This window comes from Primulina eburnea, chromosome 17, assembly GCF_022965805.1.
Source record: "Primulina eburnea isolate SZY01 chromosome 17, ASM2296580v1, whole genome shotgun sequence".
NCBI classification, from domain to species: domain Eukaryota; kingdom Viridiplantae; phylum Streptophyta; class Magnoliopsida; order Lamiales; family Gesneriaceae; genus Primulina; species Primulina eburnea.
In genome coordinates, this window is record NC_133117.1 from 25393012 (window position 1) to 25465100 (window position 72089).

General features: G+C 37.5%; 3 protein-coding genes across 6 annotated transcripts in view; all 3 read right to left on the reverse strand.

The window, feature by feature from the left end:
- LOC140817985 (cis-prenyltransferase 4, chloroplastic-like) overlaps positions 1 to 758 on the reverse strand; it is a 1006-nt gene extending 248 nt beyond the window's left edge. Inside the window, exons 1-3 of the mRNA XM_073177779.1 lie at positions 723 to 758; positions 409 to 476; positions 1 to 266 (exon numbers count right to left, since the gene is read on the reverse strand). The exon at positions 1 to 266 is cut by the window's left edge and continues 248 nt beyond it. Of these exons, the coding sequence (XP_073033880.1) occupies positions 1 to 266; positions 409 to 476; positions 723 to 758 (370 nt within the window). The remainder of the gene's footprint in view (positions 267 to 408; positions 477 to 722) is intronic.
- Positions 759 to 11688: 10930 nt separating this feature from the next.
- LOC140818409 (cis-prenyltransferase 4, chloroplastic-like) lies at positions 11689 to 12991 on the reverse strand. Of its 3 annotated transcripts, none has more exons than XM_073178349.1 (3): positions 12496 to 12991; positions 12296 to 12363; positions 11689 to 12149 (listed from the first exon to the last, which is right to left on the reverse strand). In XM_073178349.1, the coding sequence occupies exons 1-3, from the start codon at positions 12886 to 12888 to the stop codon at positions 11699 to 11701; spliced, it is 912 nt and encodes a 303-aa protein (XP_073034450.1). In that variant the 5' UTR covers positions 12889 to 12991; the 3' UTR covers positions 11689 to 11698. The 3 variants fall into 3 exon arrangements, with proteins under 3 accessions (XP_073034450.1, XP_073034449.1, XP_073034448.1); XM_073178348.1 differs by having other exon boundaries at positions 12457 to 12991; XM_073178347.1 differs by having other exon boundaries at positions 12445 to 12991.
- Positions 12992 to 52884: 39893 nt separating this feature from the next.
- LOC140818418 (cis-prenyltransferase 4, chloroplastic-like) lies at positions 52885 to 55018 on the reverse strand. 2 transcript variants are annotated; one of them, XM_073178360.1, is made up of 3 exons: positions 54573 to 55018; positions 54399 to 54466; positions 52885 to 53814 (listed from the first exon to the last, which is right to left on the reverse strand). In XM_073178360.1, exons 1-3 carry the CDS (start codon positions 54975 to 54977, stop codon positions 53367 to 53369), a joined length of 921 nt encoding a protein of 306 aa, XP_073034461.1. In that variant the 5' UTR covers positions 54978 to 55018; the 3' UTR covers positions 52885 to 53366. The 2 variants fall into 2 exon arrangements, with proteins under 2 accessions (XP_073034461.1, XP_073034460.1); XM_073178359.1 differs by having other exon boundaries at positions 54561 to 55017.
- Positions 55019 to 72089: the final 17071 nt, after the last annotated feature.

The window sequence follows — 72089 nt, forward strand, 5'->3', positions numbered from 1 at the left end:
GGTTTGGAAACTCGGTACAATTTGTTTCGAGTTCCTTTTCGAGCAAAAACTTGTTGATGTCTTCTGGTTCAATGAGACCGTCTTTTACTTTCAGTGCCATATTTTGGCAAGCTTGCAAGATATCGTTTTGACCACTGTAATTAAGAGCACAAATGAGGTGAAGCTGCGAGTTGTTCTTCGTAGTTTCCTCCGCTTCCCTTAGCAACACTTGAAGGGGTTTCGGAAGTCTAGTGCAGTCCCCGATAATGGAAACACGGACCTTCTTTCTAGTCAGAACAATCAAGGAAAGGAAAAACTACATTAAATATATATATATATATATATATATATATATATATATATATATATATATATATATATTTATATTAGTCGGATTACCGCGGGGAAGCAATTTTAACTTATTAATACCTCGTAAGTTGTTGCAATTCATCTCTCAATGCTCTCTCTAACAATTCCATGATGAAATCTATCTCCACCTACGGTTAAGTGGAAAACACAAAATAAAGTGAAACAAACAATCAAGAGCTTTCATTTTCTAAACACAAAAAATCTATCTTCCATGTCAGATCTCATAAGGTGTTTTCATATGATTCTTATTAATCATTGATCTGTTTTGAGTGTAACACGCAGTGTTCACTGCCTCTGCCCAAAACCTTTGAGAGATACTAGAATCAGCAAGTATTGTTCTAGCAGCCTCTTTGAGGGTCCGATTTCTCCTACACCATTTTGCTGAGAAGTTCTAGCTCCTGAAAGCTCATGCTTGATTCCAGTATTCTCTAAATAATTTGAAAGAATTTGATTGATAAATTCAGTTCCTTGATCGGATCAATTCTGTCAATTCCAACTGATTTTTCATTTAATAATCTTTTGAAAAGTTTAATCAGTTGAGCAGCAGTTTAGTCTTTGGACTTGAGAAATATAACCCAAGTGAATCTTGAAAAGTCATCTACAACCACCTAGGTGTATTTCATTCTCCCTAAGCTCATGACTGGTATTGGACCAAATAGATCCATATGTAACAGCTCTAAGCATCGGGAAGAAGATTTACGACCCTTGTTCTTAAAAGAAGATTTGATTTGTTTACCAAACTGACATGATGAAAAAATTTTGTCTTTGATAAAATACATTTTGGGCAATCCAGAACAAGATCGTGGTTACTCAAATATGCAATAGACTTGAAGTTCAGGTGGTTTAATCTCTTATGCCACAACCAGTGTTTAGAGGATTTTGAAGCAATAAAACATATTGGTGCATAAGGTTGATCATTCCAGCTGACTTTATAAGTGTTTCCACACCTTTTGCCAGTTAGGATGATCTCTTCAGTTGAGCTTTTGACTGAACAAGAATATTTGTCAAACTGAACTGAGAATCCATTATCGCATAATTGACTGATGCTGATCAGATTATACTTGAGATTCTCAACTAATAATACGCCATTAATGGTGAAGTTACCATGGATAAGCTTACCCTTACCCACAGTTTTACCTTTAGAATTATCTCCAAAACTGATGTTTGGTCCAGTGACTTAACCAGTTGAGATAATAATTTTGAATCTCCTGTCATGTGGCGTGAACATCCACTATCCAAGTACCATATAGATTCAATGCTTGTACCTGTTACCTGCAATCACACACAAGATAAGATTATGGTACCTTTTTTCTATTTGGGTCCAAAGTTGATTAGTCCTTTAGGAATCCAGACTTGGATCAGTCTAACTGACCGTCCAGTTGCCACTACAAAAAAACGGATAACTTAGCGACAGTTTTTAAAAAACCGTCGCTATATAGCGACGGTAGCTAATACAACCGTCGCTTAGCAACTATAGCGACGATATAATAATAACCGTCGTTATCATAGCGACAGTAAAAAATATACCGTCGCTAAATTCGCGACAGTTGTACATAAACTGTCGCTATTTTGACGACGGTTTTTATAAAACCGTCGCTTATCAAATTAAGCGACTGTTACTTTTATCCCGTCGTTATAATAGCGACGGTTAAAATATAAACCGTTGCTATATTTAACGACGGATTATTTAAACGGTCGTTAAATTTTTCAATAGCCACGGTTTTTAAAAACCGTCGTTAGTTTTAGCCACGGTTAAAGCTAAATTGTCGCTTAATTTGTTGAGCAACAGTTTTTAATAAATTTGGATCTAGATCGGCGACGGTTTAAGGAATTCTGTCGCTAACATTGCGACTGTTATACGTAATCCGTTGCCAATCTAGATCGGCGACAGTTTACAAAAACTGTCGCTCTATTACCGACGGTTCTGAATTAACCGTCGCTAAATAGCCACGATTTTGATTGAACCGTCGCTATATAGCCACGGTTTTTTCAAAAATCGTCGCTATGATTCTATATTTACCGAGGTTTATACGAACATTTTCTTAAACGATTTTCCACCTACCTCTGGTAGTAGCGAAATCTATCAATTTTTTCGAAATTTCGATTTATTTAATTTGTACTAACATTTTTTCGTGTTTATATCGTAGATTTGCTCGTCGGTGCAATCTTCCAGCATTACTTGGAACTCCATATCTGTACAGGTTTTAAAGTTTTTTTTATAGAAAATTTAATACATGATTTTAATTTTTGTGTAGTAGTTTATTTGTGAATTTTATGGCAGTACTAACACGGTTGGGTAAACATTTTATTAATTTGTGAATTTTATGGCAGTCTTTCTTTGGTTGTGTAAACCATGCAAATAAGACCGTCGCAAGACGGTGTTTTATAAAAAAAGCCGACTAAAATAGCGACGGTTATTGACATACCGTCGCTTAATACAACGACGTAATAAAGCGACGGTTTAATATGCAACGTCGCTATATTAAGCGACGGTATGTCAATAACCGTCGCTTTTCATAGCGACAGTGTTCAGATAACCGTCGCTTGCAATAGCGACGGTCTTTATCAGCTAAACCGTCGCCATATTGTCACGGTTTTTGAGTAACTGTCGCTTGGCTAAGGCGACGAGCCATTCGGTTACGGATCAGGAAATTGTCGCTAGAACCGTCGCCTTACCAGTTTTGCGACGGTTTTAGCGACGGTTTTTGCCGTCGCGAACTTTTTTTTTTTGTAGTGTGCTGTATTCCAGATGGTCTTTCCCGGTCTGTGTGTGCTTGGTGTATGGTGTGCAGGAGATACAACATGTGATTTGCTCTTTTTCAACTGATTGTTCAGCCAGTATCATTTATGAACTGGCTTCCTGTAATAGTAATTTGAGTAGCCATTTGAGTAATTTTTGCTGAAAATTTTTGGTGGCTGACTTCGTGAGTCAGTCACAACTTTTGGGCTATAACCAATACCACATCTTTTGCCCTTGTTCATACTTTGAGTTGGCTGTTCAATCAGTTTACTTGGCTCAGCTTATTCTTGTACCATAACTGATTTGACAAAGTGAATGTATTTCCCTTTATCCATATTCAGTTTTGGTCGAGTATCTTTGGAAGACGAATCATCTTTACTACAGAATCCTAAACCAGTTTTATCAGTAACTGATTTATGATAATTCTGTATATCAGTTAAAGCATCAGACGATTTTTTCCAAGCCTGAATAAGCTCAGTGTGCTTTGAATTTTCAAGCAACAACTTTTGAATCATTAATTGATCCCTGCTTCTTTCATCACTGAGCTCAGCAATCTCCCTTCTCAGACTCAACATATCAACTGATTCATCAGTTTTGTTTTATCGTCTTTGGGATCAGTTTGCTTTGCTCTGGCTTTTTCAAAAGATAAAGCAAGCTTTTGATACTCACTAACCATGTCATGAAGAGTCGAAATAAGTTCTTCTCTTGTGAAATCAGTTGAGCTAAAGTCAAATACCTGTTGGCTGCTTGATTGATCTTCTGTGTAATCAGCCATCAGGCACTTTACTTCTTCCTCATCTTCACTATAGCAGCAAGAGGTTTCTGGTTCTGACTCTTCGCTGTCAGTCTCTGCCCATTTGGCTTTGCTATCTTCAGCTAGGAGTACTTCATGTTTCTTTCTGTAAGGCTTCTTGTCGTCCTTAGATCTCCTCTTGTGCTCATACACTTTCTTCTTTCTTTCAGTTGAAACTTGACTGTGCTTCTTGGGCTTGGGACAGTCAGCAATAAAATGACCTGGTTTGCCACAGTTGTAGCATGCATTTGAATCTTCTCTGGAATTGTTTCTTTGATAGTGCTTCTGAAAATTCCCTTGATTTTTCCTCATAAATCTTCCAAATTTCTTAATGAACAATGACATGGCATCATTGCTTAGTTGATCCGCAGCTTTCTCAGCTGAACCAGTTGGTTCTGTTCTTATAGTAGCTAAGGCAGTAGTAGCTGCTGGGGTAGATGGTTCTCCTTCTCGAGTTTGCAGTTCAAACTCGTATGCCTTCAAGTCAGCAAATAGGTCATGGAGTTCAACTTTGTTTAGATCTTTAGACTCCCTCATTGTCATGGTTTTAACATCTTATTCCTTGGGAAGACCTCTGATCACCTTCAATGCTACTTCTTTATTGGTATACACTTTTCCAAGTGCATTCAGCTCGTTGATGATGCAGCTGGTTCTTTCATCATATTCATGCATTGTTTCTCCAACTTTCATTTTGATGTTGTCGAACTTCTGCACGGCAACAGAAAGTTTATTTTCTTTGGTTTGTTCGTTGCCTTCGCAAAGCTGAATTAACTTCTCCAAAATCTCTTTGGCTGTCTTGCACATCTTGATTTTACTGAACGTTACTTTGTCTAGTGTTTTATACAATATGTCCTTTGCTACATTGTCTAGATTTGCTTTCTTCTTGTCCTCAGTAGTCCACTCATCTCTGGGCTTTTCAATTATTTGAGATGCACCTTCTGTGATTGCAACTGCTGTATTGGCTTTCAAAATCTTCATTGGTCCATCAGTTATAACATACCACATATCGTCATCTTGTGCAGCTAAGTGAGCCTGCATCCTGATTTTCCAATCATCGAAGTCTTCTCTAGAGAACATAGGAATCTTGTTGAATGAAGACATAATGAACAATTTGAGTAGAGATATTCTGAGACGAGATACAACTGCTCTGATACCACTTGAAAGGATCGGTTAATCGAATAAAGAGTGTTTAGAAAGGGGGGTTGAATAAACACTGCTCAAATTTAAATATTCTTCAACAATATGAGTTCAATTTTGCTACAAACTGAAACTAGATATCCCATCGGTCAATAGCAATCAGTTAAACTGAATAAAACAGTTGCGGAAAATAAACTGACTGAAAGATAGAGTATCTAACTGAAAATAGCAACTGAAGTAATGACACCACAATTTGTTTCTGGATGTTCGGAGACTTGAATAACTCCTACGTCACCCCTTCTATCACTAAGATAGGATATTCACTAAAAGACTTTGATCAAATACAAAATACTGTACTGACCCACTTCAGTTTGGACTTATCACTTTGCCAAAACTGAAACTCTTAGTATACAACACTTTAACAAATCGTAACTGATCTTAGCACAACTTAGAAAATCTATCAACGTTTACAAAGTGCTATGTAAGCTCGAGAATGTATTCTTGAATATTACTGATATAACTGATAAGTGTGAGCTTTGATTTCTGAATGCAAGTAGATATTTTTGCAGAGTGACAGCACGTAAAATGAGATAACTGAAAGCCGGTGTTTCTTCAGTTGCTGCCTTCGACTATTCATAGACTCTCCTCTCAACGGTAACATTAAAGAATATTTGAATATTCTAACCGTTGATTGCCACGTCAATATACTCTGACAGTCGTACACTGCTCATTCTGAAATGCGGCGTTCCACTACTAGTTGCAGGTATTTGTACTATCTGTCGGTTGTCGCTTTCAACTGATGACGTGTACAGCTGAGAGAACAGTTTAAGGAGTCAGTTGAATGAAACATGACTGACGAGGTTTTCGGCTGAGAGATCAGCTGGACTTGTTCAGTTGCGTCGATCAGTTAGTCGGATTCAGTTGGTAAATCTTTTGTCAAACGCCGGAATTAAGTTTCAAACATGGCTCATGTGGGAAGATGGTCAGAACAGATCTGTCCAGAATGCCCAAATCAAGAGGAGCCAGAATTTTGCAAGGTCTTCAAACCTAGATCGGACAGGAAGCATCTTGCAGAGACTGGACCAAGTGGTGAAGGACCACAACCACGTTTTCCTCGGGGACATCAAAAGTTTAAGATTCCTCGATAAAAATAAGTGAACATGTGACCCTAATCACTTTTCATGGGGATAACAAAAAGATAAATATTCCCCAACAAAAGATAGTGGGCATGTGATTAACCTACTAAATGAACAAGATAACTTGGACCCAATTACACCTATAAATAAAGAGTAAATGGGAACCAGTAAAACACACAAGAACAAAGTCGGAACCTGAAAAAAATGTACTATACATATTTGAAAGTTTCTAAAAGACGCATCAAGGCAATAAGAAAACAGCTAACAAATTTCAAATCTTTATACAAACGACTAAAGGAAGCAGGAAATGAGATATCAGCTGACATAATCCAAATGCATATATACTATTTATGTCATGAGATAAAAGCAGATGAATAAACTGTTTCTAGATTGATAATCTACAAAAAGAAAAGTTAAGAAAAGTAGAGGGACCACTAAACCACTCCCTCAAACCCACTCAAAAGGATAATACCAACCATAGCTAGAAGGCATTAAAGAAAAGTTATGGCAAGAGTTTGAAGTCTGCAATAAAAACCCAACGGACTTCTATAAATAATGAGGTAGAAGGAAGATGAAGGCATCACTCAACATCTTCGTTTTTCTTCAAAATAATTTGTAATATTTTCTCTTTCAAGTTTATGTGTGTTGTAAGTTCGGCTACTATAAATAGCTAAATAAGTATCCATCCTCTACAGGAGGTTACTATGTAATAATATTTCGTATGTTTGAATAAAAGAACCAAGGCTTTTGTCTCTCTCATGTATTAGTTTCAAACTAAACTACTTTACTATACACCCTGAGGAAGGAAACGAAACAGGCTTGTGCTAGGTGCTGTTGAAGGAATCTACGTCAAGAACCATCTATTACAACTGGATGGCTAGATTGTGAGGAGCAGTCTGTAAAACTCGGTAGATATAAGCCGAGAGCACTCTGGTCAAAGAGGTATATAATTCAATTTATTACACGGAAGCATGATGGGCCATTATAAAAATAAAAATAAAAAATAAAAAAACGATCATTTGAGAATGATATATAAGCTGGAAACCTAGCGTAAATGTATTTCTTGGGGCTATATGCTTTCAAGAACATGCTCGGTAGGTATAACAATGTCAAGTACCGAAATTATACGAATTAAGGATGTTTTTGAAAATTTTAGAAAATTGGGGAGTTAAAACAAAGAAAAAAAGAGATGGGGAGTAAGGAGAAAGTTGAAAATGAAAATGAGGAGTGAATACAAGTTTGCCCTTTATCTAATTTTGGAAAATAACTTGAGTTTATCACAACATAGTCTCCTTTACTTAATTGGTTGTTAAGATTGATAAAATGCTAACATCTTCTACCCATGAAATTAATAAGCCCATAGTATTAGGACATATATTTGACAGATTTCGATCTATGAAGCCTGATAAAGACAACCCAGCTAATTTTCAATTATATTTTTTGGATAATAAAATTCTTTCATTTTTGTTCAGAAGTCCTACTTCATTTGATTACTTGATTTTATCTTGAAACAAGAGAAGTCAAGTTTGAATCAAGGTGATTAAACAAACATTTTATCAAATTACTTTTGTACTAGAAGATCATTAGCATATAACTTAAAATTATACTTGATGTTATCATTAAGAATTTAGAGTGTCACCTATTTCAATAGCTTGAAACTCAAAAAAACAAAATAATAGTATACAACGAGATGATAATAACAAAATGAGTATTTAGTTATAGAGTAGGTCTCTTGTGAGACGGTCTCATGAATATTTATCTGTGAGACGAGTCAACCTTACCGATATTCACAATAAAAAGTAATACTCTTAGCATAAAAAGTAATACTTTTTCATGGATGACCCAAATAAGAGACACGTCTCACAAAATACGATACGTGAGACCGTCTCACACAAATTTTGCCTTAGTTATAAAAGCGTTTTTAACTTGTTGAAATCTTGTTTTGGTTAGAAAACAAAACACCATAATAGTAACAACCAATATTATGTCATATTTCTGTTATGTTTTTCTATTTTCATTATGTTGTTCAATTTTTTTATTTTTATTTTTGCTGAAAACATAATGACGTATTAGAAACTATATTTAGGACATTGAGAGATACAAAGACATTTACCAGAAGATTGTTCAAACGAAACATTAGGTAACTCAAATTAAATAATCATCGACGTTTAAATATCTCGTAATCTGTAAATTTTAGATAAAAAATAAATCAAATTTATTTTCTTGTTGTACTATACTGATACCCATGTCGATATTCTCAGTTTTGGACTTTTTTCAAATAAAACTTTCTTAATGGTATCTTATTTCTAGTGAACTATGGTCGTACACATGTGTGGATATTATTTTGGTGTTGACTAGGTCTAAGAAGGGGATAAACCTTATTTTTGTGATACTTAATGGTATTTTATCATTTGGTGTCCTTTATTCTTTGGTATGTGGTAAAGTTGATGAGTTTATAGGAAAGACAACGGTGATGTTGGGAATTCCAGTGCAAAGGGAGCGGGCAAACAATAGCGTCTACAAACTTGAGCTTAGAGGTAAGCATGTTGATAATATCGTCCTTGTTATTACTAACTTGCTTCGTTTTTGTGCAGGGGGCAAGATTTGAGGACAAATATTTTTGAAGAAGAGGAGTATGATATGAATCTGGCCGGGCATGACGTGCTAATGGTTGGAAAGAAATTCAAAGAGGCACTACAAGGAGGGATGATCAAGGAAGAAGGGCTCGTGATGCATGGGAGTATGTTGTGGAGATCAAAGGAACATTATTCAAGCATGATTTTTGTCGACCGAGGCTACACGGACCTATACACGGACCTGTACACGGGGTCCGTGTCCATCACAATCGAGAATGAAGAAAACCGAGCCTACACGGACCCATGCACAGAGGGCTACACGGGGTCCGTGTCTTTTGTTAGCTGGGGAATATTTTTGGCCGAGTGTACACGGACCCTCATCCGGAGGCATACACGGGGTCCGTGTCCTTTAGTTTTAGGCGAGAATATTTTTCCTAAATTAGAGTTTTAACTATTTTGTAACTAGATTTGATATCTTTGAGATTTGTGAACAATATATACTCGAAAATCTATCATTATAAACAACTTTTGTTCATTATTGATTGAGTTTATAAAACTTTTCTTTTCAAATAAAACTTTCTTAACATAAAAGTTCAACTAGATATTTATGCAACTTAAAATTAGTTCATGATCATTAGACACTTAATAATGTCAAGTTCTCAATCTCTATATTCAAATTATTGAATTTAACTATCATGTTCTGTTCGCGTAGATCACAATATGTGTGTGTGATCCCAATGATTCAAGTATATGTTAGTTTGGATTCAAATTCATTTAATCGACTATATATTTTGCGGGGATACACCTTCGCGTAGATAACAATATATATTTATTTTTTACTTTTAGTTATTTTTTGCTAGAGTTATGCGGAGACGTCAGAAAAATGCTGATGTGACATCAATAATTGCTAAAGTGTCCGGCGTCACATAAGGTTTCCATTAAAAGAAGACTAAAAGCCAAACATGACCAAACTTACAGAATCAATTAAATCCAAAATCAAATACTTACAAGGCCAAAACACAAATAGAGCAAACTTACAAGATCAATTTGACTATTCTCTTATAAATTTATAACTTAAATACTTGTATATATACAAAATATATAAATTCTCCTTTCATATTCATATACATATACATACATAGACACACATATATATAGATATACATACATATATACATACATATATATATATATATATGTATGTATGTATATTCAAATATGTTCCTGCAATATATTGACAAATCAATTGATTTTATTTGTGATCGAGATATATTTTCAATAAATATGTCAATATAATATATCTAGATCAGATTAATTTGTATAGTTCAATTGTATGTGACCAGTGCCCATTCGAACGCAATAAAAGTATTTTGGTTTTAAATGTTTTTTGGTTATTTTTACAGTTTCGGTAATATATAATAATGTTTTATGTTAACACACTATGTGAAAAATGACATTTTACTTCGCCAGGCGTTACTTCGGCAAAAATAAATTACGAAGTAATATATTACCAATAACTTCATTAATAACACAAGCGAAGTAACATAATATATTTTACTTCGGATGTTTAAAAACACGGGCTTCACTGTATTTTTTTTATATATTTTACTTCGGCATATTAATTTTGATGAAGTAAAAAATAATGAAAATAAGGTTTAGTGAAGTAAAAAGATTAAAACATGCGACGGGTTTTTTAAACCGTCGCCATATTTTAAATCGGCGACGGTTTAATTTAACCCGTCGCTCATTTTAGCGACGGTTATATAAAAACCGTCGCAAATTTAAAACTAGCGACTGGTTTTTAGAAACTGTCGCTATATTTAGCGACGGTTGTTATTTGCCCGTCGCTAAAAGTAGCGACAGGTTAAAGTCAACCGTCGCCGATTTAAAATTTGGCGACGGTTAAAAGAACACCGTCGCCATTTTCAAAAAAATTCCACTTCGCATATATTTCCCTCCATTTTAACCGTCGCCGATTTAAAATGTTGCGATGGGTTTTACTAAAACCGTCGCCATTTTCAAAAAAATTCAATCCCGCCTATTTTTCCCTCTATTTTCTTCCACCACTCTCTATAAATACATACAAATTCTCTCCAATTTCTTCCACTTCACTTCACAACAATTAAAATTTTTTCTCACTTACACAATTTTACAACTTCACAACACTTAAAATTTTTATCACTTACACGATTTTACAATTTCACAACACTTAAAATTTTTATTTCTTACACGATTTTAACACTTTACAATACTTAAAATTTTTATCTCTTACACGATAGTACCAATTCATAACACAGATTTATTAAATTTTTTATATTTTACCGCACCAATTCATAACACAGATTTATTAAATTTTTTTTTATTTTACCTGACATATTAGCGACGGAAATCATATGAACCCCGTCGCTACGTAGCGACGGTTTTGATATAAATTCTGTCGCACACTAGCGACGGCATTTAACGTGACTTCCGTCGCCAAATAGCGACAGTGTTTAACATGCATTCCGTCGCAAAATAGCGACGGGTTTTAACATGAATTCCGTCGCTAAATAATAATTAAGAGGAAGTTATATAATATACTACTTCATTATTCAATATAATCGATGAAGTAAAACACATTTATTACTTCGACACCGGTCCAATTCTGGACCGGTTTTCCTCCCAAAACCGGCCAAAAGACTTCGGTATTTTCAATACTATAACTTCGGGTATTATGCGAAGTAAAAGGTACATCTATTACTTCACGTCCATATACTTCGACAGTTAAGTACCCTATTACTTCATATATTATCTGAAGTAAAAAGTGATTTTTGGCATAGTGACAGTGTTAAAATATTTATACTAACCGAAATTTCTTCTCCATATAAAAGAGTTCCCTATTACCCAGGACTTATACACACATGGGATATTGTCTTTTATTGAAAAACAAAACAAGCTACATAATCTCATGTATACTCCATTGTACAATTCAAGAAACTGATTTACCACCATATCGTCTCTCCCTTTGCTGAAAGGAACTCAAAGCCTCTACGAACTCATCTTCACCGAAATCGGGCCAGAGCGAATTTGCAAAATACAGTTCAGTGTAAGCCAGCTGCCACAAGAAGAAATTACTGATCCTAAGTTCACCACTAGTCCGAATCAGCAGATCAGGGTTTGGAAACTCGGTACAATTTGTTTCGAGTTCCTTTTCGAGCAAAAACTTGTTGATGTCTTCTGGTTCAATGAGACCGTCTTTTACTTTCAGTGCCATATTTTGGCAAGCTTGCAAGATATCGTTTTGACCACTGTAATTAAGAGCACAAATGAGGTGAAGCTGCGAGTTGTTCTTCGTAGTTTCCTCCGCTTCCCTTAGCAACACTTGAAGGGGTTTCGGAAGTCTAGTGCAGTCCCCGATAATGGAAACACGGACCTTCTTTCTAGTCAGAACAATCAAGGAAAGGAAAAACTACATTAAATATATATATATATATATATATATATATATATATATATATATATATATATATATATATATTTATATTAGTCGGATTACCGCGGGGAAGCAATTTTAACTTATTAATACCTCGTAAGTTGTTGCAATTCATCTCTCAATGCTCTCTCTAACAATTCCATGATGAAATCTATCTCCACCTACGGTTAAGTGGAAAACACAAAATAAAGTGAAACAAACAAACAAGAGCTTTCATTTTCTAATAATGAAGTAAAGGTTACTAAATGTTGAACTTTTGGACGAGTCCAATTGTCGGATGAGAAAGCAAAGACCGTTAGAACCGTGATCCTCCACTTGCAACACAAATCAACAACTGTCCGGAAAGCCTGAGCCCCCGCCTCGTAACCCGATACAGATGGCAAACCCCTCATCTGTGCCCACCTCCGGTTCCCGTCCATAATCACCGCCACGTGGCTTGGCATGGAGTTCTTCCGGAGATCCGGGGGGAGTGAACCTAGGTCTTCATCTGCATGATTTTCAACAGGCGGCAAGCAATTCAGTAGCACGCCGTTTCCCCGCGTCCCACTCAGGATGCTAGCTTTAGAAACCAAGGAAAACAAAGGACAACACGAATTTGGAGAGAGTAATTTGTTGCGCGGCGCATTAGGGAAGCGCTGATGTTTGAGGGTCGAGGGATGGATTTGGAAAGATGGCATTGCCGCCATTGCTTGTTCGGATTATTTCTTGAGGCACTTCACTCACTCTGCATCCAATGATCCAAAATAATTTAAATATGTAAGTTAATTCATTAAAGAAAGATATAGGAATATGCACTGTAATAGAGATCATTATATGTTAAGGAATAATTTGTCCATAAAAAACTTTAATTATCTATGATTGTCTGCTTCTCAAGCTAATCCATCCCACCTGATTTCCTTCACGATAAATGCTAGTTATAAAGCAAGATGACAGTCCCAAAGCATGTGAATGGCCATAACAAATTAGAGAAGGAAGCATGAGTTTACATGTTTTCACTGAATGGGCATAACAAAGTAGACAAGTACTTTAAAAACGTTTTCGGTATTTTATAATTGGAAAAAAAAAATCAAGTACGCGTTTAACTGGATATAAAACTTTTTTGAAAAATATTTTAAACAATATATTATCTAAGTATAGTTTTGAAAGAATAATTGTGAGATGAATTTTGATGTTTTTGGAAACGAAAGCAATATTGAAAATGAAAACATATTACTTTTTAATTGTAGAAACATTTTTTTAGAATAATTGCTCAAAACACATATTTATCTTCAAAACAATTTTAAAACTTTATATTAAAGTTTGGTAAAGAAAATACTTTTATACAAACGTTTTATAAGTACTAGCTTTTTAGGCTACTCTCAGTTAATAATATTAACATTTGTTAAAATTAATTATTTTATAGAATTTAAATTATAATTATATATATCTAAATAAATTTTAATCAAGTATATTCCCATAATCCGTAATTTTAGATTGTAAACTTCAAAATAAAAAAAAAATAAATAAAAAATTTCTCACAAACATATTATTACGATACCCATGTCAATATTCACATTTTTGGACTTTAATAATTTCCAAGAATACTTTCCTAATAAAAATTCAACTAGATTTTTATGCAATTCAAAATTAATTCATAATTATTATTAGGCATAGGTCGGTGCAAATAATAAGACATTGATCGATTATTCATCTTTGTTTTGTCCAACGTTTGAATCAAGTATTATAAAGATTAGTGTAATGCAATATTATTGTAAGGATTATTTTGTCCGACAGATATCGAAAATAATGAAAATATCAGAATATGATGTAAAAAAGAGAATTTGTGTTTTATCAGAATTAAATGTTGTGCCAGATGTTACAACATCTACATGCAGCGGAAAATTAATAACACAAATTGACTTGAAACAAATAAATGGACAAGATTAAATATGCACAAGTATAAATACTTGTGTGGTGTCTTATGGCAAAAATTAATCACTAAAAAACCACAATGTTTACACAAAAACCTAACACTACTGATTATGACGAAAATCAATTTCCTCAACAAGTTGAGAAAACAAATGCTTTCTAAAAACAAACAACCAGAATAAAACTAAAACAAGAAAGCAAAAACGTGTTGCCAAACAGTCAGTAGATCCAAGAGAAGCAATCTTCGGCCAACTTCTTCCCAGATGTTGTCTGGAGATGTTCCCAACATTCACGGCAACACCCTGTCACAACTCTTCAAACACAGCACGTCTCTTGAATAAGGTTTTCTCTGAAATTCTGAACGTGCAAAAGTGCATAAGTTATGCATTCATGAAAACCTCCAAGCGAAGAGTCAAAACCATATAAATCGAAAAAGCTCTCTCTTAAAAGTATGCGTGAATCCTCAATCCAAGAGCTCTCTCCAAAGTGCGTGTATGAATAATCGAGAAGGCTTGTGCGCAAGAGAGAGAGAAGAGAGAGTGAGAGTGAGAGCTTCAACAATGTCTTTTATCTCTTATTTATAGATGTAGACATTTATTCTTCAAGGAAACCTATTTCACATGGAAAGTGAGATTTTAATTAGAAATAAACTCTTTTTAAACATTGATACCATATCTCATTAAATCATTATCATAAATATAATATCTAGAAAAGGGAAACTCAATATTCCACATAATCTTATCAATAGGAAATTAAATTTAAGGAAGATATTATATCACAATAAAATCTTAATATAATTATCTAGAAAGGCAAAACCATAATTAAATATTATACTCAATCAAATCAACAAGGAATAGATAATATTAGGGAAATTATTTAAGATAAGAAATTATATCAATTAAACAAAGAAAATATATTTCCCTTCAATCTCCCTGTTTTTGCCTTTCTGGACAAAATCAAATCAAACTCAATTTCTCAGTTGAACTCCAGTTAGCTCCCCTTTAATATGAGAATTTTTCTCCCCCTGAATAAAATCAAGTTAGTACGGGTGTTGTTCGTTGTGTTGGCAACACCTGAGACAAGTCACTTTTCGTATGGAATAATGTCATGGAGTACATGATCATCCTTCAACTACTTTTTGATTTAATCAGATTATTAATCGTATCCAAGTGTTTTAAGTTTAGATAGAACAAGAATTAATTGTAAGTGCACCAGAAGATTATGCAACATTGTGATAAAACATCATATAACAGTATGAATGCAAATGCAGTATGTCTAAGTTCTAGAAATGCGCATGCATGTTAGGTGTTGTCCGAGATGTTGTAACATCTGAGACAACATCTACGTATGTTTATACAGAATACATGCTGAGAGATTTCCTAAGGTTGGAGAATCTCTCAAAATCTAATACTTTTGTGAATATTTCAATCAGTTGGTTATTTGTACCAACAAATTCAATTCGAATAAATCCTTTTTCTACTAAATCTCGAATAAAGTGGTGTCGAATGTCAATGTGTTTAGTTCAAGAGTGTTGTAATGGATTTTTTTTTTTTGAAATGTCAACTGCACTACAATTATCACAGTACACAATTTCTCTCTAATGAAACTAACCCATGAAAATTGTGAGAAATCAACATAGACTTGACAAATAAGAATCTCACCTTTAGATTTCTGAATAAAAAGAGTTTTGTCTATCTCACCTCGTTTGAAGTCAATTTCCAGTAGATATTCACTTAATCTGGGAGTATAAAGAGCTCATGCAAATAATTCCAGCCATTTTTCGGTAATCCACTTTTTCTTTCTTTCGAGTTTGGACACCTTCATGCATACTTCCAATTATTTGAGATGATGGATGATTTTTCTGAATTTTACTTGGAATATTCTGTCCATCATCGTTATTCGTTTCGTCCTCAGCTTCAGTGACTTCAGCGTCGATTGTTGTGTCAGATGTTGCAACATCTGGGGCAACATCTGCATTTTCCAGTGATATTGGACTTTCCAGAAACTCATCCACATCATTTTCAGTTGTTTTCTTTTTGAGATCTGCAAGGTCATCAAAAACAACATTAATGGATTCCATACTAGTCCTAGTTCTAAGATTAAACATCCGATAAGCACGACTATTAGTGGCATATCCTAAACACAAACACTTATCACTCTTTGAGTCAAATTTTGCAAGTTGATTCCTGTCATTCAAAACATAGCACACACAACCAAAAACATGAAAATATTTAAGGTTAGGCTTCTTTCCCATAATTATCTCATACGATGTCATAGTCGAACCACTTCTCAAATACACTCTATTTGAAATGTGGCAAGCGGTGTTAAGGGCTTCTGCCCAAAAATGATTTGAAATACTCTTTGAAGTCACATCACTCTTGCCATTTCTTGAAGTGTTCTATTCTTACGTTCGGCTATCCTATTTTGTTGTGGTGTCTTTGGAGCAGAAAATTCATGTGAAATACCTTTTTTGTCACAAAAAGATGAGAATGAAGTGTTTTCGAATTCCTTACCATGGTCAGTCATTATCCTTCTCACCTTCAAATTATGAAAGTTTGTAATCCTTGTGATCAATTTTTTAAACACATCGAAAGTGTCTGACTTTTCCCTAATAAAAATTATCCAAGAAAATTTTGAAAAGTCATCTACACACATGAAGGAATATTTCTTACCTCCGAAACTTTCAACTTCCATAGGACCCATAAGATCCATATGTAGTAACTCCAGACAGCGTGTTGTCCCAGATGATGGCAATACTGGGTGTGACGCGCGAGTCTGATTACCTTTTTGACAATCTCCGCACACAAATGGTATACCAAATGAAAGATTAGGCATACCTCGTACTGCATCGTACTTACTCAAGTTCTTTAAGGTTTTGAAGCTTGCATGTCCGAGTTTTTGATGCCAAATGTCAAGTTTGGTGATTTGCACATGTTTGCATGAAAGATCTTCACCTATTTGGTAGAAATTATCCGAAGACCTTGTACCTGTCATAATGCACATATTAGTTTCATCAAAAACGTCACAAGTATGTTTATCAAACTTAACAAGCAAATTATCGTCACACAATTGGCTTATGCTTATCAAATTTGAATTTAATCCTTCAACATAAAGCACATTGTGGAGCTTTGGTAGTCCTTCCACATTCAAAGTTCCCTTTCCCACAATCTTTCCTTTAGCTCCCCCTCCATAGGTCACTCTACCATAATTTTGTTCAACATAATCGATGAGATGTTCTCTTGAACCTGTCATGTGGCGTGAGCTTCCACTATCAAAGTACTAATGACCTGCAGTATTAGTTTTCAATGAAGTATAGACAACATTACAGTGAGTTTTTACCTTTGGTACCCAAATTTGTCTTACTGTAGGTCGATGGTGGGAGGTGTTGCGAGAAATGTTGGACAACATTCGGGGCAACATCCGACTCGACTTTCGATTCAAGCAGTCATCCAGAAGTTTAAAGTAATAGGGCCTGATATGACCAGGCTTAAAGCAGTAATGACATACATACCTTCGTTTTCTCTTCTTAGGAACAGGTGAAATGGATTGTCTTTTCGGTGGAGAGCTTTTCATTGAAGGCGTAGGCTGTGATGGTGTGAGTGTTTCAGTCTTTCCCTTCACAAAAACAGTGGATTTTGAAGATTCACTAGTTTCATGCACACTGTCTTTGAAATATAAGCTCTTCTTGTCATCTCTTCCCATCGAGAGTATGGATTCAAGCTTTGATGTGTTCGAATTAAACTTGGACAATGTTTCAGTTGCCCTTTGAACTTCTTCTTTGGTCTTTCTCAGTTCTAAGTCCTTTGTGCTCAGAATTACTTCAAGTTTGGCAACCACGGCTCTTAGATCGATGTTCTCCTTCATAAGAGTTGAATTTAGCTTGTTTCTTTTGGTCCAATCTTCAAACAACTCTTCATATAGCTTTTGCACACTCTCAAGAGTGATTTCTTCATCACCAGCTTCCACATCATCTTCACTGAAATTTCCAGAAGACGTGGATTTCAAACAAACTGATTTTTCGTAGATGTTGCGGCCAGGAGTGGCAACACCTAGAGCAACACCTAAAGGATTCACTTGCAACCAGCGTTTTTCTTCATTCCTTGGTCGAAACTGTTGTTGGACAGGAGGTTTAGGAGCTGGTGGTCGAAGTGCTCCGTTTGCAAGTGATGTGTCCATTAATATTTCTGTCAAAACAAAATAAAAACCAGAATTCAGCACTTAGTATATCAAGAGTTGGCTCTGATACCACTTGTAAGGATTATTTTGTCCGACAGATATCGAAAATAATGAAAATATCAGAATATGATGTAAAAAAGAGAATTTGTGTTTTATCAGAATTAAATTTTGTGCCAGATGTTACAACATCTCGGACAACAACTACATGCAGCGGAAAATTAATAACACAAATTGACTTGAAACAAATAGATGGACAAGATTAAATATGCACAAGTATAAATACTTGTGCGGTGCCTTATGGAAAAATTAATCACTAGAAAACCACAATGTTTACACAAAAACCTAACACTAGTGATTATGACAAAAATCAATTTCCTCAACAAGGTGAGAAAACAAATGCTTTCTAAAAACAAACAACCAGAATAAAACTAAAACAAGAAAGCAAAAACGTGTTGCCAAACAGTAGATCCAAGAGAAGCAATCTTCGGCCAACTTCTTCCCAGATGTTGTCTAGAGATGTTCCAAACATTCATGGCAACATCCTGTCACAACTCTTCAAACACATCACGTCTCTTGAATAAGGTTTTCTCTGAAATTCTGAACGTGCAAAAGTGCATAAGTTATGCATTCATGAAAACCTCCAAGCGAAGAGTGAAAACCATATAAATCGAAAAAGCTCTCTCTTAAAAGTATGCGTGAATCCTCAATCCAAGAGCTCTCTCCAAAGTGCGTGTATGAATAATCGAGAAGGCTTGTGCGCAAGAGAGAGAGAAGAGAGAGTGAGAGTGAGAGCTTCAACAATGTCTTTTATCTCTTATTTATAGATGTAGACTTTTATTCTTCAAGGAAACCTATTTCACAAGGAAAGTGAGAGTTTAATTAGAAATAAACTCTTTTTAAACATTGATATCATATCTCATTAAATCATTATCATAAATATAATATCTAGAAAAGGGAAACTCAATATTCCACATAATCTTATCAATAGGAAATTAAATTTAAGAAAGATATTATATCACAATAAAATCTTAACATAATTATCTAGAAAGGCAAAACCATAATTAAATATTATACTCAATCAAATCAACAAGGAATAGATAATATTAGGAAAATTATTTAAGATAAGAAATTATATCAATTAAACAAAGAAAATATATTTCCCTTCAATTATCTTATCCAAGTATGTTCATTTATTATCCTTATATTATACATAATCTTATCCATGAGCCAAGCAATACCGATGCTTAATAATATGGAATTCTCAATCTTTTAACTTTCGGGTTTTTTTATAATTAATTTAAATTTTTTAAAAAAAAATTCTAAAATAAATTTTTTAAAAAAATTCAAAAATACTTCAATCCGTGCTTACGAAGCACGGACCATGATTACGTGGAGCATGGTCTGTGCTTACGAAGCTTCGCAAGCACGGACCGTCCACTTGTCCCCCTTTCCACCCTCAAACCCTTATGTTATCCCTCCGCCAATCTCTCTCTCCTTTCTTTCATTTTCCCATACTTCCCCACCCTTCCATTTTCATTTCTCCTTCTGTATATTGCAATTTCTTCGTTTGTTACAATTTCTTCCTTCGTCACCGAACAACTTTTGAGATCGTTGCTTACCGTTGAACAAAGTTTAGAAGATCGACAATTTATTTCAGAATGACAGATAATCGAAGTTCAGAAGATCTCAGTGTTCTCTATTTACAAGCGACACATATGTCATCAACAGTTAGTTTGTTAACTGTTGATGATATTGTCAAAGTTAAGAGGTCAGACAATTTGATTTGGAAGCTATACACTGATAATTATATACACAATCGTGTACTTGTATATTTAAATCATATGGGTTTCTATGGAGTTTTAGAATGTGGCTCACAGGTTTTTGATAATCATTTGATTACCGCTCTTGTTGAACGTTGGTTACGCGAGACACACATGTTTCATTTTACATGTGGTGAAGCAACAGTCACGTTACAAAATGTTTCAATAATTTGGGTCTAACAATTGATGGTGAAACAGTCACTAGAATAGATGTGTCACATAAAGTTAGGAATGGGAATACATCTGTTTGGATTTGTTGGGATTTCTGTCAGCATCAAAACATTTGAAAGGTGGTCATTTGTCTATGACTGCACTACACGATCATTGTATGTCTAACCTTGTTAATGATGATACTTCAGAAGTAGATATTGTCAAATATACCCGTTGTGTAGAGTTAATGATTATTGGAGGAATAATGTTCCCTGACTATCAAGGAGGGTTTGCTAGACTAATATTTTTGCAACTGCTACGGGATATTGATAACGTGAAGTCTTATAGTTGGGGTTGTGAGGCCCGGGGCCGAAGAGGGTGGGGGATGATCGTCGGTGCCATGAGGTTGCACGGATAATGAGCGGCTCCTGGCAGGCTTCTAGATGGAGGGAACATGAATGAACCGATCCCACACCGAAATGAGAGGGATTCCGAGACTGTTCAATGTAATGGACTGGACAGTTGAAAATGGCTTAAAAGATTTGATATGTACTACTCATGTCACGAATGTGCATCTTCTTTTCGGTAGCTCATCACATAAGAACTCAAAAGTTAAGCGTGCTTGCCTTGAGGCAGTTTTGGGATGGGTGACCTCCTGGGAAGTTTCTCAGGGTGCGTGTGAGTGAGGACATAAGCACGCTGGAAAGACACGTCTTGGTACAGTGAGGACAGTCGTCGAATCTGGGGCGTTACATGGGTAGTGAAGTTCTAGCATTTCTATGTAGTGATTTGAGTAACGCGTTACGTATAGAGAAGACTACAATGGCTATACCTTTATATATCCTGCCGGTATAAATAATGTAATGTGATTATTTAACGCAATGTTTTTTGTTAATTTTGTTGATCTATTTTTATTATTATAAGCAGATATAGGCATCGAACAGGATTAAATGTGTTAACCCCGACCGAGATGGGTTAACATTAGTTGTACCTCTCATTGAGCCAGATGCTATTATTCTAGTTTCTCCATATGGTGCACGGTAATATTTAAAAATTATTGTGATAATATCAAATATATCTCTTATAATTTTTTGATATGTAGTTGTTTTCGTTAAATTGTAGGTGAAAAATTGGATTTAGTTACAACATTTGCCAACACATGATGTAAGAATTATAAGGGATTCTCTAGATCGTATGAATCATAATGAGGTATTATACAATTTTAATATTTAATAGTGATTAAATGAATATTATTTTTGTTGTGATTAAATGAATTTTTAATTTGAACATGTTTATTTTTTAATGTTTAATTGGATCGTTTACCAGAAGAATGACATAGATGTAAAGAGGATTATTGATTCATACGACAATGAAATTTGGCGATGTGTTTGTTCCCTTATTTGCTTTGACATCATGGAGATGCATCGTCCTAATCGGGTGATACGACAATTTCGAAGACAACTATCAATTCCAGTGGCTGCCATGGACAATGATGATATGCATATCATGACAATAGTTCATCGAAATACCAATTGGAGAGATTATCATCAAAATTCAATTGAGTTGTGGAATAATATGTTGAGGTATGTTGCTAAAGGGGTACGTCACGCGCGATCGATGCAAACTGACGAAGACTACTTCCAATGGTATAATCTAATAAATATACGCATCATATCACCTACAGTTAATGTAGTTGGTTTTCAACCATATCTATACAGTAATTTTGCCGGACAATTTAATGTCAAACAAAATTTCAGTACACCTTCTCCTTTTTCGCATCAGTCATATCATTGGTGTGGGGAAGTAATATGGTTACCCAACCAAGTGGGTTTGCAGGAATCTCTACTACTATTCCGTATACGAGTTGAATTTTGCATGAAGCTCTACTACTCAACCTGGTTTCTTCAGTGATTCAGGGATTGCTGACTTTCTTTCATTTGGTCAGCAGGATTTTCAAACTTCGTATTGGTCGAACATACAAAGTTTTTCAAATCTGCTTAATGTTGGTCCTCGGCATCTTTTGCATGACATTCGACCACAGAGGGATGTTATTTCATCTATCACTTTTCCAGGTGCTCGATCGCGAATATTATCCGCCTATTTCTCTTTTTTTTTCTTTTTTTAAAAACAATTTATTTTTTACATATCAAAGCGTTAATACAATTAAACAAAATACATCATCAATGTTGTCTCTCTCTAACTACCGGTCTGTCAATCTCATTTCTCAATCGAGTTGTTTTGCCTTACCAACTCTACTTCTTTCACGTCTAACCAGGTTGTGGTGCAACTCAAAAGTTGGAGAATCCCAGTATTGCTCATCTGCAAGAGGTTGAAATCTGCCCTCATACGTTGCTAAGTACTCAGCTATGTTATACCATGGTTGCACAAGTGTCGTCGGATCTAAGGAGTACCACTTAGCAGTGCAAATAGCATGGGAACATGGGATGCCAAAAATCGTCAATTTACCTACTTGAACAATCATTCGTTAACAACTTCACCACCTGCATATGTTGGCCACGACTTGGTCTTCCAACAGTTGCAACCGAAGCAGTTTGATCACGTACATCATATTTGGTAACATGATATTCAATAGATTTTCTCGCCCATTTTTCATACTTCCGACATGCATAATCGGACAACAATTGATTTTCCTGAACCATATGACCACCCCTTGTCACACGTTCAATGAAATTGTACGCATCTCAGAAGTGCCAAGTATACTATGGCAGATATAGGAAGTCTACAAGCACCCTTCAACACTCTATTTAAACACTCCGACATATTGGTTGTCATCACCCCACGACGTCAACCACCATCATGAGCCAAACTCCATTTTTCTTTCGCAATTCCAGCCAAATATCGGTGCGCCAAAATGTTTTTTTGCTTAATTGCCTCCATTATTGCTTCAAACTTACAAATTTTATTTTGTGTGCCTACCGCCCACCATAAATCTTTCAAATGCACGTCTTTGAATTTAGCGTTAAAGTTTGAACAAACATGTCTCAAACAAAAACGATGCACACCGTAAGGAGGATGAAAATATGGTAGATCTTCAGTTGCACGCACGATTCCTTTATGCCTATCAGAAATAAGACACACACTATTTTCACCACGAACAACATGTCTGCCTAGGTTCTCCAAGAACCATTTCCAAAAATCTATTGTTTCTTCATCCACAATAGCAAATGCTAGTGGTAGAGCCTGATTGTTTCCATCCAGAGTGACACTGATCAACATTTTGTGCTTGTATTTGGTATACAAGTGTGTACCATTGACACCAATTATTTTCCGACAATGCCGAAACCCATCAACACACGGCCTGAATACCCAGAAAACATAGTTCAGTGTCTTACTCATTTCAGTGTTGGCTCTGAGATGCTTCCACTCCACAACTGTTCCCGAATTATATTTGGAGAAAGCGCACATATATTTTGGAAGTAATTGAACGGAGCTCTCCTATGTACCATAAGCAATTTCCAAAGCACGTTTCAAACTTCACCATGCCTTCGTATACGAGATTTGATATCTATATTTATCTTTCACATTTTCGATGATATACTTAATCTCGTACGAAGGATCACGACGAACAACTCCCAATAGCGTATGTGCCATCATATCACTGTTCGAATTCTTATGGTCTATACCAACAGAGGAAGATATACATGTGTGAGGCCCGCCATATTTTGTAATTTTCCAATAACCAGTCTTGGCTTTCAAAGAAGCGCGAAGTCACCATCGACAAATGACCGTAGAAGAACCATTTTTGCAATGTAACTTCCACAAAATGCGTGTGCTTTCCACGACATGGTACTCACGCCTGACCACTCTGACTGAATAATCCTTCACAGATGAAATAAGATCATTCCTATCTTTAAATAACATATTAACGCATAATTCACCTCTATCCGGATTGTAATAGCTTGTTTGCACTCCATAAGGTACATCAACAGTATCAGGAGGCTCTTCACCAAAAAATTTATTGCAAAATGATGGCATTTCAAAATGGTTTGAAAGAAATTGTATGGTCTGCCTCTGTAATGTGGCACGAGGTTGTTTTCGAGATGATTTCCCCTCATCAGGATTTGTAAAAGTATTCACTTCATCATCATCATTCACTTGTTCTTCTTCAAACTCGCTATATGACATATCGGGTTCAGAATCAGTCCTCAAAATATCATTATTAGTGGTCAGATCCGGACAACGAGCACTCGTATCTAATGTTGGATTTGGCCAATATGTAGCATGATTTTGTTCCGATGTGACATTGATATATTGATCCCAAGACCCACTTACATCATCGAAATTTATAGTACCGAGTCCTTCAGTAACCTGTGGAACATAAGATTCTTGATCCTGGAAACCACCATATGTAGAAGTACCGGGTTGGTTATTGAAACCTGAATCGGATGCATGTGGAACGTAGGAATCGGGATCATCAAATCTAACATGATGCTCAACTGAATTTGCTTCCACGTATAAATGCAACACATGCATATTGTCGCATTGCATTATAAACTGTAAATCATCATCATCAACGAGATGGACTTGAATTTCATGTCAAGATGATCTCTCCATGAATGAATATTTTGTTGACAACTTCATAGAAAAATTCGTTGGATCGATTCCTAACATTTTATGCACAACTTCAACCAATTCCAACAAATTAATAGATCGTAATACTCGTATCAGTCTAACAAATGGAATACTATATTCAACCGATCCATTATCGATAACTACATGACCAACAAAATATAAAAGTACATTGATACATTTTGCCAATGAAATTTGAGAGAAAAATTAAGATGAAATTGATAACTCATTCGTCGAAGTTATGATCAATTATATACACGGAAAATGTTGAAGACTATTTAGATTTCAATTATTTTAACTTCACGTGAAAATTCAGAACTTCAGACTTCACGTGAAAGCTTCAGGAAATGAATGGACACTAATGAATTGAAAAAAGATAAAGACAAAAATATATATATATATATATACAGAGTCTGTGCTTACAAAGCACGGACACTGGCTCCACGGTGGAGCGTCCGTGCTTTGTAAGCACGGACGATGCTCCACGTAATCATGGTATGTGCTTCGTAAGCACGGATTGAAGTATTTTTGAAAAAAAAAATTTAAATTATTTTTGAAATACTTTTTAAAATTTACATTATTTATCAAATCGCATAGATCACAATATGTATTTGTATGATCCCAATGATTCGAGTGTATTTAATAAGTCTCCGGATCATAATTCTTTGTGATTTTTGATTTAGTCAATTAAAATCATTAGATTATCGATTGTTGAACTCAATTAGGTTTCAATCAATAAAGCATGAGTGTCTAGCAACGTCACGATCCCCCGGTACAAATGATAATGCTCCAAGAACCTCCCATTGCACAATCTGGATACTTAAACATATATTTGATGTAGTCAAATATATATTAGACTTAGTATGCTTAGAAAATTGATGTTTCCAGTGGTGTCAATAGGCCATTGCGTAATCTAGAAGATGTAGAGGGAAAACACAAAAATCAATCAGAAAAGTGCAATTGAAAAAACAGAGTAGCAGCTCTTTTAGTCTTCCGATATGCCAACAAATTGTTGGAGTTTTAAGCTTTAGAACTTAAAATAAATAAAAATAAGATAATAAATTCTAATTTCAGTTTAATGTTTGTAACTTACCTATTTTTATTCTCAATCAACTGCAATTATTATATTTTTAAGTGACCTTGGAGCCATTTTAATTACCGTTGCTTTTGGGACACTTTTCTGAATGTGAGTAGATTCAATTGGCAGTCTACTTTCTTACAAAATCATTTAGTTTACAAGATCTGATAAGGTCTTGTTCATAGTTTTATCAGATCTTGTTCATAGTCTTTGTTTGATCGTGCTCACATATTTAATTTGATAACTATATATATATATATATACACACATATATACCTCAAATCGAAAATGCTCCATGTTTCTGTTAGAGTATGTGTCCGACAAGCCAACTTGTGGCTCGAGATTTATTTACTTTAATGTAAAACAATCTTTATTTTAATAATATTTTACGATTTCATCTGATTATGGAATTATACTTTATCTGTATACTCATACAAGCTGTATGGATAAAGTCCTCGAATATACAATAGGTACCATGAGGTCTGCGTCGCAACGTAAGATCATGAAACTCATTAGGAAGTGTATCGTATATTCTAAACATGTTCTTAGTCGAATCAGCCGCCTAAAACAAGGATAAAGATCGCTCGAGCTTGAGACTAGCATCTGTGGTTTAAACGACATGTTTTATTGACAAGGTCATGAAGATGTCCATTCACACAGGTGAGTGATCATGTGATGATGCACTGAACAACCTTCCCTCGGACTATCCAAGTGGTTCCCACTTATCGAGTGGAATAGTCCGTAGTTATGGGTTACACCATTAGTCGTTTGACTTGGGACAATTTAGGGGCTATACGTACTAGCATGCACTTTGATCCGTTTACCGACTCCATCGAGGGTTATCAGGTGGCGAGGTTGGGTGTAGTTTCGAAATATGTAGGAGCAAATGCATTGTAATCGGGGATTCACCGTTCGCCTACGGGTGAAGATATCCTATGTGATCTGATGAGTTAATAGTGCAAGGAGTTTCTGGCCAGAGTAAGAAATGTGCTTTAGGGAAATGTGTTGTAGTGACCCGTTCCAGAATCACCTACTAGGCAAGAACTAAGCATGCAATTAACCTAATTAACAATAATCAGAGATAACAGCGGAAATAGTCAACAAAAATAATGGTTATACAACCCAATCGAAGTCTAGAATAACTCAAAATAAAAATACCCAATACAACCATATCGAATCAAAACAATACCGATAAACTAAACCAACCAGCTACTCAACGTCCTCCTCCTGCTCCTCCTGAGCTGTCCAACCTGAGGCCTGCCCTGTGGGAATGGGGTGTCCAAGAATAAACAAAACCGAGGACGTGAGCGATAAGAACGCCCAGTACAAAAGTATGAGTATACAGACCTATATGAAATGCACATGCTATGATCATGATACCGGGGTAGTCAATAAACAGGAGTCACAAAAGGATCTCAACAATGCTCAGTCTAGAGGCGCCAAGTGGATAGTGCCGCGCGGTACACCTCTGGGTCACTGCATCCACTACAAGACAGACGTGGACCTAAAATGTCCCGGACCACCGAAGCCCTCCCGACCCGTCGGCCACTGTGTACTCTCGGTGTCCATGCGTCCACAAGACAGGGCTGAGCGGCCCCAAGATATAGCTTATCTCGAAAGAGATACAGCTCAACAGTAAAGGCTATCTCGAAGAAGATACGGCTCAACATGAAATGCAACGTGCAGTAATAAACGTGACATAATAGCATGCATCATATGACATATATCAATGCACCACATAATCATGCAACACATATAAGAATGTATACTCAACCAGGATATCTCGGATAGTACTTTCGTACCTCTATCACAGCAAGCCTAGCCTTACGCAACACCGCTAATCAGGTCTAGAACAAGCCTACGCATCAAAAGCATACTCAATCAATACTACCATGCTCGACTAGCAAAACCAGTACTCCCTAGTACTACCAAAGGTTTAGGGTTTACCTTCGTCCGTCGACAGCCCTTTGATGTCGATTGCCTTGAAACTCAGGCGCCGCTACGCTACTACTCCTGGCAGCTCTTGGCTATCGCTCGACCAACAACTAACCCTAGAAACCTTCCAAACTCTCCAAAATGAGAGAAAACTCAAGAAATTGGCAAGTCAAAAATGAGAAATCCGAGCACTATTTATAGGCCATGTTCGGATCCTCCGAACAACACTTCGGAACGTCCGAACGCTACGTGTCCATTGGCTCTTGACAGCTCATGATCGGATCCTCCGATTATACACTTCGGACCGTCCGAACATGCACGGAAAAATGACGTGTCGATCAACACTTGACACCTATGATCGGATTCACCGAACTACACTTCGGATCGTCCGAACTCTTCGGTGCTTCCGAACCCTCTTCGGTCCGTCCGATCATGACTCGGTCAAAATTCCACCTTAAACCTTCTTAATCACCAATACTCCGTTAATTACCCAATTTGGAATTCGGGCTACTACATTCTCCCCCCCTTAAAAGATTTCGTCCTCGAAATCTAGGCAAGAGAATAAAACACCATTGTAATACACTGCAAATATTCTTCATTACAACTGTATAACAATTACATCCCAGGCTGATCCTGGTTCAGCGCAAAAACCTGACCTTGGGCACAAGGTCGAAGATTCGAACTACCCACTGCCTGACCCTGTCTCCTCTGCTGAATAGTCGTCTGGGATCCAGAACCAGATCCTGCTCCACCTCGCAGCTGAGGACAATTCTTCTTGAGATGACCCATCTCTCCGCACTGAAAACAAGCTCCTGCTGCTAATCGGCATTGCTCCGATGGATGGTTCTTCCCACAATGCGCACAAGAATCCTTCTTCTCACCAAAGCGAACAACACCGCTAGACCTTGATCCAGATCCAGAAGAAGAAGAACCAGATTTCTTGAAAGACTGAGGTCGAGGGCTCAAAACACTCGGAGGTCTAGAAGAAAGAATAGCCCTACCACGCTGGAGACTGATCTCTGCTTGACGACACCGGTTCACTAACCCATCATAAGAAGTAGGATTATCACAGACAGTGACTCGATCAAAGATCTCCTGGTTAAGGCCCTGGAGGAAATGATCATACTTGGCTTCAGAACTGCCACTAATATGAGGCGCAAAGGGTAACAACTCGAAGAATTTCTGCTGATACTCATCAACAGACATACTCCCCTGCTTAAGGTTCAGGAGCTCAATCGTCTTGGCCTGGCGAAGGGCTGGAGGAAAGTACAGCTGCATGAACGCTGCACGGAAATCGGCCCAAGTCGCTCTACCCTGCGACTGAACTATCGGCGCAGAAGTTGATCGCCACCACCTGCGAGCACGGCCCTCGAGAAGAAAACTAAGGGTCTCCATCTTCTGCTCATCGGTGCACTGGAATGCGCGGAAACAACTCTCCATGCGCTCTAACCAATCCTCCGCATCATCGGGAGTCTCACCGCCAACTAAAGGCTTAGGCCCCATCTGAATGAAACGATGCAAATCAAAACGCCTAGGACCATCCCGACGATGACGATGCTCACGATGACGTCAACGATCGTCCTGATCACCCCATCGACCTACACTCCCCTGACTACTCCCGTCACCAAAGTGGTCAGCCATCGCTACAACATAGAATGGGGAAACTAGTAAATTGGTCAACGGAAATCCCAAAACAGAAATCTATATCCCAAAATCGTATGCATGCTCTGATACCATAAATGTAGTGACCCGTTCCAGAATCACCTACTAGGCAAGAACTAAGCATGCAATTAACCTAATTAACAATAATCAGAGATAACAGCGGAAATAGTCAACAAAAATAATGGTTATACAACCCAATCGAAGTCTAGAATAACTCAAAATAAAAATACCCAATACAACCATATCGAATCAAAACAATACCGATAAACTAAACCAACCAGCTACTCAACGTCCTCCTCCTGCTCCTCCTGAGCTGTCCAACCTGAGGCCTGCCCTGTGGGAATGGGGTGTCCAAGAATAAACAAAACCGAGGACGTGAGCGATAAGAACGCCCAGTACAAAAGTATGAGTATACAGACCTATATGAAATGCACATGCTATGATCATGATACCGGGGTAGTCAAGAAACAGGAGTCACAAAAGGATCTCAACAATGCTCAGTCTAGAGGCGCCAAGTGGATAGTGACGCGCGGTACACCTCTGGGTCACTGCATCCACTACAAGACAGACGTGGACCTAAAATGTCCCGGACCACCGAAGCCCTCCCGACCCGTCGGCCACTGTGTACTCTCGGTGTCCATGCGTTCACAAGACAGGGCTGAGCGGCCCCAAGATATAGCTTATCTCGAAAGAGATACAGCTCAACAGTAAAGGCTATCTCGAAGAAGATACGGCTCAACATGAAATGCAACGTGCAGTAATAAACGTGACATAATAGCATGCATCATATGACATATATCAATGCACCACATAATCATGCAACACATATAAGAATGTATACTCAACCAGGATATCTCGGATAGTACTTTCGTACCTCTATCACAGCAAGCCTAGCCTTACGCAACACCGCTAATCAGGTCTAGAACAAGCCTACGCATCAAAAGCATACTCAATCAATACTACCATGCTCGACTAGCAAAACCAGTACTCCCTAGTACTACCAAAGGTTTAGGGTTTACCTTCGTCCGTCGACAGCCCTTTGATGTCGATTGCCTTGAAACTCAGGCGCCGCTACGCTACTACTCCTGGCAGCTCTTGGCTATCGCTCGACCAACAACTAACCCTAGAAACCTTCCAAACTCTCCAAAATGAGAGAAAACTCAAGAAATTGGCAAGTCAAAAATGAGAAATCCGAGCACTATTTATAGGCCATGTTCGGATCCTCCGAACAACACTTCGGAACGTCCGAACGCTACGTGTCCATTGGCTCTTGACAGCTCATGATCGGATCCTCCGATTATACACTTCGGACCGTCCGAACATGCACGGAAAAATGACGTGTCGATCAACACTTGACACCTATGATCGGATTCACCGAACTACACTTCGGATCGTCCGAACTCTTCGGTGCTTCCGAACCCTCTTCGGTCCGTCCGATCATGACTCGGTCAAAATTCCACCTTAAACCTTCTTAATCACCAATACTCCGTTAATTACCCAATTTGGAATTCGGGCTACTACATGTGTTTTCCTAGTTGCACATGCCATGCCACTATTAGTACTCAAAGATAAACCGCATCGTTATCGAATTCATATGCAAGTCTCGATATACCAATGGTTGCAGATTCGATCGGGATATATGTGTTGAAGGGACAGTACTGTACGCTAACCATGACTAAAGGTTCTTGCAGGCACTATCAGTGATATATAGGAGATCATGGGCGATGCTACTAGACGCTCTTACCATGATCCGATGGGTGCAATCAAAAATTTGATCAAGGAGTTGATGAAAAGAATGGGGTTAACTAGGGTAAACCCGAATAAGAATAAATGTTATTTTAATCACATAGAGATGTGAACCGACAGTTAGCTGTATCCCTAAACCATTGTGGATCACACAAGTATCGGATTATGTGTTCCCGTTGAGATAGTCAAATTTCAAAGAGTTTGAATTTGACGACTATAGTTTGATGGAGATCAAACAAGAAGCTTATAAAGGAGTTTATGAGCTGATTTCATAGGATTGTAGAAATGGAAGTTGGCATGATTGCTAAATAATGAAGGAGACTGGAACTACCCGTTTTGTGAAGAAGTTCACTAAAACTGGCAGCTGTCAAATATGGTAACAGCCATATATGATAAGTTCTAAATTTGGTAAGTGAAAATTTTGATATTCGAAATTTTCGATTTTCATTATATGAACAAGATTTGTATCCTTGGTATATCGGCGCCTACGGATCGTCGATCGGGGTTATAATGAATTCTGAATCATTTATTTAGTGAATTCAGAATTTTCTAATTAAATGATTGTGCTAGTAGTGGTGACTATTAACATACACAAATTCTCATAAATACTCTAGAGGAGTCTAGAATTAAATTAACCAAGGAGTTAGTTTATAAATTAAAATTTTTTTATTTAATTTAATATACATATACATGTATATATTTTATATGGTGATATAAAATATGTGTATAAAATATTATTATATCATGTATTATTAAAGGTTAATAAATATATGAGAGTTTAAATATAATGAAATTATTAGAGTTCTTTCGAGAGAAGAAATCCTAATTAAATTAGGTGTCTCACTCTATAAATATACCATTAAAGCTCAATGTTGGATGATGAAAAAAATAACACAAATATTCACTTTTCTCCTTCAAAACCCCCGGCCATCTCTTGAAACATTGGAAGAAATTTTGCAACAAAAAAGAAAATTGTTTTTGCTTAATTATTTATTAAGAATCATAATATTTGTTAATGATAGATTAAGAAACAATTAAGAAAAAATCTATGGTTATGAATCATGGAACTCACGGCCACTTTACAATTTGTTTGTGAAAGTTTCGGCCACCGTCTCCGGATTTTGGAAATTCGGAGGCTACAGTCTCAACGAATAAATCGTTTGGATTTTCTAATGCAAATCAAGTGAGGAAGACAATCCTTGATCATGGACCTAATTAGATTATCAAAGGAGAAGAGCAGTTCGTAGAGATTTACAAGAAAGACTATCTCCATGTAAAAATTGGAATAGTTTGGAGTCCAAGCATTAAGAACGCAAAGGTATAATTCTAAACACCCTATGAATGGTTTTAAACACACGACACTCAAAAACAAAATTTTTAAACTTTCGCCGCGTCTTGGGTGCGAGAAAACGATGTTCCAACAGTGGTATCAGAGCCAGTATTTATCAATTGTGTGTTTTAATTAAATTGTGTTGAGTTCATTATTTCTAACCGCGTAAGAATTTTTATGAAAAACGCTCCTAAAAATTATTTTTGAAAAATTTGTTTTTGAAAAAACATAAAAATAAAAAAAAATTGAGTATGTCCGGAACTGTTCTGGTCAGACGTGCACGGTGGGCCGCGCGCAGCGCCCGCGCCGGGCCTGCGCGGCGACTGCTTTGCCTGCGCGCCTGTGCGCGCGGCAATGTTCCCGCCAGCGCCTGATTGGATCGGGCAGCGGTCGGGCAGGTGCCCGGGAATGTCTCGGGCACCGCGCCAGGCTGAAGGGAAGATTTTCAAATTTTTCAAAATTCTAGGGACTAAAACGATATTTTTGAAATACGGACGATTTTACCCCTATAACAATTTTTACAAAATTAAATTCTTACAAAATAAATAGTTGAAAAATATGATTTTAATTATTTATGGTAAAATGTGTTTTACAAGAAATTTAATTATATTAGAATTAAATAAAAGTGTTTATTTAATTTTATAATTATGGTGGTTCGTAATAATTTACGAGATACACGATTTAATGATAATATGTGATATTATCGTATTTATATAATATATGATATTTTATGTTAAAAGGATGATCGAAAGTCATGACCAATATGCTAGGTGTATGTTAGGATTTTTTACATATTGTAATTTTTGATTATTTGATAATTAAAAGTGGACCTGGTTTATGGTCCGTTCCCACCCCCTAAATTTGTATCCCAATGTGCCATGGATATTTTATGTAAATATTAGAATTAGTGGGAGATCAAGATTTGAAGACGGTGGGCCCGATCCTCGAAAAGAGTTTTGAAGATCGAAGACATGTAAAATATTGGAAGCTTATATAATATTACATTTGCATTCATGCATTTACCTAGGTTATGGACATGGATCTGTATGTGGCTCGTACGGATCAATTAGCTCTCGGTTATCGACCATCCTTTATTATTATTTATGATGTATGTGATATATTATAAATAATCAGTATGTGCGTTATTATATAATAACAAGAGTTGCATGAATCCGGAAATCATACAAACAAACATGGCACGAGTTTTAAAATTAATGATGATAAAAATTTTAAAATTAAAATCTCTCATTTTGGATGAAATCCAAAATTTAAATCAAGCTCACTAAAAGAGAATCATATTATTGGACCCTTCTCAAACGTGATGCAAAATTACATAAGGGTTGCAAGGAGTTGCAATTGAGCCCTAGTTTTTGGAAGTTATGATTGGCTTATTTTATTCGGGATCATAATTTCGCAATTGGACCTTATGTAATCACTAAGGAAATTATTTCTCGTTTTCCATTTGTTTAAAATAACAAAAAATAATACAATTATAATATTTGATCATTCTTATGAAATTGAAAAATTACATGTAGCTTTCCTTTAAAACCTTCTACTTTGCACGCTTTTGCATGATTTATTTTTCGCACAACATTCTTGTTGACCAAGTGTCACGTTCCGAGACTGTACTTAATCGACATCGGCGTTATTCAATAATAACATGATCGTCAAACAACAAGTCTTGTAGTATAATATAAACCAAACCCAGTTTATTTCATAAATATCATAAAATATAATCATCTTTACAACATAAACTCTGAAACAAATAACTTATGCTCGAACGAAAATTTCGAGAACTGAAACAATCCATTTACGAATTATTTAAAACATAAGCCTACTTAAACGATCAAATGTGCCAAATTATATACGAAAGTCCAGTTATCTTATTATTACTTGAAGAATCGAAAATCACAAAAGAATCACACAAACGACACTTCAAAAATTACAGTAACACTTCGAACTAAAAAACAGTCGCCTTGCAGGATTCTTTTGACTTATTGAACTGTTAGATTGAGCTTAAATTTTCATATTACGTTCACAATAAGTCAACTAAATAAGGGAAAGTGGATATCGGTTTTGGAAGACGTTTTGACCTGTTTGTGGACAAAAAACCATAGATATATTGTTCTCGCCTAGAATCTGAGCAGTTTTATTTCGAAAGCTATTTATGAAAAATCAACCATTTGGATTTGGGGGAAATTTGGATGTTATTCACAGCATATGATAGCATATTCGGAATAGAAGAGATTGGATTTTAATTACTCTAACGAGTTAGAAACTATTTTCCAAAAGTGAACAACACTTCGATGACTCTAGCAGCGCTTGAAAGAGGATTTTCGAAAATATTGGAGAGCAAAACTCGAAAAAAATTGAGAGCTTGGGAGGTTTGATATTTTCGAATGGAGTGATGCATTATTTATAGGAGTGTATATGTTATCCAGATCATATATTATCTTTACTTTTAAACTTTTGAATTAAATTTTTAATCTAGGATAAATTATCATCTCTTATCTATCTCCTTGATAGGATTTTCGAAAATCACTCCTACTAAGCATGGAATTCTAATTTCATGTCTACATTCCAATAACTGGTAGATTTTTTGTTCTGCAGTACAACTTAACTTATGTCTTTAAATTTTTGAATTCTTCCTATGGAGTTTTTGAATTATAGCACTGATCAATATTTGCTTCTTGATTTTCTTGAATCTTGATCTTCTTGAAATCTTGGTCTCCTTGACAAGCCAAATCACGATCCTTGCTAGGCAAACTTTTGAATTTATATGCATAAATCTTCTTATCGCGTAGATTTTTATCCATCCCTCTTGATATATATTTTGCAAAATATATATCCATAAATATGTTATAATTTCGAAAATGTGAGGTTAGGGTTTAATTTAACCTTTATTCCTAGAAACTTATATAATTTCCCTTTATCTTAAACATTTATCTTGTATTTTAGTTTATTTGTTTCAAAATTATACATATAAATTTCGAAACACACATATATATGTATGTATATATCCAATATCTCCCTATCTCTCTTAAATTTTAATCTACGAAGAATATAACTTTGGATAATTTCAATGCTTATCAAATTAAATTTTTGATAATTCAATACAAATTTCAAGTACAAATTAATACAGGGTTTGGAAATTGCAGATTTTACATCCCTACCTCCTTGTGATAAGTTTCATTCTCAAAACTTGGATTGATTTGGTCTTCGAAAAAATGAGGATATTGATCTTTCATTCTTTCTTCTAATTCACATGTAGCTTCTCTTTCTGTGTGATTAAACAACTGTACCTTGACATAGGAAATGTTGTGTCGTCTTAGCACTTGGTCCTTGATTCGAAAGGGAACCTCTTCATACTTCAGTTCTTCTCCCGATTCATCTTCGATCACGAGTGTTTCAACTTCCGATATGTGACTTGGTTCTACTCACACTCCCAGATCCTTCAAAGTGCTTTTGAAGAATTTCCCATGCATCAATGGAAAATATGCAATAATATGACCTAAGAACGCCACTCTCTCGAGCCAAAACTCGCACTTGCTGAACTTAGCGAATAACTTTCCATCTTGAAACAATTGTAGTGTCGTTCTCAAGTTATGACCATGCTCCTATCGGCTCTTGAGTATAATAGAATGTCATCTATGAAGACTATGACGAATTGATCCAAATACGGCTGAAATATGCGATTCACGAGATCCATGAAGATCGCGGGTGCATTGGTCAACCCAAATGGCATGACCATAAACTCATAGTGTCCATATCGAGTCCTGAAAGCCGTCTTATTAACATCAGACTCCTTTACCTTTAGCTGATGGTATCCCAAACGAAGATCTATCTTTGAAAAAATCGATGCTCCTTGCAACTAATCAAATAAGTCTTCGATTCTAGATAAGGGATACTTATTCTTGATTGTGACTCTATTCATCTCTTGATAATCAATATAGAGTCGCATAATACCATCATTTTTCTTCAAGAATAATTCCCGTGCTCCCCACGGAGAACAACTAAGGCGATTAAACCCCTTGTCCAGCAATTCTTGAATTTGATCCTTTAGCTCTTTCATTTCGGCAGGTGCTAGACGATAAGGTGCCTTAGAGACTGGCACAGTGCCCGAAATCAACTCAAACTCAATATCTTTCAGGGATATGGAAAGCACAAACAATAGCAGCTGCATAATCCGTCGGTCGCATAAACATCAAATCCCGATGTAAAGTAGGTCGAATACCATCCATGAAGTGCCTCAGTTTCTCAGCAGCATCCTTAGCAATAAGGGACACAAAGTGACAACCCCTATCAAACCTCCTAATGAACTCAGCCACAGACATATCTCCCTCACGGAGAGTCATAAACTCCCTCTTCAAACGTCCTCGAACGTTAGTAATAAAATACTTCTCATAAAAGATGTTCTTGAATTGCACCCAAGTGAGAGTGGCTATATTGACACCATGTTCAGCTCCTTCCCACCAAAGAGAAACACCATCTCAAAGCATATAAGTATCATATCTCACTCGGTCAACATCTCCCATATTTAGATAATGGAAGTGCACCTCGAGAGATCTAATCCAACCCTCAGCAGCAAATGGGTCGGTGGTGCCATAAAACTCCTTTAGACCGAGCCTCCGAAATTGATCATATATATCATTTTGTGGCCTCGGAGCCTGCTGCTCAAAGAAACATGTCATGCTCTCTAGAACATGAGTAGCAGTATCCCCATTAGGAGGTGAGGGGTGCATTCTCTCTACGATCCTCATGAGTCTCAGCCTGCCTATCAGTACTAGGTGCGTGTCTAGGAGGTATTATATTCGAAAGTTTTCCATATTCTAAACGTAACAAACATGCATTTAAATCTAAGCTTCTAATCATGCATCATATAAAAATCCTTTTTCGAGCAACTTTAAGCATAAATATAGTTTAATTTCAAAAATCATTTAAACATGTAAGTTAAACAAATGAACCATGTAAACATGCATGTACTATCATTAAAATAATTTAAAGAAATTAAACTTACATACTTGAGGCTTGACGACTGAGCTATCCGGAACTGGCGGTAGCACAACCTTTTGCAAGGACATTGCTCTGATACCAACTGAACCGTCTACTACTCATTTTTCTTTAAAATATATTAGAGTTTTTTTTTTTCTTTTTATGCTACTTCGGCTGAACCATACGATACATATATATTTTTGCACCATTTCAAATAAACCAACCAACCTATTATATAAAAATCCGAATCACAATGCATAACATAAAATCATAAGATGGCAACCAAACCTAAAACTAATATTTTTCAAAATAAAGCATAAGCATCTTAAATCCTTTCAAAACCCCTTATAAGTATTAGAAATCATAAAAGTCATCAAAATCTATAAAATCATACTAGTGCAGAAAAACTAGCAAATGTTATCGGGTCACTGCACCATCAGTCCAACTAGTTTAGCAATCAATTCCTCCAACATCATCAAAATCATGCTCATATGTATCATTCACACCTAGTGAGTTTATCGACTCAGCAAACCTTAACCATGATAATAAGTATTATATACATACATTCACAGGCAACAGTGAAAGAAACTTTTAATAAAATAAATTTTCATGAACATGTATAAACTTTAAACCTTTTACCTTTCATTATATATTTTTTCCTTTCATCATATACATATATGTTTCCTTTTTACTCAATTCAGATCATTAATTCTGATTTTCATTTCAGCTTTTGGTCGATGGATCCATCTACGTGTAACCATGGTACCAGGAGCCGGGGACATTAGTGACATTCTCACCCATCAATTGAGCATTGGCCTTACATATCATCATATCTTTTTGCATTAGTCACAATCAAATAACCTCTTTCAACTTTTTATATTCATTACTTATAAAAAGTCATGCATATATATCACTTCGCTTTTAAAAACCAAGCATTCAACACATCTTTTAATATTATCAATTTTCATCATAAAATCCCATAATATTTTAAAATAAACATTTTATCAAGTATTTAGGGCACTTCCAAATGTCTAACATTTTCAGGTGTAAAATGATCATTTTGCCCCTGAAACCCTAATTTTCCCAAATTACCATTGGACCTTAAAACTATTTCGCATCTTCCTCAAAGAAAGATGATCAAACAATTCCCAATCATGGTCCTTGCAGATGGGATCATTCATCCAAACTAACCATAATACCTTAAAATACACCCATAAATATTTCTTAGACATACCTTAAACTCCTCGACTAATTTCTCAGTTCGTTTTAAAACTTAAATTTACGTCATGGTTTTATCCTGAATCAACTCGAAACTTAGCCAAACTTGAAACATAGCTTATTAACACCTAACCATACCTTATGCAACCCAAATCAATCTGTTTAAACCCTTTAACAAGCCTAGAACAGCTACTGAAAAATCTACACTTTTATACAAGAACCCTAACTTGAACCACCAATGTGCCCCTTTGTTCCTAGGCTTTAACTGACCCAACCAGACCCTAGCTGGCCCTACTGGGACACTAACAAAACCCCTTAGACCCTTCCTAGACCAGCCCTTGCACCAGCCTTTCCTTAATCCATCTAGGACCATGACTAGACCCTTGGAAACGTCCCAATAGCAGCCCACAACCGTGCCATTCTAGGAACCCGAATTCGAACCCTAGTTTCCCCTCAAAGCCAAAAAGCCTGCGGCCTTCTCCTAGTTCTCGTCCAGCCCTGAACCGTGGCCCCTAAGGACTCTTAAACACACTGAAATTCATCCTTTTAATGACCCTACCATGGCAGCCCTTTGTGCATCAAAGAAATGAATTTAAAAGTAAGAAAACCAAGGTTTTGATCATGTATTGCCATAAAAATGAAAATATAAGAAAATGTATCATATTTTTTATGCAATCATGATAAATACACATAATATGGTACGAATGATGAGTGAAGGATGATTAAGGCGTGTAAACACGCAACGAAAACAATTCTAGACGCGTAGGACATTGGTAGAGATACGGGGAGGAAATTTGCTGTGTTTTTCCTTCAAACTCATGTGAATTGCCTTTGAAAAAGTGAGGTGTGGCCCCGTGTGATGGTGGATAGAAAACTAGGATCTTTTAAAGCTTAGTGGCATATGGTTTGAGGTGTTTAAGGTGTTGATAATTAAAATATAGTGAAGCTTATGCGATTGTAGAGTGGAAAAGCTTAACTTTATTGATATCAGACATATGTATATATATACGAATACATAACTAACTATCCACACAAGAAGGAACTTAAGCACACTTCTAGGACTCTCCATAACAACACCCTACGTATAGGAAAGACTCAACTAACTCCTTATGACTAGGAATACAACTGACTAGGAACATATCCGCAATTCTACACTCCCCCTCAAGCTGGACAGAAGATGCTTCGAAGATCCAGCTTGCTGCGTAGTTCCTGGAAGATAGGCCGTGGCAATGCCTTTGTGAGAATGTCAGCAATTTGATGACGAGAAGGAACATAGCTCAAGTCAATTAATCCATTCTCAATCTTTTCGTTGATAAAGTGCCTGTCAATCTCAATGTGCTTTGTCCTATCGTGTTGCACTGGGTTCTTGGCGATACTTAATGCAGATTGGTTATCACACAGAATTTTGACAGCTTTGTGGGTACCAACCCCGAGTTCTTCAAGAATTCGCCTATGCCACATCCCCTCACATATTCCAAGTGCCAATGCTCTAAACTCCGCTTCTGCACTACTTCGGGATACCACGGACTGCTTCTTGCTGCGCCAGGAGACCAAGTTTCCCCATATGAAAGAGCAATGGCCTGATGTTGATCTCCTGTCAGTCTGGTCGCCTGCCCAATCGGCGTCTATATACACTTCAACTGATCGGTTTGGACTCTTTTTGAACATCAGACCTATGCCAGGACTTCCCTTGAGATAGCGCAAAATCCGAAATACTGCTTCCATATGTTTCTCTGAGGGATCATTCATGAATCTGCTAACTAAACTGACTGAGAACCCGATGTCAGGACGTGTGTGTGCCAAATAGATTAATCTCCCTACTAAGCGTTGGTACTTTCCACGATCAGCAGCCGATTCGTTGCCACGAGCTACAAGTTTTACGTTAGAATCCATGGGCGTTTCGACTGGCTTGCACTCAATCATGCCAGTATCCTTGAGCAGGTCGAGGACGTACTTCCTTTGAGTGACTGAGATGTGGTCCTTTGATCGCCCTACCTCCATTCCGAGGAAATACCTCATGAAGCCGAGGTCTTTAATTTCAAACTCTGTTGAGAGGAGCTGTTTTAACCGACTGATTTCTTCATTGTCGTCTCCAGTAATTACAATATCATCTACGTAAACACTCAATACAGCACACTTACCATCTGCAGCATGCTTTGTAAAGAGTGTGTGATCAGCTTGGCACTGCTTGTATTGGTGTGACTTGAGAACACGGGAGAATCGATCAAACCAAGCTCTCGATGACTGCTTCAATCCATATTCTGATCGTTTAAGCTTGCACACTTTTTTTCTTGTTGAGCTGTCTCTGAACCCCTATGGAATATCCATATAAACTCTTCTTTGAGTTGTCCGTTCAAGAAGGCGTTTTTCACATCGAGTTGTAATAGCGGCCAGTCAAGGTTAACTGCCATAGATAGTAGAATTCGTATGGTGTTCAGCTTGGCTACAGGTGCGAAAGTCTCCTGATAGTCGACACCATAGGACTGTGTGTATCCTTTGGCAACCAATCTCGCCTTTAGTCTCTCCACTGTCCCATCTGGTTGGTGTTTGACTGAGAAAAGCCACCGACATCCTACCGTCCGTTTCCCTGCCGGAAGATCAGTAATCTCCCAAGTTTCGTTCTCTTTTAGTGCTCGGAATTCAGCATAGGTTGCCTCTCTCCAGTCTGCATCTCTGAGTGCTTCGTGTACTGTGTTTGGTATCTTCACCATATCTACCTTGGACAGATACGCCTGAAAATTTGCGGATAGGTTTCCATAGTAGATGAAGTCACTCATGGTGTATGGATTCCGAAGGCGAGGCTGTTTCCGCAAAGCTATAGGGACATCAAGGTCAGAAACTGAATGAGGAGAACTGTTACCTTGTTCGGGTGTGCTGGAATCTTCATTCGTGGAGGAGTCTTGACTGTCCTGACTTTGTGCACCTCTTGGATCTCCGGTAGTAATGGCACTTTCTGAGACTGGAAGGATTTGATTTCTAATGGATGGCATATGAGTTAGAGAAGGTGATTGAGGTGGGCACGGCTGAGGTTGTATGCTGGCTAGATCATCCCAACACTGGGACTGAGATGTGACTGATGTGACTGTGATTGTGACTGATTCTCCCCCTCAATCACAGTGCTCGAATAGAAGGGCTCTGATTCATGGAAGGTAACGTCCATAGAATTAAAGAATTTGTGTAGAGTGGGAGAGTAGCACTTGTACCCCTTTGTCGTGGAGAGTAACTAAGAAAGATGCACTTGACTGATCGAGGGTCGAGTTTAGATTGATGATATTGGTGAACGAATGCGGTGCTACAAAAAATCTTTGGTTCGATGGTACTGATAAGGGATGTATTGGGGTAGTGATGGAGCAGTGTTTTGCAGGGCGTGTTGAACTTTAACACGCGGGAAGGCAAACGATTGATCAGATAGGTTGCAGTTAACACAGCTTCACCCCAGAAATGTTTTGGGACATGGGAAGTGAACATAAGGGAGCGGGCAACCTCTAGAAGGTGTCGGTTTTTCCTTTCGGCGATGCCATTTTGTTGTGGTGTGTCATTACATGAACTAGTATGAACAATACCATGAGATGAGAAATATTCCCCTAAGACAGAGTTGAAATATTCACGAGCATTATCAGAGTGAAAGACTTGTATGCGTGCATCAAACTGTGTGTGAATCATGCTGTGAAAAGTTTTAAACAATTGTCCTGCCTCAGATTTATGCTTCATTAAGAAAACCCAACTAATGCGTGTGTGATCATCCACTAGTAATAAGAACCAGCGTGCACCAGATATATTAGACACTCTAGATGGCCCCCAAATATCACTATGAATTGTTGAAAATGGTTGTGTAGGTTTATATGGTCTGGGTATGTAAGTGCTGCGTGTATGTTTGGAAAACTGACAAATATCACAGGTAAATAACGTTGCATCTTTATTTGAAAATAATGAAGGAAACATGCGTCTCAGATATAAAAAATTCGGGTGTCCAAGACGATAATGTAAAGACATAATATCATCAGATTTATTGGCCCTAAGAACAGTGGATGTAAACGGCTGAGAAACGGCAGAAGTGGCAGCGGAAGGTGTTGATGATGGTGTGGTGGATCGGATGATGTAGAGGCCTGCACAAAGTTCAGCACTGCCAATCATCCTCTGGGAATTCAGATCCTGAAAAACACACATTTTAGAAATGAACTTAGTGAAACAGTGTAAATCCTCATTTAATTTCCTCACAGATAAGAGGTTACAGTCTAGTTGAGGCACGAAAAACACAGACTTGAGTGTCATCTGTGGTGATATTCGAACTGTTCCTAGGCCAGCCACTCGAGCTTGGGAGCCATCAGCAATACTGAAATGTCCCGTGTTCTTGCGTTTAAAATGTACTAGGAAATTTTTTTTTTTTAAAATTTCGGACCGCCCATCAAAATATTTAGCCCATGATCTAGAACATTCGCTAGCTAGCATTTTAAAATCAAGTGAATAGACATGAAGGATAAAATCATCGCATGAGTTACCAAACCTAAAAAGCAATATTCGTGAAACATATTCTCCTCTCCAAAACCACTCTAAAGCATAAATAAAGGGTTTTTAAAAATATTTTAACGTAACATTATAACCCATAATCATGAGTGCGGAAAATCGTAGAAGCGCTAGTCCTCGGGTTGTGTGCACCTTCAGTCCAGTCATCTCATGCGTCAAGTCCTCCCTCACCCTCACCTGCATCCATCACAACTAGTGAGTCTAAAGACTCAACACACCAAATCTTTGTAACGAGTAATAGATATAAAATCTCATGCAACAGTGAAAATACTTTTACGTAAAATAACCTTTTCGTGATATGCATGACATGAACCTTACCTTTACCTTTTCCTTGAGCATAACATAACATGATAACATGACATAATAGCATGACGTGATTCTTTTCATGATCATAACTTTATCTTTTTCTTGATTCAGATCGTTAATTGTGACTTTCCTGACGTGACATGACATGACATGACATGACGATGGTACCATCTACATGAAACCACAGTACTGGGCGGCGGGGACATCAGCGACACAGGATCGTCAACTGAGCCTTGGCCTATTCTTGATCATAACCTCAAATCCTCAAATCCTCATAGTCACAATTACTTCACTTTCATCAATATTTTCATGTTTTCATCACCTTATAAAATCATGCGTGAATATATTTTCTTTTGAAACCAAGCATGCACCATGTATTTTAAATGTCAACTTTAATCATAAAATTTCATGGACATTTAAAATAAATCATAAATAAATCATGAACATTTCATAAGCATTTAACAATGAACATAATATCATAAAAACAGCATTTAGGGCATTGCCATGACCGTTACTAATTTTTTAGGTGTAACAAGACCATTTTACCCCTAGACGTGACATTTTACGTTTTTGAATTTTTTCTTGATTTCTTGACTCTAACATGACCCAAATAATTATTTAAGCTTACATGAATTTTTTCGTAATTTTACTTAGCATAAATAATAGACTTTTCTAAATTATCTTTTCTTGATCAATTTAACGGCGTTTTAATCCCGAAAAAATACTAAACTTAATATAAAATTCCTAAATTCAAAATTTAGTCTTTTTATATTATTTTAGCTTTTATGGACCACGACTCGATCCCCGTGAGCCGTTTACCAACTTTTCTTTAATTTACAACCCTCATTTGACACCTAAACTTTGACCCCGAGCCAAGTTTTGATTTTACCGAGTTACGCTCGGACCATAACAAACCAGAACTTGCCCAACATGTTAAATTGACCTACTGGACTCTAACTTTATCAAGAAACCCAACCAAAAGCCAAAAACGAAGGTCTCCTAATTGAACCCATGCTGGCCGAGACTTCCCACTTGCATGGACTCTTAGATTTGGTGTCTAGGGCCTATCCCAACGCCCCTGCCCTTGAGCCCACACGTTGTGTACCTCCTTAGGACCCTAGTGAACCGCTCTTACCCAGCCCGTGCCCCACGCATCGAGCCCCTGGACCCCTGAAGCCTTGCGATCCCTGCACCCTTTCTGCTGTGCTCTCGGGTAGAGTCCTAGCGTGGCTAGGACTCTTTCCCAGCCCTGACCGTGAGTCCTAGCTTGGCTAGGGCTCCCCCTGACCCTTGACAGACCCTGATCGAGCCTTGGTTCAAGCCCAAAACCAAAACAACCCCTGGAACAAGGAACCCGAACCCCTAATTCTTGACAGCAGGTTCACGGTTTCTGTTGCTGTTGTTTCTCTTTTATTTTTCTTGTTCCAGCCGTGAGTTGTGTGGTGTGTGGGACTTCAATTTATACAAAAGTTTCACATAAACCTTCCTAGACATCATGGCAGCCCTTTAACGTGAGTAACTCAAAGTTTTGAATCAAAATTCATGGGTTAGAACATGTATGTGCAGAAATCCGAGAATAACAAAGCCACTTTCATGATTTTCATGCACACAATTTCAAAACTATAATACGACATGATGGATGAGAAAAGGAAGATTTTGGCGTGCCTTTGCGTCGTAAACGCACGAAATACCGACGACGACGAAGAACGGAGAGAGCGGAGGCTAGAATCCCTAAAAACTTAGAAGAAAAGCTGCTGTTTCCCCCAAGGCTATTGCAAGTGCCGTGAGTTGCTGTTGCCGAGGGAAGGGTTATTGCTTTGGATAAACTTCTTTGGCGGCGTGAAGTGTGCACAAGGTTTAGGTTATTGATTGCTTTTAAATGCTAATTAAGTTGTTAAATAGGCTTAAGGCCAAATAAACTCTTAATTAAGCCCACTAGTGCAAGCTAGGCTCTTAATCAATTTATAAAATGGTTTTCATAAAAATCGATAGTTAATTAAATAGCCGGACTGCTTAAAAGATCGCATTTTTAGTTGAAAATCCAACACCGATAAAAATTAGTCGTGACGTATAAAATCACCTCAAAATTTCTTGTTTTCAAAAAAAATATGAGAAACCATCTCCCTTAAATTAAATAATTAAAATTAAATATTTAATAAAACATTTTACATTTTTCAGCCTTTGGTCTCCGTTCCTCGATCGTCACTTGAATATCCTTTTAAAAAAATACAGTTTCATGCAACCATGCAGAAAATATATTTTAAACATGTCAAAATGCACCACATAAATAATTCATGCAATTAAAACATTTAATTAAAATACACAATGAATTTAATAATTGCATGCACGTGGTTTGCGTGGTCTTTAAAATTTTCGGGACGTTACAATCTTCCCCCCTTAAATTGAATTTCGTCCTCGAAATTCGCTTATCCTTAATTAACCAAAGTTTAGAATCAGTTCTAGTATCCCAATTAAATTTTCCTTCTTAAATCTTTATTTTCAAATCGCAACTTAAAAAGACCCATAATTTCTTAGTGCTATATTATTTGGCCTCGAATTTCAATTTTTCTTAAAATTCCCAATAAAAATATGGCTGACCACGCTTATCGAATTTTTTTCCTTCCTTATTTTATACCCAAAATATTCATCACTTATCAATTTTAAATCTTAAAATCTCAAACGCAATCGCTATCGCTTAAATTTTCAAGCCTAACATCGATTCATCCCTAAAAACCATTGATTAAAATTTCTTATAATACTAAAACCAAGATATCCCAAGGTTCCAAATATTCTCAAAAGTCTAAATCCTCAAAATTCTTATCATTTAAACAATCAAATTATCGCTTATTGCTAAACTAGTCCCCAAATTCTTTAATATTTGCAAAATAGATTCTTAATTTTCTCAAAATTTATCCTAATTCGTCGTAAATTTCGAAAATCTTATGATTAACCCATAAATTTTTTTGGCGTTCTTAATTTCCTTCTACAGTTTCCCATAACATAGTTTTCGATAATTTTAAACTTAATTTCCCAAAATCAATTTATACATTTTCTTACTCCTAAGTCGTTGCAAATCCTTAAATCATTATTCCTTACGTCTAATTCCCAAAGATTAATTCGACTAGTAACCATGAATCATAAATAATTTCTTAGAAAATCTATGTGTCCTAAAGCATTCATAATATTCTCGATTAACTTATAGCCCAAAAATAGATCGTCAATACTAAAATCCAAAAAAATCGACCTAAACCAATTCCACCACAAACCAACCAGCGCTAAAATAATTTTTATTTCATATCGTATCACGTATAAACATTCCAAACATATAAAACATATATCCTCATAATGCTATTAGACATGTGACGTAAACATATGATCCATATACTTATGCAGGTAACATCACAAAATCATATAAAGCATGTAAACTTACAAGTTTGAGGCTTGACGACTGATCTTCCCGGCACTGATGGTGGCACAACCCTTTACAGAACCATTGCTCTGATACCAACTGAAACGTCGCGTGTTATTGCGTTTAAAATGTACTAGGAAATTTTTTTTTAAAATTTCGGACCGCCCATCAAAATATTTAGCCCATGATCTAGAACATTCGCTAGCTAGCATTTTAAAATCAAGTGAATAGACATGAAGGATAAAATCATCGCATGAGTTACCAAACCTAAAAAGCAATATTCGTGAAACATATTCTCCTCTCCAAAACCACTCTAAAGCATAAATAAAGGGTTTTTAAAAATATTTTAACGTAACATTATAACCCATAATCATGAGTGCGGAAAATCGTAGAAGCGCTGGTCCTCGGGTTGTGTGCACCTTCAGTCCAGTCATCTCATGCGTCAAGTCCTCCCTCACCCTCACCTGCATCCATCACACCTAGTGAGTCTAAAGACTCAACACACCAAATCTTTGTAACGAGTAATAGATATAAAATCTCATGCAACAGTGAAAATACTTTTACGTAAAATAACCTTTTCGTGATATGCATGACATGAACCTTACCTTTACCTTTTCCTTGAGCATAACATAACATGATAACATGACATAATAGCATGACGTGATTCTTTTCATGATCATAACTTTATCTTTTTCTTGATTCAGATCGTTAATTGTGACTTTCCTGACGTGACATGACATGACATGACGATGGTACCATCTACATGAAACCACAGTACTGGGCGGCGGGGACATCAGCGACACAGGATCGTCAACTGAGCCTTGGCCTATTCTTGATCATAACCTCAAATCCTCAAATCCTCATAGTCACAATTACTTCACTTTCATCAATATTTTCATGTTTTCATCACCATATAAAATCATGCGTGAATATATTTTCTTTTGAAACCAAGCATGCACCATATATTTTAAATGTCAACTTTAATCATAAAATTTCATGGACATTTAAAATAAATCATAAATAAATCATGAACATTTCATAAGCATTTAACAATGAACATAATATCATAAAAACAGCATTTAGGGCACTGCCATGACCGTTACTAATTTTTTAGGTGTAACAAGACCATTTTATCCCTAGACGTGACATTTTACGTTTTTGAATTTTTTTCTTGATTTCTTGACTCTAACATGACCCAAATAATTATTTAAGCTTACATGAATTTTTTCGTAATTTTACTTAGCTTAAATAATAGACATTTTCCAAATTATCTTTTCTTGATCAATTTAACGGCGTTTTAATCCCGAAAAAATACTAAACTTTAATATAAAATTCCTAAATTCAAAATTTAGTCTTTTTATATTATTTTAGCTTTTATGGACCACGACTCGATCCCCGTGAGCCGTTTACCAACTTTTCTTTAATTTACAACCCTCATTTGACACCTAAACTTTGACCCCGAGCCAAGTTTTGATTTTACCGAGTTACGCTCGGACCATAACAAACCAGAACTTGTCCAACATGTTAAATTGACCTACTGGACTCTAACTTTATCAAGAAACCCAACCAAAATCCAAAAACGAAGGTCTCCTAATTGAACCCATGCTGGCCGAGACTTCCCACTTGCATGGACTCTTAGATTTGGTGTCTAGGGCCTATCCCAACGCCCCTGCCCTTGAGCCCACACGTTGTGTACCTCCTTAGGACCCTAGTGAACCGCTCTTACCCAGCCCGTGCCCCACGCATCGAGCCCCTGGACCCCTGAAGCCTTGCGATCCCTGCACCCTTTCTGCTGTGCTCTCGGGTAGAGTCCTAGCGTGGCTAGGACTCTTTCCCAGCCCTGACCGTGAGTCCTAGCTTGGCTAGGGCTCCCCCTGACCCTTGACAGACCCTGATCGAGCCTTGGTTCAAGCCCAAAACCAAAACAACCCCTGGAACAAGGAACCCGAACCCCTAATTCTTGACAGCAGGTTCACGGTTTCTGTTGCTGTTGTTTCTCTTTTATTTTTCTTGTTCCAGCCGTGAGTTGTGTGGTGTGTGGGACTTCAATTTATACAAAAGTTTCACATAAACCTTCCTAGACATCATGGCAGCCCTTTAACGTGAGTAACTCAAAGTTTTGAATCAAAATTCATGGGTTAGAACATGTATGTGCAGAAATCCGAGAATAACAAAGCCACTTTCATGATTTTCATGCACACAATTTCAAAACTATAATACGACATGATGGATGAGAAAAGGACGTCGTAAACGCACGAAATACCGACGACGACGAAGAACGGAGAGAACGGAGGCTAGAATCCCTAAAAACTTAGAAGAAAAGCTGCTGTTTCCCCCAAGGCTATTGCAAGTGCCGTGAGTTGCTGTTGCCGAGGGAAGGGTTATTGCTTTTGATAAAATTCTTTGGCGGCGTGAAGTGTGCACAAGGTTTAGGTTATTGATTGCTTTTAAATGCTAATTAAGTTGTTAAATAGGCTTAAGGCCAAATAAACTCTTAATTAAGCCCACTAGTGCAAGCTAGGCTCTTAATCAATTTATAAAATGGTTTTCATAAAAATCGATAGTTAATTAAATAGCCGGACTGCTTAAAAGATCGCATTTTAGTTGAAAATCCAACACCGATAAAAATTAGTCCCGGCGTATAAAATCACCTCAAAATTCCTTGTTTTCAAAAAAAATATGAGAAACCATCTCCCTTAAATTAAATAATTAAAATTAAATATTTAATAAAACATTTTACATTTTTCAGCCTTTGGTCTCCGTTCCTCGATCGTCACTTGAATATCCTTTTAAAAAAATACAGTTTCATGCAACCATGCAGAAAATATATTTTAAACATGTCAAAATGCACCACATAAATAATTCATGCAATTAAAACATTTAATTAAAATACACAATGAATTTAATAATTGCATGCACGTGGTTTACGTGGTCTTTAAAATTTTCGGGACGTTACAAATACAGACATAAATATCGCGAGAGTTAGGTGGATATGAGGAAAATAATGATCTGTTACCCGTCATGTGATCCGAAGCCCCCGAGTCCACAATCCATGGAGTGGATACATGAGTGTGCAGGGCAGTTTTGAGATTACCTTGCTGCGCTACATTCCCGACGGCGCTGACAGGAGCCCCTGTGAACGAGCCTTGAGCTTGAGTGATGAGGTTGTGGAGGATACTGAGTTGGTCGGGGTTGAATTGAGAAGAGGTCGCAGCGTTGCCCCGAGGTTTCCAATTGGCCGGTTTGCCATGAATCTTCCAGCACGTCTCCCTCGTATGCCCGGGCTTACGGCAATGGTCACACCATGACGTGTTCGGGGTGGCTTGCCATCAGGCCCGGTGTTATCACAAGCAGCGAGAGCACTACCGTCATGCGCACCGGGAGTATTGTGTCCGAGCATCACCTTGCGTCGACTCTCTTCACGTCGGACCTCAGAGACGGCTTCACGGATACTGGGCAGTGGTTTAATTGAGAGAATCCGGCCGCGCACGTCATCGAGTGACTTGTCCAATCCGAACAGGAATTTGAAGACCCGTTTGGTCTCAATGATCTTCCTGTGAGTCTCGCCATCAGTTGGGCATTTCCAGCTCGACGAGTCAAGGATATCAACCTTCTGCCAATAACGTGTGAGATTAGTGAAGTATGTTGTAACTAAGGATTCACCTTGTCGCAGATTATGTAGTGATTCCTCAATCTCAAACAACTCAGCAAGTGTTGTCCCGGCATGAGAAAGTTTCCTGTGCAGCTTCCCAGATCTCTCGGGCCGAGTGAAACAGCAGGAAATTCTCACTGAGTTCAGGGTGCATTGAGTTGATAAGCCACGCCATAATCATCGAGTCATCAGCCTTCCAGATTCTGCCTTCAGACTCTGTTTTGCCCAGCAGTGGCACACTGTCGAACAGGTGGTCTTCTTTGCCTTTCCCTCGGATGAACATGAGCAGCAGGGGTGGACCATTGCAAATAATTGTGATCTGTAAGTTTGTGCGTTGTTATGGATAGGAGGGATAGGTCTTGGAAGGTGTTTCGTGGTTGACATGGGTTTGTGAGTGAGGAGGAGGTTTTGTCGTTGGAGGAAGTGGGTTTGGTTGGAGTTGTTGGCTCTGATACCATGTTGATAATTAAAATATAGTGAAGCTTATGCGATTGTAGAGTGGAAAAGCTTAACTTTATTGATATCAGACATATGTATATATATACGAATACATAACTAACTATCCACACAAGAAGGAACTTAAGCACACTTCTAGGACTCTCCATAACAACACCCTACGTATAGGAAAGACTCAACTAACTCCTTATGACTAGGAATACAACTGACTAGGAACATATCCGCAATTCTACATAAGGTTTAGGAAACTTTATACTTTGATATAAATAATTGTGTAGTAAGATAGGCCCAATAACCTTAGTACAATAGGCCTATTATAATGTAGGTAAAATATTTTTTTTAGGAAAGTATTCGAAAATATTAATCAAGCCTCCAAAAGTCCTTGTTTTCGTCAAAAATCGGTTACCGATCTAACATACGACTCTGGGTGTAAAAACGCCTCAAAAAGCACCATTTTCGAAAATACCATTTAAAATATACCATATATTAAATAATTAAAAATAATCATTTAATAAAAATATTTTCTCTTTATGTTCCTCGGTCTCCGTTCCTCGATTGCTTCTCGAATAACCTTTAAAACATAATTTTATGCATTCTAATATAAAATCCTATCTTAAACATGTGCACATGCATATCACATTCAATAAATGCAACTAACATAAATTATTTGTTTTTTCCATTATTTCTAGATTTGAATCCAGTTGGATTACGTTATCGTATTTTGAATCTTACATAAACAATTTTCAAAACTAACGCGTGAAACTAAATACACCTCAAATGGCCTTGGCGGGCAGCAACAATCCTTAATTCATTGCCTAATAGTAAGCAAGTCTCACTTTCTCATAGCTTTTTGCTAATTGTTATCAAAGAAATGAGAGCTACCGTCGGTACCAAACATAGTATTAATGGACATATTTGCTTCACTGTCATGTCCATAGAAAAAGAAAGCAAAAGTGATTCCCGTGGTAACGGCGAGCGAAATGAGAACAACCTAAACCGTGAAAAATGGGGTTGTGGGAAGCAATACAAGCATCGTACTACTAGACGAAGCAACCCAAATATTTCACCTAGATGTGGAAAGTCCAGTAGGCGAATGCATCAATAACTTACATTCTGACTGCGTGCTTGCTGAATAATGAGTCAGTAACTCATGGGCAGTGAGCACGGGAGCCATAATGAGTTTTCACACTACTTATGGACTGAGTGATCTATCTATGACAAGAATGAAGCCCCGATCTTTGGCTCCTATTCGTCATAATCACACAATTGGTTGTATTGTATTAATTACATCAGAAAATATGCTTAAAATGTCGTTAGCTTGACCCAAAAACATAACAGAAGTAGCACAAGTTAGAAAATATAATCATCCCAAGTAACCAATTGCATTGTGCAAAATAGCAATACAAATAACTCTTTTCACGTCACGATGGTTTGATCTATGTTCCAAGATTTTTATATGAACATCTGAATTCAAAATGTATAAAATTGTACCACGAGTGAAATGAGTCGTATCCAGATATCTGCCCAAAACACTTGTGATTTAGGCTTTTTTCACAGTTTCCGTACGAATGGCCAGGTTACTCGATTTGTTTTTTAGAAATTAAATTTAATATGTATATATATATATATATATATAGATAAATTCGTAAAATTTAATAAGATAAATAAAGTAATTAAATAAAAAGTAAAATGAATGTGATAACACCTACTTAATGAATGCTCACAACCCGATAAATCAATACTTCTTTTACTTTCTTATATTATCTGATACTCCACATTTCCTGAATGATAATGTTAACCTAACAAGTGCTAATATAATCAACACCCAAAAAAATCTGGTATCCAATGTCTAGCCAACAAGAACATAACAGAAGTGCTGGAAAAGTCGTAGGAGCCGTCCGCAGGGACGTACTTGTTGGGTGGCAAAAACTTCTGAATTTCACTTCAATGTGAATGTTTAATGATTTTGAGTAATCATCAGTCCAGTGCAAGACGATACAGATATCATCTGCTTAGTCGGATTATTGTTCACTGTAGTAATTGCTCTCTGCTACAAGCATCCAAGATACATTATGTGATCTTTGTAGAAGAGGTTTCATATGATTCGGCTTCTGAGTTCTGATGTCAGGAATTCTTTAAGGGCGACGAATGAGTAAATGAGACTTTAGGATGATCTATCGTGTAGTCTGTTTACCATCCAACTCGGTACAATTCAAGAACTTCTTCCACCATATCGTCTCTGCCTTTGCTGAAAAGAGAGCAATGCCTTCACAAACTCATCTTCTCCAAAATCAGGCCAGAGAGAATTTGTGAAATACAGTTCGGTGTAAGCCAGTTGCCACAACAAGAAATTACTAATCCTAAGCTCACCACTGGTCCGTATTAGCAGATCAGGGTTTGGAAACTCAGTACAATTTGTTTCCAACTCCCTTTCAAGTAAAAATTTATTGATATCTTCTGGTTCAATGAGACTGTCTTTCACTTTCTGTGCGATATTTTGGCAAGCTTGAACTAGATCGTTTTGACCACTGTAATTAACCGCAAGAATGAGGTGAAGCTGAGAGTTGTTCTTTGTAGTTTCCGCCGCTTCACTTAGCAAGACCTGAAGTGGTTTCGAAAGTTTGGTGCAGTCTCCAATAACAGAAATGTGAACCTTCCCTCTGTCCAGAACCATTAAGTAAAAGATAAACTTCGTTACATACCAATAGATATGATCTAGTTATACATGTATCACCACGACAAGAAGCAATCGAAAAAATAAAAGACAATTTACGAATATACAAAAGAGAGAACTTTGATCGAAAAACGATGATCTCAGAAAATGAAATTGTGGAGAATTTATACAGACAGGATTGAGATTTGGGATCAATTGATTGATAATAAGTCATCTAATACAATCATCATCCCGCAACCCGCTCTAATGAATGACAGTTTCATACAACAACATTAAAAACAAAACAAAATCCTGGTACCAGTTACTTCAAAAGTAACCAAGAATTCAAGCTAAACAACAAAGTAATAGCCCAAAAGTATCACACCAACCGAAGGGTAGAATTTTGATCGATCTAAGAAAGACGTAAACATGGAACAATACAACAAGATGCTGATTTATCCCCAAAACGCATATATAAGAATCACATTGAAGCACGAATCACTTAATGAATCACTTCTCATAAATCAATAAAATACCAGCATTTCATGATTAACAGTAGATAATAAAGTACGAAGCAATTTAACAACAGACCTTATCAAATGTTGGAGTTCATTTCTCAATCCTCTGTCGAACAATCCCATCAAGAAATCTGTTTCCATCTACAATCAAATTAGTAGAAAACACAAAATCAAGTAAAACCAAACAAAAGCTTCCATTTCCTGAAAATGAAGTTAAGGTTATGAAAAATTTTACTTTGGGACGAACCCAATTGTCGGATGAGAAAGCAAAGACCGTTAGAACCCTGATCCCCCACTTGCAGCACAAGTCCACGACTCTCCTTAGAGCCCGAGCCCCGGCCTCGTAACCCGACCCAGCTGGCAAACCCCTCATCCGGGCCCACCTCCGGTTCCCGTCCATAATCACCGCCACATGTCTTGGCATCGACTCCTCCCGGAGCCCTGAAGGAAGCGAACTCGGGTCTTCCTCAGCATAATGAACAGGCAGCAAGCCATTGATTGATACGCCGTTTCCCGGAGGTTCAGTCTCCGTGAAAGCTTTAGGAATGAAGGAAAACGAAGGACGGCGCGTGTTCGGAGAGAGTTCAGGCGCGTGAAGGAAGCGCTGATGTTTGAGGGGTGAAAGATGGATTTGGAAAGAGCTCGCTGCCATTGCACTGGGAGGAGGATAAGACTTTTCAAGGTCAAAAGAATAATGACTTGTAACTAGTTAAATCATATTTTAAAAAAAAATAAAAAAATCACAATTATGCTTGTGAAACCGTCACAATTTTTTTTGGGTCCGACTTTTCATTTGATTCGGTTCATAAAAATATATTATTTTATATAAAATATTAATTTTTTATTAAAAATATGAATTATGATATATAAATTAAAGTGGCCATATTGTTTCCACCTTTGGTCATTCATGTCCCTCAAAATTTTGTGTTAATTATATCTATCATCCGCAATTTTGTTTTATGTTAAAAATTTAGCGGGATGTAGATTTCCACATGTGTCGAGAAAAGCCCAAAGTATATATTCATCTTCTTTATTTCCACTTTAGAGCAACTCCAACCCTACACCAAAATGATGTAAAACACCATTTTGGTGCAAAGTTAATTGCTCCAACCCAACACTATATTTGACACCAAAATAGAGTATTGCTACAGTGTTGCACCAAAACACCATTTTGGTGCAAAGTTAATTGCTCCAACCCAACACTATATTTGACACCAAAATAGAGTATTGCTACAGTGTTGCACCAAATTTGGTGCAACACTGTAGCAATAGCATTGTGTTTTTATTTTTTTTTATTTTTTTAATTTTATTTATTGTAGTTTTACTTACTCTAAATATTATATAATTAATTTTATAATCTAATTTAATTAAAAAAATGTATTATTTCAAACAATAAATTTTAACAAAGTGATTTTAAAAAACTTGGATATTTTAATACATAATTAATAAAGATAATATTATTATGTTAATAAATTATTTGTGATAAATTAGTTGTAGTAAATAAAATAGTATAAAATATGTCATGAATATCTTAATTATGTAGTTATAATTAAATTAATTAATATTGAATACAAAGATACAAGTACAAAAAAAAATTAAGATTTCAAACACTAGTTTTTTGAAAATCAAAGAAAATGATACAAAATTAAATAAACAAACATAAAAAACACTACATTATTAAAATTGACATTACAATACAACATAAAATAAAATAAGATGACAACACTTAAAATCTAAGATAATGATACAACATAAACCTAAACAAGATAACAACAAACTTTTAAAAATCATACCACAATACAATAAAATAAGGATGACAAACACTTAAATTTAAAACGGAGGTATTAGTGATATTTTAATTATTGTGTTTATAAATTTTTTGTTAAATAAATTATTTGTTGTTAATAAAATAATAGAGAATATTCCGAGAATATTCTTTTTAATGTAGAGTTTAGAGTTGATGGGTTGGAGATGAATTTTATATTTGGTGTAAGAATTACACTATTTTAAAGTTAGTGCGACACTAAGATAGCGTAATGAGTTGGAGATGGCTTACAAACCCAAAATCAATCTTCCACTTCCTCCCAACTCCTCTGGCAACGGCAAAAAAGTCAATAAGAAACCAAGAGCATAAATAATTTTTTTAACATAATGGGTTTCCTATCATGTTTTGCAATTGAAAACACAATTTGTATCACATTTGAATATTACAATGAGTATGGTTTATGATTATTTTATAGCCAAAAATCGTTTCAATATTGGACATTTGGTACTGATTTTGTTATTTCTTGTAGCGCTAAGTGAAGAAAAGCATTGTCATTGATATCTGATGAATAGACGAAGTAGAAGCTTCTTGAATGGCATCCCGGACTATGATATTTCTTCTTCTTTGATAAAAAAAAAATTATGACTTTTTTTTAATTCCTGATGGACTAAAAATATTTAATTTAACTATTTGTTGGACTAAACCTTTGAATTTTTGTATTTATTTACATATAAAACTGGAGAAGATTCATTCGTCAGTTTGAAACTATATTATAATGGAAAAATGTTGGGCACGAATTCATCCAAAAAATATGTTGGATTATGACACGGTAGATGCCAATACAATCAAAATGGTTCATTTGTATGGATATGGTTTGAAAAAAAAAACGGACTATAATCACAAATGATGTTTTGTTCTTTTATTTACGACAAACTAGACAAAACGTATAAAATGAATTTTCATTTTCAAGTTTTCATTTTAAATTGAGAAAAAAAAATTGGATGCAATAAAGTATTTGGTTGGCTTATTTAATAATGAGATGCCAAAAATACCAAAGAAATTAGAAAAATAATAAATAGAAATGGGCTCTTTATTGTTTTAGCTTTGCTATTTGTGAAAATTTATTTAATGTTTAATATTATGAAACCGTGAGAAAATTGAAAACAATAACAAATTCCAACAGATGTATTCTTTCTCATTAGCTCAAATGTCCAAAGAACAGCATGTCTTTGAAACAGATGAAAAACATGAGCTCATAAGTTCCAAAATACCATCTTCACATGAATTAGAAAAAATTGAAAAAATAACAAATTCCAGCATATATGTTCTTCCCCATTAGCTCAAAGGTCGAAAACATGTCATTGAAACAGAGCAAAAATATGAACGTGTAAGTTCCAAAATACCAACTTAACAATAAATTAAAAAATTAAATACATATATTAAACTAGTGATTTCTTCTTTCTGCTTTTAAATTCACCAACATAAGGGATCCTCTTTTTCTTTTTCTCCCTTTGTTAACTCTAACCTTAAGAGGTACTACAATCAGATAATCAATGCCAGCAAGTATGTTCTATTCTTCGGAGGGGGGAATAGGAAAAATAGTTTTCGTGTATACCAAAGCCCATACATTCGTGGTATAATAATATGAGCACGATTCATGTATATATATATCTATACCATGGTGACCAGCAGCAGCAATAGCATGTACACAAGGAAGTCTATCAATATCGAAAACTCGACAACTACATGTTCTTCCATATAACTCTAAGACTGCATCATGGCCAACTCCAATGACGTGGTATTCAAAAGTATTCATCTGAACAATTTTCATTTTCTGTGACTCAATAAATCTTGATCGCAAGATCGTCTCAACCCATGGAGTAAGATGTTGTGTTGAAGCAATGGCAGCTTTGCAGTGATTATTAAAACATGATGAGATAAGACTTTAAATTTGCATCCAACAAAGCAATCATTGGTAGCTCGTTTGCAAACACCAACTTGCATTGATTGATTCTGATCCATTTGTTGTCATAATATTATACTGAGAACCAGGAAAGTATGCTCTCGCCCATTTTTCTCTATCAATGATGCCCTCGAGATATTTTGTGATACCTGGATAGCTGTTTTTCATCTCTTCATACAATTCATCAAACTCAACTTGTTTATAAGCTTTAGCAGCTCGCATAAACAATGCAATTCCACTTACCTTGGACTTTGGCCCTGACTTGATGTTTGTCCAAGATGCCACATGCAATGCCCATGTCGTGCTTGCTTGTATATATAGTGTGAGGCCCGGGGTCGAAGAGGGCGGGGGGTGATCACCGGTGCCATCAGTTGCACGGACAATGAGCGGCTCCTGGCAGGCTTCTAGGTGGAGGGAACATGAATGACCGACCCACACGGGAATGAGAGGGATTCCGAGACTGTTCAATGTAATGGACTGTACAGTTGAAGAGGGCTTAAAAGATTTGATTGGTACTACTCATATCACGAAGGTGCGTCTTCTTTTCGGTAGTTCATCACATAAGAACTCTAAAGTTAAGTGTGAAAGCGGACCGGTTACGGTGGCCGGAAGCGCAACGGAAGTCAAAAATTAACATTTTCAAGCAAGAAATTCGGCCACCTTGTTATTGTGTAAGATTTACAATAAAAACACATTCATAGAGTGTTTAAGAAATTTACCTATCAATCTCAAGAGATTGATGAATGGCACCAACTTTGTTGTAAACAACAAAGCTCTTCAAAGGAAGACAAGTCTACAAGCTACCTCCTTTCCTTCAAAATCAAGCCCACCACTTGCAAGGTAAACCCCCTCAAATATTGCACTAGAAATATTTGAGGATTTATCAATGAGAAGACTTTTATTCTCCAACACTTAAAGAACAAAAGAGAGAAGAAAATTTTTAGGGAAAATGTGTGTGTAATTTCGGCCAAGGTGTATGCAAGAATGAGGAGGAAAGTTGAGTCTTGGGGTTGCAAAAAGCTAGATTCAAAAATTGCATGCCATGCATTATTTTAATCAAAATATTCCAAACCCCTTCACCTCCCAAGCATGCAAACCCTAGTGGGCTTGCAACTTTTGCAAGGCCCATGGACTTTTAATTGTCTCAAACATTTTGAGCCCAACTAGACTTTACTTGATTTTACTCAAGCCCACTAGCTAAATAATTATTTTCAATTGGGCTCTACAAGGCCCAATGTTATTTAATTAATCCAACACTTGAATTAATTTAATTATTTGGACTCTACTAGACCCACTAGTGTTTAATTAATTCAACACTTGAATTAATTTAATTTAGTCCATAATAATGTTTATGAAAATCTCAATTTTCAAATACATTATTCACTTGGCCAAATTTTAATCTAGGAACACTTCCATAAATTAAAATTTATATTTCTCTCATAGAAGTCATACTCCTATTTTTCTTTACGCTTATAAACACATTTATAAGCCGTTCAACACATTGAACTATTTTACTTCTCATCGGGATTTACAAAGCTAGTACTTGTGTGGCCCTCAATGGTTCATTGATACAACTAGCCGTGGGTTCACATCTCCATGTGATTCGGACTAAACATGTCCTTATTCGAGCATACCCCAATTGCTCCATTCTTACTTATCAACTCCTTGATAGTAAGAACGTCAGAACTCAAGTCTGATAGTACCCAACCAATCACGTTAAACGCCTAGCAGCATCGCTTACGTGATTCCCTAGGTATCACATGATAGTGCCTGCAAGAACCATTCAATTATGGTTAGCGTACAGTACGGTCCCTTCAACTCATATATCCCGATCGATTCAACAACTATTGGTTTATCGAGAGTTGTCAATGAATCGATACTATGTGTCATGTTGTGGTTGCATCGATGACGTAATCTATGAAACCCTTTTCATAATTACCACCATACTCTAATCAGAGATTTCAACCCACACATACATGAAAAACACATAGGATATCCATACCCGTAGGTAAGCGGTGAATCCCCGGCTACAATGCATCGACTCCTATATGTTTCGCCGTAACACCCAACCTTGCCACCTGATGACCCCACAAGAGTCGGTAAACAAGTCAAAGTGAAACGCTAGCACATAGAGTCTCAATGTTGTCCCGGGTCATAAGGACTAATGGTGTACAACCATAAACTAGGACTTTTCCACTCGATAAGTGAGAACCACTTGGAAAGTCCTTTATAGAGGGTTGTTCAGTGCACTCTACAAGGAGCACCTATCTGCATGCTCGGACATCACAATGTCCCCTACCAATGAAACATGGTACTCACATCGCAGATACTAGTCTCTAACTCGAGCGGCCTTTATCCTTCTTAGTGGCGGCTGAATCGACTAGGAACGGTTTAGAATATACAGTATTCCAAATATGAGTTTCATGATACTCATCATATGAGCATCTCATATTCTTTCTACTATTTGTATATTCAAGGACTTTATCTATGCAACTAGCATGGGTATAAAGATAAAGATGCGTCAAATTAATAAATTCAAATATTATTAAAATAAATATCGTTTATACAAAGAGTTTCATCGTGAACAATCGGCCAACACTTGGCTCGACGTGCACCTACTCTAACAAAGCGTGCTTGACTTGGGGCAATTTTGAGATGGGTGACCTCCTGGGAAGATTCCCAGGGTCCGTGTGAGTGAGGACATAAGCACGCTGGAAAGACTCGTCTTGGTACAGTGAGGACAGTCGTCGAATCTGGGGCGTTACAGTGGTATCAGAGCCAGGTTCTCTCTTAGTACGGTGTGGTTCGGGGACGAACCAAGCGGAAGCTGGTGGGCATGTGAGGCCCGGGGCCGAAGAAGGTGGGGGGTGATCGTCGGTGCCATCAGTTGCACGGACAATGAGCGGCTCCTGGCAGGCTTCTAGGTGGAGGGAACATGAATGAACCGACCCACACGGGAATGAGAGGGATTCCGAGACCGTTCAATGTAATGGACTGTACAGTTGAAGAGGGCTTAAAAGATTTGATTGGTACTACTCATATCACGAAGGTGCATCTTCTTCACGGTAGTTCATCACATAAGAACTCTAAAGTTAAGCGTGCTTGACTTGGGGCAATTTTGGGATGGGTGACCTCCTGGGAAGTTTCCCAGGGTGCGTGTGAGTGAGGACATAAGCACGCTAGAAAGACTCGTCTTGGTACAGTGAGGACAGTCGTCGAATCTGGGGCGTTACATATAGGCAAGACCATTGATGATTCTTTTATGTCTGTCAAAAATAAAAACTAACTCAACTTCATCAGATATCAATTCATGCAACTTTTCAAAAAACCAAGTCCAAAATTCTTCGCATTCTGAATCAATAAATGCCCAAGCAATACGATACTGATGGTGGTTTCCATCTTGTGTTGTGGCTATCAGTAAAAGACCTTTATATTTTCCTATAAAATATGTAGCATCAACTGATATCACCTTCCTCATATATCTAAATCCTGCAATACAGGCACGGTAGTCCAAAAACATATATTTGAAGCTACCATCTTCGTTGACCTTAAAATGTGTTGTTGACCTTGGTTTCACTTGTTCAATCATGTACAAATATGCAAGAAGTAATTTGAAACTTTCGACAGGATCTCCCCTTAATCGATTTATGGTAATCTGTTCCCCTTCCAAGCTAGCTAATCTCAACACCCTTATTTTGCATCATTGTTTGTATTGATTTCAAGGTAGGCATTTTTTGTTGTCCTCTGAAATTTTCCACCAACATATATGATACTATAGCTGCACTTGCTTGTCGGTGCCTTCTTTTTCGATTAGTCAGACCACAAGTATGTTTATTGCAATAAGTTCGAAACGAAAACCATGATGATCCCGTTTTTTGTGCTACACTCACCCTCCAACTGCAATTATCATCTGCACATCTTACTGAATACAGTCGTGGTGGATTTTAACACTAGCATCTCAAATGAAGCTTTCACCGCAATAATATACAATTCTCTTTGAACATCGATTTTGCTATCAAACTCTTTACCAACTGACAAATCAGACTCATCGGTAAAGCTATATACCTGCTCACTGCTAGAACCAAGCAATATAAATTTTTGGCTATCATTGGCCACTGGTTCACCATTGTCATACTCCAATTCAACACATTGTGTTACTCTACAATTCACATTCTCGTTCATATTTTTCACATCATCGTTTTTTCTATGTTCACTTCCACCATTACTTACTAGAAAGACGTCATCAAAGTTTTCATCTCTATAAAAGTTCACCATTAGTATAATCACCGAGATCATCACAAATATTACCACCACGATCATTATCTCGACGTAAACTGTAGTAGTCCGAATTCCAAATTGGGTAATTAACGGATTAATGTGTAATTTTGACCATGGTCATGATCGGACGGACCGAAGATGGTTCGGTAGCACCGAAGAGTTCGGACGATCCGAAGTGGGTTCGGTGGATCCGATCATGAGGTGTCAAGAGTTGATCGACACGTCAGTTTGCATGCAAGTTCGGATGATCCGAAGTGTAGGTTCGGTGGATCCGATCATGAGGTGTCAAGAGCCGATGGACACGTGGGAGTTCGGACGTTCCGAAGTGGGTTCGGTGGATCCGAACATAGCCTATAAATAGTGCTCGGATTTCCTCATTTTGGATTGTCAATTCTTGAAGTTGTGTCTCATTTTGAGAGGTTTGGAAGGTTTCTAGGGTTAGTTTGTCGGTCGAGCGTTAGCCAAGAGCTGCCAGGATTAGTAGCGTAGTGACGCCTGAGTTACGAGGCAATCGACATCTAAGGGCTGTCGACGGACGAAGGTAAACCCTAAACCTTTGGTAGTACTGGTTTTGCTAGTCGAGCATGGTAGTATTGTTCATTGGGTATGCTTTTGATGCGTAGGCTTGTTCTAGACCTGATTAGCGGTGTTGCGTAAGGCTAGGCTTGCTGTGATAGAGGTACGAAAGTACTATCCGAGATATCCTGGTCGAGTATACATCCTTATATGTGTTGCATGATTATGTGGTGCATTGATATATGTCATATGATGCATGCTATTATGTCACGTTTTATGATGCATGTTGCATTTCATGTTGAGCCGTATCTCCTTCGAGATAGCCTTTACTGTTGAGCTGTATCTCTTTCGAGATAAGCTATATCTTGTGGGGCCGCTCAGCCCTGTCTTGTGTTGTGGACGCATGGACACCGAGAGTACACAGTGGCCGACGGGTCCGGAGGGCTTCGGTGATCCGGGACATTTTAGGTCCACGTCTGTTCTTGTAGTGGATGCAGTGACCCAGAGGAGTACCGCGCGGCACTATCCACTTGGCGCCTCTAGACTGAGCATATTGAGATCCTTTGTTACTCCTGTTTCTTGACTACCCTGGTATCATATCATAGCATGTGCATTTCATATAGGTTTGTATACTCATGCTTTTGTACTGGGCGTTCTTATCGCTCATGTCCTCGGTTTTGTTTATCTTGGACACCCCATTCCCACGGGGCAGGCCTCAGGTTGGACAGCTCAGGAGGAGGAGGACGTTGAGTAGCTGGTTGGTTTAGTTCTTCGGTATCTTTTTGATTCGATATGGTTGTACCGTATATTTCATTTTAGTTGAGTTGTCCTGGATTTTCGATTGGGTTGTATAACTATCTTTTGGTGACAGTTTTCCGCCTTTATTTCTGATTGTTTTTAATTAAGTTAATCGCATGCTTAGTTCTTGATTAGTAGGTGATTCTGGAACGGGTCACTACATTTATGGTATCAGAGCATGCTTACGATTTTGGGATATAGATTCTGTTTTGGGATTTTCGTTGACCATTTTACCATTTTCTCCATTCTATCTTGTAGCGATGGCTGACCACTTTGGTGATGAGAGTAGTCAGGGAAGTGTAGGTCGTTGGGGTGACCAGGGCGATCGTAGACGTCATTCTTTCCGTTTCTACCCCGATGGGTCATTCGGTGTTAGCAAAGCGTCTAGTGATGGGTTGTCCCGTAGATTTTGAGGGTAACGAATTGATTGCGAATCTTATGATCCTGGAGATGGAAGATTTTGATTGTATTCTAGGTATAGACCTATTGACTACTTACCGAGCTACTGTGGATTGTTACCAGAAGCTTGTTCAGTTTCGTACGACTGAGAGCTCTAGTTGGTTTTTCTATGGTGAGGGAGCGCGACCTCCGATGCCAGTGGTATCTGCTCTGAAAGCCTGTCGTGCTTTAGAGTCGGGCGGGGAAGGCTACCTCATCTATGCGATTGATTCATCCACAGGTAGTGTTGGTATAGAGGATATTCCAGTGGTTTGTGAATTTCCTGATGTTTTCCCAGATGAGATTCCTGGTTTTCCTCCGGTTAGAGAGGTGGAATTTGGCATTGAGTTAATGCCAGGGACTGCACCGATTTCTCGTGCCCCCTATCGTCTTGCTCCGTCAGAGATGAGAGAATTGAAGCAGCAATTGCAGGATCTTCTTGATAAAGGTTATATTCGCCCGAGTGTTTCACCTTGGGGAGCTCCAGTCTTGTTTGTCAAGAAAAAGGATGGATCGATGCGATTGTGTATTGATTATCGCCAGCTGAATCGTGTGACGATCAAAAACAAGTATCCATTACCTCGTATTGATGACTTGTTCGATCAGCTTCAGGGTACCTCTGTTTACTCCAAGAATTGACTTGCGATCGGGTTATCATCAGATGAGAGTTAGAGATGATGATATTTCCAAGACTGCATTTCGTACTCGATATGGGCATTACGAGTTTCTAGTTATGCCATTTGGATTGACGAATGCGCCAGCGGTGTTCATGGATCTGATGAATCGAGTCTTTCGGGATTTTCTAGATCAGTTTGTTGTGGTTTTCATTGACGATATCTTAATTTATTCTCACAGTGTGGAAGAGCATATCCAGCACTTGAGGATTGTGTTGCAGATTCTTCGCGAGAAGCAATTGTATGCTAAGCTGAGTAAGTGCGAGTTCTGGATTGATCGTGTAGTATTCCTTGGTCATGTGATTTCCAAGGAAGGAATTTCTGTGGATCCCAGCAAGATCGAAGCAGTGCTGAATTGGTCACGTCCTACGACGGTGGCTGAGATCCGTAGTTTTCTAGGTCTGGCAGGGTATTATCGTCGCTTCATCGTGAATTTCTCTCAGGTAGCTAGACCATTGACGCAGCTTACTCGGAAGGATGTTCCATTTGAGTGGTCATCTGAGTGCGAAGATAGTTTCAGAGAGCTTCGTCGACTTCTGACTTCTGCACCTGTTTTGGCATTACCGTCAGGATCTGATGGTTTCAGTGTTTACACCGATGCCTCTTTTCAAGGATTAGGGTGTGTGTTGACGCAGAATGGTCATGTGATCGCTTATGCTTCCAGACAGTTGAAACCTCACGAGGAAAAGTATCCTATTCATGATCTAGAATTAGCTGCTATTGTGTTCGCGCTGAAGATCTGGCGTCATTACTTGTACGGGGTTAAGTTTGAAATTTTTACTGATCATAAGAGTCTGAAGTATCTGTTCACTCAGGCTGAGTTGAATATGAGACAACGTCGTTGGATGGATCTACTTAAAGATTATGACTGCGAGATCAAATATCATCCAGGTTCTGCGAATCTCACAGCCGATGCTCTTAGTCGCAAGGTGAGAGTCTCTGCACTTCAGACCAGTGCTATGATTAGTACTATCCAGGATTGTTGTTCATTGGGATTTAATTTCAAACATCGGAAAGGTATGGAGAGCATTCGTGTTGCTACCATTTTATCTGAGCCAGCTTTGTTCGCTCGGATTCGAGATGCACAGATGTCTGATCTCAAGACTCAGAGATTAGCCCGATTGGTTGGTGGAGATAGCAATTTCCATTATCAGTCTAATGGTCTTCTGTGTTTGTCTAATCGGGTTGTGGTACCAGAGGATGATACTTTGAGGGAAGAGATCTTGGCTTAGGCTCATCGAAGCAAGTTGAGTGTCCATCCGGGAAGCAACAAGATGTATAAAGATTTGAGGACACGATTTTGGTGGAAAGGGATGAAGCGCAGCGTTTATCAGTTTGTTTCCAAGTGTCTTGTTTGTCAGCAGGTTAAGGCAGAGCACCGTCGACCGGGAGGAGTATTGTTGAACTTACCTATTCCCGAATGGAAGTGGGAGCATATCGCGATGGACTTCATTACTCACTTACCATTGTCTTCGAGGAATAGTGATGCTATTTGGGTAGTGGTGGATCGACTCACCAAGTCTGCTCATTTTCTGCCATATAACCGTGATTTCACTTTCGATCGTATGGCTCGATTGTACATTCAAGAGATTGTACGTTTGCATGGGGTGCCAGTTAGTATTGTCAGTGACAGAGATCCTCGTTTTACCTCACGATTTTGGGGTAGTTTCCAGGCGGTATTGGGTACGTCCCTAAGTTTAAGTACAGCTTATCATCCAGAGACCGACGGTCAGACGGAGAGGACTATCCGTACACTTGAGGATATGATGCGAGCTTGTGTGATGGAATTCGGAACCGCTTGGCAGGATCATTTGCCTTTGATTGAGTTCGCGTACAACAACAGCTATCATCGTAGTATTGGTATGGCACCATTTGAGGCGTTGTATGGGCGACGTTGTCGTACTCCATTATTTTGGGATGAAGTTGGGGAACGACATGTTGAGGGACCGGAGTTAGTCCAGCAGGCTATTGATAAGGTTGCAATAATCAAGAAACGGATTAAGATCGCTCAGGATCGACAGGCTAGTTATGCGAACACCAAGCGGCGACCTCTTTATTTTCAGCCAGGTGAGAAAGTGTTTCTCCGAGTTTCGCCTTTTCGCAGGATTTTGAGATTTGGTCTCAAGGGTAAGCTGTCTCCGAGATTTATTGGTCCATTTGAAATATTGGAAAGCGTGGGAGAATTGGCTTACAGACTTGCATTGCCGCCGTACCTATCAAGTATTCATGATGTGTTCCACGTATCTTTGTTGAGACGATACGTAGCAGATGAGTCTCACATTTTGCATCCCTCTGAAGTTCAACTAAATTCAGATTTGTCTTACGTGGAACGACCAGTGCGGATCCTCGATCGCAAAGACAAGGTGTTGCGGAATAAGATCATTCCTCTTGTCTTAGTTCAGTGACAGCGCAGAGGCACTGAAGAAGCCACTTGGGAGCTAGAGAGTCGTATGCGTTCGGAGCATCCAGAGCTCTTTTGGAGTTATGCTTTGTATATGTTTGTGTTTTCAGTTGTAATCGAAATATCAGTTGTATTCAAACAACAATTGAGATGTAATAACGATGTTGTTATTTCGTTTTGTTCATCCTCTAAGCCTGATTTCGAGGACGAAATCTTTTAAGGGGGGGAGAATGTAGTAGCCCGAATTCCAAATTGGGTAATTAACGGATTAATGTGTAATTTTGACCATGGTCATGATCGGACGGACCGAAGATGGTTCGGTAGCACCGAAGAGTTCGGACGATCCGAAGTGGGTTCGGTGGATCCGATCATGAGGTGTCAAGAGTTGATCGACACGTCAGTTTGCATGCAAGTTCGGATGATCCGAAGTGTAGGTTCGGTGGATCCGATCATGAGGTGTCAAGAGCCGATGGACACGTGGGAGTTCGGACGTTCTGAAGTGGGTTCGGTGGATCCGAACATAGCCTATAAATAGTGCTCGGATTTCCTCATTTTGGATTGTCAATTCTTGAAGTTGTGTCTCATTTTGAGAGGTTTGGAAGGTTTCTAGGGTTAGTTTGTCGGTCGAGCGTTAGCCAAGAGCTGCCAGGATTAGTAGCGTAGTGACGCCTGAGTTACGAGGCAATCGACATCTAAGGGCTGTCGACGGACGAAGGTAAACCCTAAACCTTTGGTAGTACTGGTTTTGCTAGTCGAGCATGGTAGTATTGTTCATTGGGTATGCTTTTGATGCGTAGGCTTGTTCTAGACCTGATTAGCGGTGTTGCGTAAGGCTAGGCTTGCTGTGATAGAGGTACGAAAGTACTATCCGAGATATCCTGGTCGAGTATACATCCTTATATGTGTTGCATGATTATGTGGTGCATTGATATATGTCATATGATGCATGCTATTATGTCACGTTTTATGATGCATGTTGCATTTCATGTTGAGCCGTATCTCCTTCGAGATAGCCTTTACTGTTGAGCTGTATCTCTTTCGAGATAAGCTATATCTTGTGGGGCCGCTCAGCCCTGTCTTGTGTTGTGGACGCATGGACACCGAGAGTACACAGTGGCCGACGGGTCCGGAGGGCTTCGGTGATCCGGGACATTTTAGGTCCACGTCTGTTCTTGTAGTGGATGCAGTGACCCAGAGGAGTACCGCGCGGCACTATCCACTTGGCGCCTCTAGACTGAGCATATTGAGATCCTTTGTTACTCCTGTTTCTTGACTACCCTGGTATCATATCATAGCATGTGCATTTCATATAGGTTTGTATACTCATGCTTTTGTACTGGGCGTTCTTATCGCTCATGTCCTCGGTTTTGTTTATCTTGGACACCCCATTCCCACGGGGCAGGCCTCAGGTTGGACAGCTCAGGAGGAGGAGGAGGAGGACGTTGAGTAGCTGGTTGGTTTAGTTCTTCGGTATCTTTTTGATTCGATATGGTTGTACCGTATATTTCATTTTAGTTGAGTTGTCCTGGATTTTCGATTGGGTTGTATAACTATCTTTTGGTGACAGTTTTCCGCCTTTATTTCTGATTGTTTTTAATTAAGTTAATCGCATGCTTAGTTCTTGATTAGTAGGTGATTCTGGAACGGGTCACTACATAAACTGAATTCAAAATCAACAAAATCACCACGACAATTGCTATCGATGTTTATATGAAATTTAGAACCATCAGAATCGTCATAACCATGTGAACCAAATTCATTATCAACATTATTGTCACAAATAACTTTAACTTTCTTCTCAATTTCCACGCGAAGTAAAGGCCTATGATGTATATCACCAAGCAATATGTAACGTGTCGTACTTTTGAATGCTTAAAATTTGTGGAAAATAAATTTTTTTTCTTAAATAAGTAATAAACTCTTGAAAATGAAATACAAATAAAATGCTTGTCTAAATATTTGAAATATAAAAGAGTCCAAAATATTTTCGTGACATCAAGTCACAACCAACTAGCTTGCAAAAGTACTTGTTTAAACGACGACATAAAGTAATTTCATAAAAATTAGAGTAAATGAGTTCAACATGCACAGGAAAAAAATTCTTGAAGCTTAAGCGGTCTTATAAACGTCTCGAAAATTTTAAAGTCCACGCAAACCACATGCATGCAATTATAAAATTATCTTGTATTTTAATTACATAAATTAATTATGTTGTGCATATTTACATGTTTAAAATATATTTTCTACACGGTTGCATTAAAATATATTTTTAAAGGATATTCGAGTTGCGATCGAGGAACGGAGACCGAGGGCTGAAAAATAGGAAATGTTTTTATTAAGCAATTGTTTTTAATTATTTAAATTAAGGGTAATACTTTTTCTTATTTTTGAAAATAAAAGGTTTTGAGGTGATTTTATACGTTATGACGTAATTTTTATCGGTGTTAGTTTTTCAACAAAAATACGAACGTTTTGGCAACCCGGCTAATAAATTCACAAACTTTTCTAAACAAAATAATTTTTAGTATTTTAATTAAACACTTTTGGGCCTAATTAATTTTCCTAATGAGCCTAAACCTTTGTTAGTGTTTAATTAACTATTTAAAACTAAAAAACCCACCCCATCACTTATGGATTCACACGCCCCACATCCCCACAATCTCACAAATTCTCTCAACACAATACACGACACACACACAAGGATTTCAAGGAAGAAATTTTTCAAATACTGCTAGGAAAATTCAAGCCATCGTCTCCTCGTCGTCGTTCTTCTATCGCCAACGGTTTCTCGTGTGTTTAATAAGCAAAAGCACGCCGTATTCTTTCCTTCAAATATCCATCACACCATAGTATTTATTTAATTATGTTTTGAATGAAAAACAAGTTGCACTTTATTATATTTTCGTTTTTGCATCAAACGTGAATTTTAAAGCATGATATGTGAACCAAAAACATGATTTTTATTATCTAAAGTGGCTGCCATGATTAGGATAGGTTTGAGTGATGTTTTTACATGTTTTAAAGATTCCTAAAACACACCAAAACGTGGCAAATCGGGAAGGAGAAAACTGGAACTGTGGGCCAAAGAGTGGAGAGAACCGTGAGTTTGTTTTGGTGTGTTCAAGGTGCAAAGGGGTCGGTTGTTTTGAATGGTCCCTTGGGGCTTGGCCAGGGCTGGCTGGGGCTCGAGTAGGGTTGGGGAAGATGGCCTGGTGGAGTCCTAGAGGGCTGGAACGCGCGCAGCCAGGCTAGGGAAGAGTCCACGCTGCATAGGACTCTTCCCGTAGGGAGTTGGTGATCGGCCAGAATTTCACGGGGGTGTCTTGGTTAAGGGCTGGGCTAGGTGGTCTGGACGGTGGCCAAGGATTGGTCCAGAGAAGGTTAGGAAGGGCTAGGATTTGTGGTGGCCTGGGTAGAAGCCTCCACGCCAGGTGACAGCAGCAACACGTTAAGAAGCACTAGCGCGCAGCTTGTGTCTTCTAATTCAGGAGGCTCGTGCGCGGGGTCCAGGGCATGGGTTGGTCTGGGTATTGTCTGGGCGTGGTCCAGGGTCAGTTAGTTCAGGGTGGCTCGATGGTTAAGGGTTGGGAGGAGTTCTAGATTGGTTAGGAGTTCTTTTGTTCAAAAACACTCCACGGCCTGCACACACGCATGTAACAGGGTCCAAGTTGCAGGAATTTTAACGTGGGCCAGGGGCTGTTTATTGGGCTTGGGGCTGGCCATTAGGGTTCATAGATGAGTTGGTTAGGTTTTGGCTCAAGGTGGCTCCGGCGTGGCTCGAGTAAATTAGGAGTTGGCTCGGGTGGTTTGATTAAGTGTCAAAAACGAAAATTAAAGAAGGAAAAATTGAGCCATGGTTCCAAGGGTGTGGCTCATGACTTGGAAGGGTAGAATGAATAATAAAAATGTTATGTTTAAAATTTGGGATCAAAATATGTAGTTTTGGATTTATTCAGGATTTAATCGCCGCACGAAATGCTAATTAACGAATTAATTGAAACGCCTAGTTTATTCTTTATAAAATTATGAAAATTTATATTTAAGCTCAAATAATTATTAAAAATTTAATTTTTTAATTTGAGAATTTTATATTAAGTTTTGGCTTAGTTCGGGATTAAAACGCATTAATAAGTAACATTTAAAGATTAATTTAAAAGTCCTCGACTTAAGCTAAATAAAAATATGAGAAAATTTATGTAACCTTAAATAATTATTTGGGACATGTTAGAGTCCATGAAATTAAGAAAAAGTAAAAAACGTGGAATTTTACGTCTAGGGTAAAACGCTCTTTTTACACCTAAAAATTAGTAAAACGTCATGACAGTGCCCTGAATACTGTTTTCTATGCTAATATGATTATTTTCTACAGTTATGGATGTTTATGGGATTTTATATATTAAAATGATATTTCAAATGTTTAAGGAATTTTATATGTTTATGATTTAATATGTCAAAATGTTATTTCAAATGTTTTGAGGTTAAAATGTCATTTTAAATGTTTATGGATTTTTAATATGTTCAAATGTTTATTTTTAATGATTATGGATTTTTATGATAAAATGATAACGTTAAAAGATATGTTGCATGCTTGTTTTAAAAAAGAAAATAATATTAAATGCATGATTTTTATAAAGTGATGAGAATGTAAAACGTTGAAGGAAGTGAAGTAATTGTAACTATTGAAGTTATGAGGTTTGAGGTAAGAATTAGAATATCGTGAGGGGAGACGGCCCAGAGGGAGCCCATTTATGGGAAAAGGCCCAAGAGGAAGCCCCGACGATCGTATTTCCATTCGAAGAGGATAGGCCAAGGCTCAGTTGACGGGTGAGAGTGTCGCTCATGTCCCCGCCGCCCAGTACTGTGGTTATATGTAGATGGATCCATCGACTTTTTGAGGTTTGAGGAAAGTCTCAATTAACGATCTGAATTCA

Bases quoted from the DNA above. Each gene is read 5' to 3' on its own strand.
- LOC140818409 (XM_073178347.1), bottom strand. From the start codon at position 12,888: ATGGCGGCAATGCCATCTTTCCAAATCCATCCCTCGACCCTCAAACAT. The intron at 12,364-12,444 runs GTAACCTTTACT...ACTTAACCGTAG, and splicing joins GTCCAAAAGTTCAACATTTA to GTGGAGATAGATTTCATCAT. The intron at 12,150-12,295 runs GTATTAATAAGT...TGTTCTGACTAG, and splicing joins GAATTGCAACAACTTACGAG to AAAGAAGGTCCGTGTTTCCA.
- LOC140818418 (XM_073178359.1), bottom strand. From the start codon at position 54,977: ATGGCAGCGAGCTCTTTCCAAATCCATCTTTCACCCCTCAAACATCAG. The intron at 54,467-54,560 runs GTAAAATTTTTC...ATTTGATTGTAG, and splicing joins ACAATTGGGTTCGTCCCAAA to ATGGAAACAGATTTCTTGAT. The intron at 53,815-54,398 runs GTCTGTTGTTAA...GGTTCTGGACAG, and splicing joins GAACTCCAACATTTGATAAG to AGGGAAGGTTCACATTTCTG.